Here is a 70,501-nt window from a genome sequence, read left to right on the forward strand (position 1 = left end):
TTCCTTAGACCATGAGATTGTGCAACTCCCAGATACCGTAGGAATGCTTTGGGTGTATCAAACGTCACAACGCAACTGGGTGGCTATAAAGGTGCACTACAGGTATCTCCGAAAGTGTCTGTTGGGTTGGCACGAATCGAGACTGGGATTTGTCACTCCGTATGACGGAGAGGTATCTCTGGGCCCACTCGGTAATGCATCATCATAATGAGCTCAATGTGACTAATGAGTTATCCACGGGATCATGCGTTACAGAACAAGTAAAGTGACTTGCCGGTAATGAGATTGAACGAGGTATTGGGATACCGACGATCGATCTTGGGCAAGTAACATACCGATAGACAAAGGGAATTGTATACGGGATTGATTGAATCCCGACATCGTGGTTCATCCGATGAGATCTTTGTGGAACATGTGGGAGCCAATATGGGTATCCAGATCCCGCTATTGGTTATTGGCCGGAGAGGTGTCTCGGTCATGTCTGCATGGTTCCCGAACCCGTAGGGTCTACACACTTAAGGTTCGGTGACGCTAGAGTTGTTATGGGAAATTGTATGTGGTTACCGAAGGTTGTTCGGAGTCCCGGATGAGATCCTGGACATCACGAGGAGTTCCGAAATGGTCCGGCGGTGAAGATCGATATATTGGATGAAGGGTATTGGAGTCCGGAAGTGTTCCGGGGGTACCAGGCTATGGCCAGCATGACCGAAAGGTGTTTCGGGAGACCCGGCAAGTGTTGGAGGGCCTCATGGGCCAAAGGGGAAGGGGCAAACCAGCCCACTAAGGGGTGGTGCGCCCCCCACACCCTTTCCCATGTTACTTGGGGAGGTGGGGCGCCTCCACCTGGCTTGGGAGGCAAGCCTCCACCTGCTTGGCTTGGGGGGCAAGTCTCCCTAGGATTTTCCCTAGGGAGATCCAATCTGCTTGGCCGTCGCCCCTAGGGGAAACCCTAGGGCGCCTCCCCTCTCCCCTTGCCCCTATATATAGTGGAGGGGTGGGAGGGCAGTTGCACCTCTTCCCTGGCGCAGCCCTCCCTCCTCATACACCTCCTCCTTCTCCTCCGTAGTGCTTAGCGAAGCTCTACAGGAGAACCATGAGCTCCATTGCCACCATGCCGTCGTGTTGCTGGAGTTCTCCCTCAACTTCTCCTCTCCCCTTGCTGGATCAAGAAGGAGGAGACGTCCCCGGGCTGTACGTGTGTTGAACGCGGAGGCGCCGTCCGTTCGGCGCTAGATCGGATCTTCCGCGATTTGAATCGCCGCGAGTACGACTCCATCAACCGCGTTCTTGTAACGCTTCCGCTTAGCGATCTTCAAGGGTATGAAGATGCACTCCCTCTCTCTTGTTGCTAGCATCTCCTAGATTGGTCTTGGTGACACGTAGGAAAATTTTGAATTATTGCTACGTTTCCCAACAGTGGCATCATGAGCTAGGTCTAAGCGTAGATTCTATGCACGAGTAGAACACAAAGTAGTTGTGGGCGATGATTTGTTCAATTTGCTTACCGTTACTAGTCTTATCTTGATTCGGCGGCATTGTGGGATGAAGCGGCCCGGACCGACCTTACATGTACTCTTACGTGAGACAGGTTCCACCGATTGACATGCACTTGATGCATAAGGTGGCTAGCGGGTGTCTGTCTCTCCCACTTTAGTCGGATCGGATTCGATGAAGAGGGTCCTTATGAAGGGTAAATAGCAATTGGCATATCACCGTTGTGGCTTTTGCGTAGGTAAGAAACGTTCTTGCTAGAAACTCATAGCAGCCACGTAAAACATGCAACAACAATTAGAGGACGTCTAACTTGTTTTTGCAGGGTATGCTATGTGATGTGATATGGCCAAAAGGATGTGATGAATTATATATGTGATGTATGAGATTGATCATGTTCTTGTAATAGGAATCACGACTTGCATGTCGATGAGTATGACAACCGGCAGGAGCCATAGGAGTTGTCTTAATTTATTGTATGACCTGCGTGTCAATGAAAAACGCCATGTAATTACTTTACTTAATTGCTAACCGTTAGCCATAGTAGTAGAAGTAATAGTTGGCGAGACAACTTCATGAAGACACGATGATGGAGATCATGATGATGGAGATCATGGTGTCATGCCGGTGACGAAGGTGATCATGCCGCGCCTCAAAGATGGAGATCAAAAGGCGCAAGATGATATTGGCCATATCATGTCACTTTATGATTTGCATGTGATGTTTGTCATGTTTACATCTTATTTGCTTAGAACGATGGTAGCATAAATAGATGATCCCTCACTAAAATTTCAAGAGATGTGTTTCCCCTAACTGTGCACCGTTGCGAAGGTTCGTTGTTTCGAAGCACCACGTGATGATCGGGTGTGATAGATTCTAACGTTCGCATACAACGGGTGTAAGCCAGATTTACACATGCGAAACACTTAGGTTGACTTGACGAGCCTAGCATGTATAGACATGGCCTCGGAACACAAGAGACCGAAAGGTCGAACATGAGTCGTATAGTAGATACGATCAACATGGAGATGTTCACCGATGATGACTAGTACGTCTCACGTGATGATCGGACACGGCCTAGTTGACTCGGATCATGTATCACTTCGATGACTAGAGGGATGTCTATCTGAGTGGGAGTTCATTAAATAATTTGATTAGATGAACTTAATTATCATGAACATAGTCAAAAGGTCTTTGCAAATTATGTCGTAGCTTACGCTTTAGTTCTACTAAGATATGTTCCTAGAGAAAATTTAGTTGAAAGTTGGTAGTAGCAATTATGCGGACTGGGTCCGTAAACTGAGGATTGTCCTCATTGCTGCACAGAAGGCTTATGTCCTTAATGCACCGCTCGGTGTGCTGAACCTCGAGTGTCGTTTGTGGATGTTGCGAACATCTGACATGCACGTTTTGATGACTACGTGATAGTTCAGTACGTAATGTTAAACGGTTTAGAATTGAGGCACCGAAGACATTTTGAAACATCGCGGAACATATGAGATGTTCCAAGAGCTGAAATTGGGATTTTAGGCTCGTGCCCATGTCAAGAGGTGTGAGACCTCCGACAAGTTTCTTAAGCCTGCAAACTAAGGGAGAAAAGCTCAATCGTTGAGCATGTGCTCGGATTGTCTGGGTACTACAATCGCTTGAATCGAGTGGGAATTGTCTTCCAGATGAGATAGTGATGGTTCTCCAAAGTCACTGCCACCAAGCTACTGGAGCTTCGTGATGAACTATAACATATCAGGGATAGATATGATGATCCTTGAGCTATTCGCGATGTTTGACACCGCGAAAGTAGATATCAAGTAGGAGCATCAATTGTTGATGGTTAGTAAAACTACTAGTTTCAAGAAGGGCAAGGGCAAGAAGGGATACTTCATGAAACGGCAAATCAGTTGCTGCTCTAGTGAAGAAACCCAAAGTAGAACCCAAACCCGAGACTAAGTGCTTCTGTAATGAGGGGAACGGTCACTGAAGCAGAACTACCCTAGATACTTGGTAGATGAGAAGGCAGGCAAGGTCGACAGAAGTATATTGGATATACATTATATTAATGTGTACTTTACTAGTACTCCTAGTAGCACCAGGGTATTAGATACCGGTTCGGTTGCTAAGTGTTGGTAACTCGAAATAAAAGGCTACGGAATAAACGGAGACTAGCTAAAGGTGAGATGACGATATGTGTTGGAAGTGTTTCCAAGGTTGATGGGATCAAGCATCGCATGCTCCCTCTACCATCGAGATTGGTGTTAAACCTAAATAATTGTTATTTGGTGTTTACGTTGAGCATAGACATGATTGGATTATGTTTATCGCAATACGGTTATTCATTTAAGGAGAATAATGGTTACTCTGTCTATTTGAATAATAACTTCAATGGTCTTGCACCTAAAATGAATGGTTTATTGAATCTCGATCGTAGTGATACACATGTTCATGCCAAAAGATATAAGATAGTAATGATAGTACCACATACTTGTGGCACTGCCACTTGAGTCATATTGGTATAAAACGCATGAAGAAGCTCCATGTTGATGGATCTTTGGACTCACTCGTTTTTGAAAAGATTGAGACATGCGAACCATGTCTACTAGTATATATGCATGAAGAAAGTCCATACAGATGGATCGTTTGGACTCACTTGATTTTGAATCACTTGAGACATGCAAATCATACCACATGGGCAAGATGACTGAAAGGCCTCGTTTTCAGTAAGATGGAACAAGAAAGCAACTTGTTGGAAGTAATACATTTTGATGTGTGCAGTCCAATGAGTGCTGAGGCATGCAGTGGATATCGTTATGTTCTTACTTCATAGATGATTTGAGTAGATGCTGAGTATATTTACTTGATGAAACACAAGTCTGAATTATTGAAAGGTTCAAGTAATTTCAGGGTGAAGTTGAAGATCGTCGTGACAAGAGGATAAAATGTCTGTGATATGATCATAGAGATGAATATCTGAGTTACGAGTTTGGCACATAATTAAGATATTGTGGAAATTGTTTCACAACTAATACTGCCTGGAACACCATAGTGTGATGGTGTGTCCGAACATCATAACTGCACCCTATTGGATATGGTGCATACCATGATGTCTCTTATCGAATTACCGCTATCGTTTATGGGCTAGGCATTAGAGACAACCGCATTCACTTTAAATAGGGCACCACGCAATTCCGTTGAGACGACACCGTATGAACTATTGTTTAGAGAAACCTAAGTTGTCGTTTCTTAAAAGTTTGGGGCTGCGACGCTTATGTGAAAAAGTTTCAGGTTGATAAGCTCGAACCCAAAGCGGATAAATGCATCTTCATAGAATACCCAAAACAGTTGGGTATACCTCCTATTTCAGATCCGGAAGCAAAAGTGATTGTTTCTAGAAACGGGTCCTTTCTCGAGGAAAAGTTTCTCTCGAAAGAATTGAGTGGGAGGATGGTGGAGACTTGATGAGGTTATTGAACCGTCACTTCAACTAGTGTGTAGCAGGGCACAGGAAGTTGTTCCTGTGGCACCTACACCAATTGAAGTGGAAACTTATGATAGTGATCATGAAACTTCGGATCAAGTCACTACCAAACCTCGTAGGTCGACAAGGATGCGTACTACTTCAGAGTGGTACGTAATCCTGTCTTGGAAGTCATGTTGCTAGACAACAATGAACCTACGAGCTATGGAGAAGCGATGGTGGGCCCAGATTCCGACGAATGGCTCGAGGCCATAAAATCCGAGAGAGGATCCATGTATAAAAACAAAGTATAGACTTTGGAAGAACTACTTGATGGTCGTAAGGCTGTTGGGTGCAGATGGATTTTAAAAGGAAGACGGACAATGATGGTAAGTGTCACCATTAAGAAAGCTCGACTTGTCGTTAAGATGATTTCCGACAAGTTCAAGGAGTTGACTACGATGAGACTTTCTCACTCGTAGCGATGCTAAGAGTCTGTTGGATTTATATTAGCAGTTACTGCATTGTTTATGAAATCTTGCAGATAGGATGTCAAAACATTGTTTCCTCGACGATTTTCTTGAGGAAAGGTTGTATGTGATACAACCAGAAGGTTTTGTCAATCCTAAAAGATGCTAACAAGTATGCAAAGCTCCAGCAATCCTTCTAAGGACTGGAGTAAGCATCTCGGAGTTGGAATATATGCTTTGATGAGATGATCAAAGATTTTGGGTTTATACAAAGTTTATGAGAAACTTGTATTTCCAAAGAAGTGAGTGGGAGCACTATAGAATTTTTGATGAGTATATGTTGTTAACATATTGTTGATCAGAAATGATGTAGAATTTCTGGAAAGCATACAGGGTTATTTGAAAAGTGTTTTTCAATGGAAAACCTGGATTAAGCTACTTGAACATTGAGCATCAAGATCTATAAGGATAGATCAAAAACGCTCAATAGTACTTTCAAATGAATACATACCGTGACAAGATTTTGAAGGAGTTCAAAATAGATCAGCAAAGAAGGAGTTCTTGGTTGTGTTACAAGGTGTGAGTATTGAGTAAGACTCAAGACCTGACCACGGCAGAAGAGAGAGAAAGTACGAAGGTCGTCCCCTATGCTTTAGACGTAGGCTCTACAATATGCTATGCTGTGTACCGCACCTGGAGTGTGCCTTGCCATGAGTTAGACAAGGGGTACAATAGTGATCCAGGAATGGATCACATGACAGCGGTCGAACTTATCCTTAGTAACTAGTGGACTAAGGAATTTTCTCGATTATGGAGGTGGTAAAAGAGTTCGTCGTAAAGGGTTACGACGATGCAAACTTTGACACTAATCCGGATGACTCTGAGTAGTAAACCGGATTCGTATAGTAGAGCAGTTATTTGGAACAGCTCCAAGTAGCGCGTGGTAGCTGCATCTACAAGATGACATAGAGATTTGTAAAGCACACACGGATCTGAATGTTGCAGACTCGTTGACTAAAACCTCTCTCGTAAGCATAACATGATCAAACCCTAGAACTCATTGAGTGTTAATCACATGGTGATGTGAACTAGATTACTGACTCTAGTAAACTCTTGGGTATTAGTCACATGGCGATGTGAACTTTGAGTGTTAATCACATGGTGATGTGAACTAGATTATTGACTCTAGTGCAAGTGGGAGATTGTTGGAAATATGCCCTAAAGGCAATAATAAAATGGTTATTATTGTATTTCCTTGTTCATGATAATTGTCTATTGTTCATGCTATAATTGTATTAACTGGAAACCGTAATACATGTGTGAATACATAGACCACAACATGTCCCTAGTAAGCCTCTAGTTGACTAGCTCGTTGATCAATAGATGGTTATGGTTTCCTGACCATGGACATTGGATGTCATTGATAACGGGATCACATCATTAGGAGAATGATGTGATGGACAAGACCCAATCCTAAGCATAGCACAAGATCGTGTAGTTCGTTTGCTAGAGCTTTTCTAATGTCAAGTATCATTTCCTTAGACCATGAGATTGTGCAACTCCCAGATACCGTAGGAATGCTTTGGGTGTATCAAACGTCACAACGTAACTGGGTGGCTATAAAGGTGCACTACAGGTATCTCCGGAAGTGTCTATTGGGTTGGCACGAATCGAGACTGGGATTTGTCATTCCGTATGACGGAGAGGTATCTCTGGGCCCACTCGGTAATGCATCATCATAATGAGCTCAATGTGACTAATGAGTTAGCCACGGGATCATGCGTTACAGAACGAGTAAAGTGACTTGCCGGTAACGAGATTGAACGAGGTATTGGGATACCGACGATCGAATCTCGGGCAAGTAACATACCGATAGACAAAGGGAATTGTATACGGGATTGATTGAATCCCCGACATCGTGGTTCATCCGATGAGATCATCGTGGAACATGTGGGAGCCAATATGGGTATCCAGATCCCGCTATTGGTTATTGGCCGGAGAGGTGTCTCGGTCATGTCTGCATGGTTCCCGAACCCGTAGGGTCTACACACTTAAGGTTCGGTGACGCTAGAGTTGTTATGGGAAATTGTATGTGGTTACCGAAGGTTGTTCGGAGTCCCGGATGAGATCCCGGACATCACGAGGAGTTCCGGAATGGTCCGGCGGTGAAGATCGATATATTGGACGAAGAGTATTGGAGTCCGGAAGTGTTCCAGGGGTACCAGGCTATGGCCAGCATGACCGAAAGGTGTTTCGGGAGCCCCGGCAAGTGTTGGAGGGCCTCATGGGCCAAAGGGGAAGGGGAAAACCAGCCCACTAAGGGGTGGTGCGCCCCCCCACACCCTTTCCCACGTTACTTGGGGAGGTGGGGCGCCTCCACCTAGCTTGGGAGGCAAGCCTCCACCTGCTTGGCTTGGGGGGCAAGTCTCCCTAGGATTTTCCCTAGGGAGATCCAATCTGCTTGGCCGCCGCCCCTAGGGGAAACCCTAGGGCGCCTCCCCTCTCCCCTTGCCCCTGTATATAGTGGAGGGGTGGGAGGGCAGTTGCACCTCTTCCCTGGCGCAGCCCTCCCTCCTCATACACCTCCTCCTTCTCCTCCGTAGTGCTTAGCGAAGCTCTACAGGAGAACCACGAGCTCCATTGCCACCATGCCATCGTGCTGCTGGAGTTCTCCCTCAACTTCTCATCTCCCCTTGCTGGATCAAGAAGGAGGAGACGTCCCCGGGCTGTACGTGTATTGAACGCGGAGGCGCCGTCCGTTCGGCGCTAGATCGGATCTTCCGCGATTTGAATCGCCGCGAGTACGACTCCATCAACCGCGTTCTTGTAACGCTTCCGCTTAGCGATCTTCAAGGGTATGAAGATGCACTCCCTCTCTCTCGTTGCTAGCATCTCCTAGATTGGTCTTGGTGACACGTAGGAAAATTTTGAATTATTGCTACGTTTCCCAACAGTTTTGCACACGTTTAGCTCGGTGACGTCCTCCACCTTCTTGATCCAGCAATACGGCAAGGTAGTAGATGAGTTCCGGCAGCACGACGGCGTGGTGACGATGATGGTGAAGCTATCTCCGCAGGGCTTCGCCTAAGCACTACGAAAATATGACCGGGGTGTAAACGGTGGAGGGGCTGCCGCACACGGCTAAGATAATGTTCTGGGTGTGTTAGGCGCCCCCCTCCCACATATATATAGGTGGGGGGAGGGAGGAGGAAAACTGGAGGCACCCCAAGTGGAGCCGAATCCCACTTGGGGTCCTGCCCCTAGCCGCCGCCCCCCAGCCATGTATAGGTGCCGGGGAAAGGCAGGGGAGGGAGGCGCCCCCCCCCCCCCTTTCCTTTGTCCCATGAGAGGGAAAGGCAGGAGGGGCTAGCCCTCCCCATTTTCCTTCCCTAGGGCTGGCCGGCCAGGGAGAGGGGCGCACCAGCCCCCTGTGGGTTGGTCTGTCCCTCCCTTGGCCCATTAAGCCCATATACCTACCGGGAGGTGTCCGGAACCCCTTCCGGTGACCCGATGGCTACCCGGTGCATCCTGAAACTCTTCTGGTGTCCGAATACAATCGTCCTATATATCAATCTTTACCTCTCGACCATTTCGAGACTCCTCGTCATGTCCGTGATCTAATCTGAGACTTCGAACAACATTCAGTCACCAAATCATATAACACTATATCGTCAACGAACATTAAGCGTGCGGACACTACGGGTTCGAGAACTATGTAGACATGACCGAGACACCTCTCCGGTCAATAACCAATAGCGGAACCTGGATGCCCATATTGGCTCCTACATATTCTATGAATATCTTTATCGGTCGAACCGTTATGACAACATACGTAATTCCCTTTGTCCATCGGTATGTTAATTGCCCGATATTCGATCGTCGGTATCTTCATACCTAGTTCAATCTCGTTACCGGCAAGTCTCTGTACTCGTTCCGTAATACATCATATCATAACTAACTCCTTAGTCATTTGCTTGCAAGCTTATGATGTGTATTACCGAGAGGCCCCAGAGATACCTCTCCGATACTCGGAGTGACAAATCCTAATCTCGATCTATGCCAACTCAACAAACACTTTCAGAGATACCTGTAGAGCATATTTATGATCATCCAGTTATGTTGTGACGTTTGATAGCACACAAGGTATTCCTCCGGTATCCGGGAGTTGCATAATCTCATAGTCGGAGGAATATGTATTTGACATGAAGAAAGCAATATCAATAAACTGAACGATCAATATGCTAAGCTAACGGATGGGTCTTCTCCATCACATCATTCTCCTAATGATGTGATCCCGTTATCAAATGACAACACATGTCTATGGTTAGGAAACCTTAACCATCTTTGATCAACGAGCTAGTCTAGTAGAGGTTTACTGGGGACACGTATTTGTTTATGTATACACACATGTATTTAAGTTTCCAATCAATACAATTCTAGCATAAATAATAAACCTTTATCATGAATAAAGAAATATAAAATAATAACTTTATTATTGCCTCTAGGTCATATTTCCTTCAATTCCCAAGTACAAGTGATATCACATCGATGACAAAGACACCTTGTTCCTTGAGGACCGGCTTGTGGTACCCATGGGTGATATGAGAAAAGTCATAATGGATGAACCACATAATTTCCTCCTTTCCATCCATCCAGGCAGCTCCAATGTGTATCATGATCTCAAGAAAACTTTCTGGTAGACTCGTATGAAACGTGAGATTGCTCAGTTTGTCAACGAGTGTGATGTTTGCCGCAGAGTGAAGACGAAACACCATCATCCGGCAGGACTCCTTCAACCTCTCCCTATTCCTAAGTGGAAATTCAATCACATGGAGATGGATTTTGTCACTGGTTTTCCCAAATCCAAGAAAGGGAATGATGCTATCTTCATGGTCATTGATAAGCTCACTAAAGTCGCTCACCTCTTACCAGTCAAGGAGTCAATCACAACAGCTCAGTCGGCAGAATTGTACCCTTCTAAAGTGGTCTCCTTGCATGGTATTCCTCAATTGATCTCCTCAGACGGTGGAAGCATTTCACTTCCAGGTTTTGGGATTCCTTCCAGCAAGCTATGGGCACAAAGAAAAAGAATAAATGGTTCTCACCTATTTATACTAAGCATTTTTACCTCCTATAACTCACTTTCTCACTAAATATATGTTATTTTCTAGTGATACTCCCACTAGCATACAATTTATCCTGTTTGAACTCACCAACATAATTGACCACTTATGATGCCCAACATTAAATACATTGTTTTGTGTTAAACAATTCCAATGTGAAATACAATTGTGTTCCATGAAAAGTATGCTACTTGAGTTTTATCTTGCCACAATTTAAGAAAGTCAATAGCTAGTCCAGATTTGCCTCTAAATCTAACCAAAGCAACTGAAGGTAAACATAATCACATTTCTCCATGAAATAATTTGTGACACATATCTATTGCGGCATGCTTGTCTATTCAATATATCTAAATATCTTGTACATGCTTGTAGAGCTTTCGAGTCTCAGAGATATCTTGGTAAATGTTTGTTGGTTTACTAATTCCTAGTTGAACCGATATCATGGACGTCATGGGAATGAGCACAAAAGATGGTCGTTGGGTGAGGTAGAGTACAAGGGTTAGCGATGGTGGTCGCCTCCATGTTGCTATCCGGCTGTTGGTTGGGTCAGGGTTACATGGGGATTTGCAAGAGGCAAGCAACCGAGGAGGCGATGATAGGCATAAGCAACAAATAGGGAGGAGGAGAGCAGAAGGGGAGGCGGGGGCCATCGTCATGGGCGAGAGAGGAGGTGGCGGAGAGGAGCTATTTCGAGGGAGATAGGTGACAAATGAAGTGAATAAGCGTGGAGTGAGGGCGTAACCATCCGTACACAAATACAAGCTGAAATACTTGTACGTGATAGCCAATGCTCCTTTCTTAGGAATGTGATGGCTAATCCTATATATACCTAAGTTCATCTCCATTACCTTATTTATCTTAACATGCGCCATGTCCACGTCAGCAATGAGCCATATCGGCCATACTTTTCCCACCTCTTGCATTTACTGAATGGGCCATGTCAGCAATTTTTCCAACAGTAATGGTTTCGCCTTTGGCGGGCCACCTTGGAGATCTGCAACGATGCATATCAACGATGAAGCCACGTCGAACTCGAGTGTGGAGGTGATCCGTCATTTTTTTCCTTTGGTGGCTGCTGTGGTGGTGCCAGAGGCAGATGACGGGTATTGGTGTCAAGCTCAGAGATTTCTTCAGTCTTGTTTGTAATTTTACTTCTTGACTGGTGTTTCTTCATGCAAAGGCTAGCGTTCTACTATTTTTTAAGTTTTGCTAGGTCGGTATGTATGTGGCTTGTATTATGATCCTGATGATATAAATAAGACACATATTATCATGCAAAGAAGAAGATCATATTAACTACAAACCTATTGCTATACTCTAACCAGAGTTCATAAGAACAATGTCTAAATTTCTTGCCTCCTTTGACCAAAGTACGTGTTTGAATTTCTTTTCGTCGCGATTTCTCCATGGTCAATTTTTTTAATTATCTGCATTATCTTATACTTAAATTCTTTCTACTATTTCTTTTTGGGCTATTACTACTATTGAACATTTAAACTCCATGAGTTTGTCAAAATTAACTTCTACCTGTGCGTGAAAAATTTCCCGCGGCAACACGCGGGGGTGTCATCTAGTATTCTAAAATGACATGGATTGACATATTTCTAAATATGTAATAATTACAGCGGCATGTTTCAATTTATGATAATATGTCATTTCTGAAAACAAACAAAAAAAAACCGGTAGTGGCTTATATCAAATTTACCTTTTTTTTTATTTCATCTATGTGCTCATGAGCTTGAGATAATTCAGCTAATAGATTGCACAGGCTAGGGTGGGTACGTAATCATTAGGATCTCCTATTTAACACATGTTGTGTGTGTTAACAAGGTGACGCCCACGGGCCTCGTTAGTAGAATAGGGGTTTTCCCCTAGCGGGTCTAGGGTTTCTTTCCTCAATCCGATCACCCTAAGTTCTGCACCTTCGCGACAATCAGATCTTCGTGATCACCCACCCCAGTCTACTAAAATGGGTTGCCCCGTTGGAGTTGCCCTTACGAGCCGGCAGGTGCCTGCTGCGAAGGATACCCGCTGGTGAGTGACTCCCTATAAACCAGGTCGTGACTATACCTGGTCATGAGCAGGCCAGCCCGGACGACCTGACCCGACCTGGGCCGAAAATCCCGAGCCGGGCGGGGCCTGATCGTGCCATCGGGCCAGGCTCAGGCCTGGAAAATTGAGCACGACGGACAGATTAGGCCGGGCTCGCGCTTGCGAAAATCAAAATTTTAGCCGTAGTCAGGCCGGAGCGACCAGGCCATGTCAGGATTTTTCGAGCACGGGCCCGATGGCCGGGCCAGGCTCAGACCTAGGTTTTCGGCGCCAGGCTTTTTCCAGCCCGCCCCGGCCCAACATACGCACAGGTATTGTTGTGACAGGCCGTCTTCACATGTAGTGGGCCATGATATCATCAGGCCGTGTGCAATGCATCCATTTCCAGTTGGCCCAAGAACTGTCCACTTTATTTCGACATTTCAATAGAAAAATGAACAGCACCAACTCGACCAGCATCATCTGTGCCAAGTAAAATAAAAACACTTGCAGTCTATAAAAAGCGACATAATAACCACTAAGCCTTGGATTGACCGAATATCCTGTTGAGCGTAGCGGCCAACCGGACGCCGCCTTGCGCCAGCCTCAGGTTCACCACCGGGAGCCTGCTCCCGAAATACTCATCTGCGGCCGACACATACAGTGGTCATTTAGTTTAGTTACTCAATCAATCAACCAATCAGGAGATGATGGTCCTACGTTGAACGTCAGTTTAAGCAGACACACATACCACTCAGCGTTGAATCTTCTGTCACGCCCTTGTACGCCGAGTCGCATGCCGCGGTGATGCTCTCCGACCCGTATCTTGCAGAGTTGGAATGAGACCGATCAGACCGTTAAATGCGATATTTTTGAATAATAATAACTACCATAAATACTTATTTACGCTCTGCTAATTATAGATAACCGAGTAAATACTGAAGATTTTCTTATATTTTTTCCCTTTGTAAAAATAAAAAACGACGCCAAGCAAACGTACTTGTCGGGGCACGCCGTCTGGTTCTTGGCGCACTCCTCCCATTCCTGCACTTTGTCTGACCACGCCCCCTGCAATGCCTCGATCAATCAGCGTCAGTTACTACGTACGGTATCAGAAATTTACAAAGCAGATCACCACCTGACGAACAAGCTACTGTATATATATAGATAGATCATACGAAAAAACAATCTTCAGAACAATTCCGCACCGTTATGTTCTTGTTCAGCGCGTCGACGAATTCGCCCGCGCCTTCGTCGTAGTAGTCCTTCTCCGCCGTCTGGATGATGCTCACATCCCAAACCTGACAAAATACAACAACCAGAAGGGAAAATTATTGCCACATTTTTTGGTCAGAATGATACATTTCACAGGGTTCGTTCCGAAGTCTGAACTACATGAGGCTTACATGGTGGAGGACGGTCTTCCTCCTGTACCAGTGGACGTCGATGGTGTTCCCGCCTCTGTCAGAAGCAAAACCACAATGCAGTGGCTACATAAACAAGAAACATCAGCTGAATTTGCAACCCGCAACACGAACACTTGCAAAATTCTGGCAGTTGGGGTTTGGCAAGAGTAGTACCTGGTGGATGTCTCCCATGAAGTGCGAGAGGAACAAGAGTGCTTCCGTCAGGTTATCTGCAGTATTGCACATGGTATATTCAGTAGTTCAGTATTCAAAAAGAGATGTGATGAAGTTTGTATGATCTAACTGAGCATTACATTGGCCGGAAGATTTAGAAGATGGCGACAGCGATGATGATCCGTAGGTGAGGAGCTGGGAGGTGTAGTTGTTGATGGCGCCGGCGACGCACCGGCCCTTGACGCCCTCCTCGTCCTTGCAGTCCCCTGAGACGACACACAGACCGGTGCAAAGATCAGGACCCTTTTCCTGCAGTCAGTTTCAGTCAAAGTGCAGAGTGTGGGTAACTTACTGTCGTAGGAGTAGCTGCAGACGTTGTCGGGGACGTCGATGAAGTGGAGCGGCGCCGACCAGTGGTACCTGAACCTGACCCTGTCGGCCCAGGAGCAGAGGCTGCTCAGGTTGCCGCCGGCGCCCGACGGCAGCAGCTCGTTCACCGCCTTCGCCGCCGCGTCGCTCAGCCGTCCCTGCAAGAAAGCACACGCACCACCATCACCCGCTCGATCAGTGAATCACACAGCCTGCTCGCAACTTCACACCGCGCGACAAGATTCAGGAAGCAAGTGTACCTGCGCGATCTGGCAGATGATGAGGTGGCCGTCGACGCCCCAGCCGAGCGACGGCGCGGGGAGGGCCGCGACGACGACGGCGACGAGGAGCAGGAGCGCCGTGCCGGCCTGACGACCCCGCATCGTGTCCTCACCGGAAATGGAGACGGAGAGAATGAGAGATGATGATGGATCTCCGCTCTGCCGCGTCTTTTAAGCAGAATTTTTTGGATGCGGCGTGTAAATGCGGGCGCGTTCGGGAAAGGAAAGAGGAGCGATCTTTGGAGCGGACAGCGTACGCAGTAAAGCGCGCGATATCCTGCCAATCAATGCCGGCCATGAATCAGGTTCACACCATGCATGAATGTTTTCTTTCTTTTGGGGGTGGACGTTCACACCATGCTGAAAATGCCAGCCACGTTCATACCGAAGCCCATAATTTCTGAGTGTCGCGTGATGAGCTGCGTTGAGGTTTTTCTGATGTGGATGGGTCGCCATTAAATTTTGCTCATTTAGGCCGATATAGACAGTATCTTACTGTATTACTCCTAGCTATTTATAAAATATATGGAGGGAGTACCAGATTTCATTTATGCATGTTTATTTAAAAGATAAAAAAGAAAGCCTTCATTTGTCAAAATAATACTCCTCCGTTCCTAAATATAAGTCTTTGTAGAGATCAAACTATGGACTACATACGGAGTAAAATGAGTGAATCTACACTCTAAAATACATCTACATACATCTGGATGTGGTCTATAGTAAAATCTCTATAAAGACTTATATTGAGGAACGGAGGGAGTACTATATATTAATCGGGACTGCTGTATTGGGCAACTGAAATGTTGGCTTCGGTGGCTACCCTTGCTTACTAGCTAAATATCTGTGTGTTGTTATATGACGAAAAAAGATTTTGACATGGAACTATTTCTGTTGTGAGCATTAGTGCGAAGCTAAAAATGTTATCACCTCATGACAAGCGTCGACATACTTGACTCCGGATCCGGTGGCAGTGCTAGGAATTCAAGCATGTGGTGTCAATTTAAACTTGTGATGTCAAACACATGTGTGTTTACAAATTTTATACTAGCTCTTGCATAATTTTTACATGTATTTACGGGCTTTTTGTCGAAATGTTGTGTAGTTGATTAACAACATAGCTTGAATGTGTCGCCACTGCTCAGCTCTCCTAACGATTGCGTTAGATATTACAACAAGAGACGGGCGGGCAATCAGAAGGTTGAATGTGTATGCTATGGTCAATTGTACCTTTGGCATCGTACGGGATTCTTCTAACGAGATTCATGTGAGAGGAACCAGGAGTGTGCATAAAGAGGCATGCCTGCTAGAAGATTTAGGAAATGTCAGAAGCAACTGATAGTTACATATTGCAAGGCACTAGTGAGGCTACGGTATTTGGTATGCTTGGGAAGAGGATCACCATCAGTGATAGAAATTTTTGATCCAAACTCAATGGGTGTTCGTGCAATATCAACGTCCTGCAAAACCTCAACTGCATAATGTCGCAAATAGAGTAGAAAGGTCATAGGAGGAGTGAGTTTTTTTTTTAGAAAAGAAGGATGACCCCCGGCCTCTGCATCTCGGAGATGCATGCGGCCATTTTATTGATTATTCTCGAAGACCTTACAAAGCAGTATAACAATATGTCTGAATCCGCCATCTTGCAAGCTGGGCCAAAATACCCAGACCTCTCACCTAAGCCTAATATCTAAAGCCGGAGGTCCCGACCGAGCCACATACCGGGTCCGTGGCACAAACCGGTCCGACGCACTCACATGTGTCGTCGCCACCATCTTCCACTGGTCCATCTTCAGAGAAGATTGAGGTGCCAACCTTGGCAGGTGCCTCCGCCATCGACGCCACCATGACGCCAAACGACGACCTCCACCTACGCGAGTCCATCTCCAAGCAATGGACGCGGATCCATGCTAGGATAGGGCCGCACCACCGCCGTCGCCCACCACCCACAAGCGCCACCCAGCCCCAAGGTTCCCAAAGCGGCGCCTTCAAGAAGGGAACGGCGCCGTGAGCGCCGTCGCCGCCACAAAGTTAGGGCTTTCGCCCGGGAGACCTAGGGGAAGGGGAAGTGAGGGGATCAGTCCATACCGACGCCTCCAAGGAGGAGAACGACGACCTCAGGCGTCGCCGTCGATGCAGCCGGCCATGGCCGACCAGGGATTTCGCCCGAACTAGATCCCCGCCACCACCAGCGCCTCCTGTACAGAACCGGCTACCCAAGGAAGCGCGGCCCGACGAGGCTGGCCTGCACGCCGAACAGGGGAGGAGGGAGGCGCCAGATCGCGCGCACCGGCCACCGCAAGAACCGCCGCCGGCCGCCAACAACCACCGGATCCTGCCGCCCGCGCGGCCAGGACGCCAGATCAACCGCCCGCACGGCTGCTAGCCGGCCGTGCCTTGTCAATGGAGCCGCCGCTCCAGATCCGGGGTTCCCCACGCAGAGGCAGGGCAACCGAGGCCCTGCCGCCACCATCCTTGGTGCCCCGGGCTTGCCCGACGGCTGCCTCAGGCGGCGGCGAGGAAGGGAAGAGGCGGAGGGGTGGCGAGGAAGGGAAGAGGAGGAGGGGCGGCTAGGGAGGAGGGGGGAGGAGGAGGAGGGGCGGCTAGGGTTGGGCCAAAAAAATATTATGCGTCTAGGGAAATGGCTGACTAATTGAGATCTGTCATGAAAAATTCAGAGGTAAAGTGAGGAGATGTTGTGTTGCATAGTTGTTTGACATCATGAGAACTGTACCATTTATTGCCTTCCATTCCTAGCCTTTATATCTCGTTCCCATTGGACCTCGAATTATCAAGAATATCATCGGTTTTACCACCAATAGCATATGCTTAATGGAATCCTTCAAGCTCTTGGATCCTTTCCATCCTAGCATCCACCATCAAAACAAGCACAACTAATATCAAAATGGTGTCTTACATACCCTCCTCTAAGTGTGGGTGATACACCATAGTAGCTATGCTTGAAGTAACGGTGTGTCTCACTAAGTCACTGGGTGATATCATTTTCTTAGTCCTCTAATACTAGAACTTAGCCGACATCCATAGTAGGTGTGATGTGCTTTTCATTAAACTTAAGATGGTGGAGGGGGCCCCCTCCATGTTATGTTGTTAGTAAAAATTATACAAAGTTGATTATGGAACTCAAGTGAAAACTAGATACATAAAGTACAAGAGTGACACAAAATATAGGGTATAGCTCTTTTTTCAGCTCTCGGTAGAAAATACATGTGTTATGGAGCCCGACCCTAGTATATATAGGTGGCGGCCAGGCGTGTACGAGTAGGAGTCCAATAGCATTTGGCTTGGCAAAGAAAAAAGATGTCTGCTGCGGATTGATACTAGACAACCGCATCTGGAGTAGATCCCGCCATCTGCGTCGCGCCGACAACATGGTTCGACCTCATAGTCACCGGTAAAGGAAAAGACAACATTGATTTCTTCTTGCGATCGGACCATCTGTATGTGCCCGGCTTCACCAACAAGCAGGGAAAGCTCTTCGTGTTTCAGCCTCAAGAAGACTATTCGGGAAGAGGGTTGGAGCTTCTCTCCTTCGGCGGTGGCTACCCGGATCTATTCGGGGAGAGTGTTAGAGCTCATGGGCTCCTGATGGTGACACTAGTAGAAAAAGAGGCTTCCATACGCCCCCATTAGTCCCCAAAACAATCGAACCGCGACAAAAGGGGCCTTTAGTCGCGGTTCGGGAGGAGACCCGCGACCAACTATCTGGGCCCAGCGCGCTCGGTCGACAGCTGGCGGACGGGAGGGGCTTTAGTCCCGGTTGGCCTGGCCAACCGGGACTAAAGGTCCCCGAAGGCCTTTAGTCGCGGTTGGCCAGGCCAACCGGGACTAAAGGCCCATCCCTATATATAGGACTCAGCTCACTTCACTTCACTCAGCTCACTTCACAATTTTCAGAAGGGGGTGGTGGGTTTGCTTTTGGTTCCTCCTATGCACACAAGGTGTTCGATGAAATGCCCGAGAGCCTGAAACAAACATGATATGAAGTGTCCGAGCCACACTTGAGCTTTCTCATTTATTTTTCCTCCGCGATCGCGGTTAGCAACTTGAACCTTTCATGTGTCATTGATAAAATACGCATGTGTGTAGTTCATTGTTTAATTTGTATTATTTCTAGCTAGTTAGTTTAACAAATGCATGATGGTTAATTATATACTTTATATAATAATAATGCAGATGAATCGGCAATGGATGTACGGTCCCCGACTCTCCGGCGAGTTCACTACGGGTTTGAAAGATTTCCTCGTAGTGGCAAATGCGAACAAGCAGCAAGGTTTTATTATCTGTCCATGCGCTGTCTGTAAGAATCAGAAGGGTTACTCCTCCTCAAGAGACGTTCACATGCACCTGCTTCGGCACGGTTTCATGCCAAGCTATAATTGTTGGACCAAGCATGGAGAAAGAGGGGTTAGAATGGAAGAAGATGAAGAAGGGGATGATATCGATGACAACTATCATGATCATTTCGGTGATACTTTCATGGAGGATGATGCTGAAGGTGGGGAAGGGTTAGGTGAAGGTGAAGAAGAGGCACATGATGAGCCCGCTGATGATCTTGGTCGGACCATTGCTGATGCACGGAGACGCTGCGAAACTGACAAGGATAGGGAGAATTTGGATCGCATGTTAGAGGATCACAAAAAGTCGTTGTATCCAGGATGCGATAATAGTCTGAAAAAGCTGGGCTGCACACTGGATTTGCTAAAATGGAAGGCACAGGAAGGTGTAGGTGACTCATCATTTGAAAATTTGCTGAAAATGTTGAAGAATATGTTTCCGAAGAATAACGAGTTGCCCGCCAGTACGTACGAAGCAAAGAAGGTTGTCTGCCCTCTAGGTTTAGAGGTTCTGAAGATACATGCATGCATTAACGACTGCATCCTCTACCGCGGTGAATACGAGAATTTGAATGAATGCCTGTATGCACTGCATTGCGTTATAAGATCAGAGGCGATGACCCTGGTGACGATGTTGAGGGCGAGAAACCCAGGAAGAAGGTTCCCGCCAAGGTGATGTGGTATGCTCCTATAATACCACGGTTGAAACGTCTGTTCATGAACAAAAAGCATGCCAAGTCGTTGCGATGGCACAAAGAGGACCGTAAGTCCGACGGGGAGTTGAGACACCCCGCTGATGGAACGCAATGGAGAAAGATCGACAGAGTGTTCAAAGATTTTGCAGCTGACGCAAGGAACATAAGATTTGGTCTAAGTACTGATGGCATGAATCCTTTTGGCGAGCAGAGCTCCAGCCATAGCACCTGGCCCGTGACTCTATGCATCTACAACCTTCCTCTTTGGTTGTGCATGAAGCGGAAGTTCATTATGATGCCAGTGCTCATCCAAGGTCCAAAGCAACCCGGGAACGACATCGATGTGTACATAAGGCCATTAGTTGATGAACTTTTACAGTTGTGGGCCAGACCTGGTGTACGTGTCTGGGATGAGCACAAAGGAGAGGAATTTGACCTACGAGCGTTGCTTTTTGTAACCATCAACGATTGGCCTGCTCTCAGTAACCTTTCGGGACAGACAAATAAGGGATACAATGCATGCACGCACTGCTTACATGAGACTGAAAGTGTACGCTTGGTTAATTGTAAGAAGAACGTGTACCTGGGTCATCGTCGATTTCTTCCCCGAAATCATAACATAAGAAAGAAAGGCAAGCATTTCAACGGCAAGGCAGATCACCGGCCGAAGCCTGCGGAACGTACTGGTGCTGAGATATTTGATATGGTCAAGGATTTGAAAGTCATCTTTGGAAAGGGTCCTGGCGGACAATCAGTTCCGCGGGGAGTTGACGGGCACGCACCCATGTGGAAGAAGAAATCTATATTTTGGGAGCTAGAATATTGGGAAGTCCTAGATGTCCGCTCTGCAATCGACGTGATGCATGTTACGAAGAATATTTGCGTGAACCTGCTAAGCTTCTTGGGCGTGTATGGGAAGACAAATGATACAAAGGAAGCACGGCAGGACCAGCAACTTTTGAAAGACCCAGATGACCGGCATCCGGAATGGTTTCAAGGTCGTGCCAGCTACGCTCTTACCAAAGAAGAGAAGGTCATTTTTTTTTGAATGCCTGAGCAGTATGAAGGTCCCGTCTGGCTTCTCGTCGAATATAAAGGGAATAATAAACATGGCGGAGAAAAAGTTCCAAAACCTGAAGTCTCACGACTGCCACGTGATTATGACGCAATTGCTTCCGATTGCTTTGAGGGGGCTCCTACCGGAAAATGTTCGAGTAGCCATTGTGAAGCTATGTGCATTCCTCAATGCAATCTCTCAGAAGGTAATCAATCCAGAAGATCTACCACGGTTACAGAACGATGTGGTCCAATGCCTTGTCAGTTTCGAGTTGGTGTTCCCACCATCCTTCTTCGATATTATGACGCACCTCCTGCTCCACCTAGTCGAAGAGATTTCCATTCTCGGTCCTGTATTTCTACACAATATGTTCCCCTTTGAGAGGTTCATGGGAGTATTAAAGAAATATGTTCGTAACCGTGCTAGGCCAGAAGGAAGCATCGTCAAGGGCTATGGAAATGAGGAGGTAATTGAGTTCTGTATTGACTATGTTCCTGACCTTAAGCCGATTGGTATTCCTCAATCGCGGCACGAGGGGAGACTAAGTGGAAAAGGCAAGATCGGAAGGAAATCCACGATATGTATGGACGGTCATTCTATGACTGAAGCACACCACACAGTTCTGCAAAATTCCAGCTTTGTGGCTCCGTACTTCGAGCAACACAAGAATATTTTACGCTCGGACAACCCGGGGAAGCCTGAATCCTGGATTAGAAAGGCCCACATGGAGACTTTCGGCAGTTGGTTGCGAAAACATTTAATGAATGACAATGATGTTGGAGATCAGCTGTACATGTTGGCCAAGAAACCATCTTCGACTATAACGATTTTCCAAGGGTACGAGATAAATGGGAATACATTTTACACCATCGCCCAAGATAAAAAGAGCACCAACCAAAACAGTGGTGTCCGCTTTGATGCAGCAACCGAGAATGGGCGAAAGGTCACATATTATGGTTACATAGAGGAGATATGGGAACTTGACTATGGACCCTCCTTTAAGGTCCCTTTGTTCCGGTGCAAATGGTTCAAGCTAACAGGAGGTGGGGTAAAGGTGGACGAGCAATACGGAATGACAATGGTGGATTTCAACAATCTTGGTTACCTTGACGAACCATTCGTCCTTGCCAAAGATGTCGCTCAGGTTTTTTATTTGAAGGACATGAGTAGCAAACCGAGGAAATGGAAAGATAAGAAAACGATCAGTACATCATGCGATGATCCAAAGCGCCACATTGTTCTTTCAGGGAAAAGAAACATCGTGGGAGTGGAGGACAAGACAGACATGTCAGAAGATTATAATATGTTTGGTGAAATTCCGCCCTTCAAAGTGAACACTGACCCAAGCATTAAGTTAAATGATGAGGATGCTCCATGGATACGGCACAATCGTAAGCAAGCAGGGACACAAGGGAAGAATTGATGTGTAATAATTTATTGTACCAAACTTTGTATTTGGTCGATGAACGGAATGATGTATCAAACCTTTTGTCAAACCTTCAAGGATTTTAAAATGAATTAGTTTTATTTTTCTGATTTTTTTGATATATAATTGTATTTTTAAGATTTTAAAATGAATTAGTTTTATTTTTCTGATTTTTTTGATATATTATTTGTATTTTTAAGATTTTAAAATGAATTAGTTTTATTTTTTGATTTTTTGATATATAATTGTATTTTTAAGATTTTAAAATGAATTAGAAACAAAATAATATAAACTTTAATAAAATATATAAGTACAAACAAAATAAAATAAATTTTAATAACATAAATAAAATTTATGAAACTAAAATTATCAAAGTATTTTCTGTTCAAAACATTATAAGCAACCTCTAGTATTTTTTAAACTAAAATTATATAAAATTGATTCAACTAAAATTATCGAAGTATTTTCTGTTCAAAATCATTGAAAGCTAAAAGAATTTTCATAAAGAACTTTTTTTGTTAGAAACTTTAATAGCAAAAATAATTATCATAAAGTAAAATAAATAAGTAATTAGAAACAAAATAAAATAAAATAAATAAGTTTTTTGTTGTAAGTAGAAACAAAACAAAATAAATAAAGCAAAAAAGAAAACAAAAAACAGGCAAAAAATAAAAAATATGCCACCTACTGGGCGACCACGGCCTGAATACGACTAGAAACCCATCGACGGGCTAGGATTCAGGCCCGCAGAAGGCCTAGTAGGCCCATCAGGCATAGCAGTGACAATTAGGCCCGTAAGCCTGCAATGGAGAGGAGCTCAAGAGGGGAGCGGCAGTGGGGCTTATAAACCACTGCGCGCCCCTCTCAACTAGCGAGGTGGGACTAAACTTTCGACGTGGGCGTAGCAGCACAATGCCTTTAGTCCCGGTTGGGGAGGCGGACCGGGACTAAAGGGTACCCTTTAGTCGCGGTTGTTGTCCCCAACCGCGACTAAAGGCTCTTTCTGCGCGGGAACGAAAGCGGCGCCAAAACCCTTTAGTCCCGGTTGGGGAGGCGGACCGCGACTAAAGGTACCCTTTAGTCGCGGTTGGTGTGGCCAACCGCGACTAAAGGGTACCTTTAGTCGCGGTCCGCCTCCCCAACCGGGACTAAAGGTATGTGTATATATACTGCACTTAGCAGTTTCCGCCACTTCCCATTCTCCTCTCTCGACGCCGAAGCCCTGCCCCGACGCCGACGCCGACGCCCTGCGCGCCGCCGCCCCCGTCCCCAGTGAGCGCCGCCGCCGCCCGTGCCCTGCCCTTAGCGCTCCGCCGCCGCCGCAGCGTGCCCCTGCCCTTGCCCGCCGCAGCCCCTGCCCTTGCCCGCCGCCCGCAGCCCGCCGCCCGACGCCCTGCGCGCCGCCGCCCCCGTCCCCAGTGAGCGCCGCCGCCGCCCGTGCCCTGCCGCCCGCCGCCGCCCGCCCGCTGCCCCTGCCCACCGCCCGCCGCCCGCTGCCCTGCCAAAAGAAACCAAAAAGAAAGAAGAAAGAAAGAAGAAAGAAAAAGGAAGAAGAAAAAAGGAAGAAGAAAGAAAAAGGAAGAAGAAGAAAAAGAAAACAAAACAAAACCAAAAGAAAGAAGAAAAAAAAGGAAGAAGAAAAAAAGGAAGAAGAAAAAAGGAAGAAGAAAAAAAGAAAGAAGAAAAAAGGAAGAAGAAAAAAAGAAAGAAGAAAGAACAAGGAAGAAGAAAAAAGGAAGAAGAAAAAAATGAAAACAAAACAAAACCAAAAGAAAGAAGAAAAAAAAGGAAGAAGAAAAAAGGAAGAAGAAAAAAAGGAAGAAGAAAAAAAAAGGAAGAAGAAAAAAGGAAGAAGAAAAAAAGAAAGAAGAAAGAAAGAAGAAAGAAAAAAGGAAGAAGAAAAAAAGAAGAAAGAAAAAGGAAGAAGAAAAAAAAACAAAACAAAACCAAAAGAAAGAAGAAAAAAAAAGGAAGAAGAAAAAAAGGAAGAAGAAAAAAAGAAAGAAGAAAGAAAGAAGAAAGAAAAAGGAAGAAGAAAAAAAGAAGAAAGAAAAAGGAAGAAGAAAAAAATGAAAACCAAATGAAAACCAAAAGAAAGAAGAAAGAAAAAGGAAGAAGAAAAAAAGAAGAAGAAAGGAAGAAGAAAGGAAGAAGAAGAAGAAAGAAAGAAGAAAGAAAAAGGAAGAAGAAGAAAGAAAGAAGAAAGAAACCAAATGAAAAAAGAAGAAAAGAAAGAAGAAAGAAAGAAGAAAGAAAAAGGAAGAAGAAAAAAGGAAGAAGAAAGAAAAAGGAAGAAGGAAAAAAAAACAAAACAAAAGAAACCAAATGAAAACCAAAAAGAAAGAAGAAAGAAAACCAAATGAAAACCAAAAGAAAGAAGAAAAAAAAAAGGAAGAAGAAAAAAAAGGAAGAAGAAAAAAAGGAAGAAGAAAAAAAGGAAGAAGAAAAAAAGAAGAAGAAAGGAAGAAGAAAGGAAGAAGAAGAAAGAAAGAAGAAAGAAAAAGGAAGAAGAAGAAAGAAAGAAGAAAGAGGAAGAAGAAAGGAAGAAGAAGAAAAAAAGAAGAAAAAAGGAAGAAGAAAGAAACCAAATGAAAACCAAAAAGAAAAACAAAGAAAACAAAACAAAATACTTGGCAGTGCTCAATAATCTTATTTTTTAATTCCTCCTCCTCTATGTCCCCTTAATCTTATTTTTTAATTCCTTTATACTTAAAGAATTTTTACTACATGCAGGAGTGACATATGGCGGACGATAGAGCCGAGTCGCTTAGGGATCCGGAGGCTGAACGTTATTTAATGGGCATTATCAACAACGAGATTCCTTATGTGCCGGGCTCAGAATATGAGCAAGAAGAGGATGTAGTCTTTTCTTTTCTGAACCTTGACGGTGGAACAGAGATTGTCGATGATCAAGAAGGTGAAGGAACGGACATTGTCGACGGAGGTCAACCGTCAACAAACGACGATCTCGAATTGCAAGTAGCAACCACCTCCGGCGAGGTATATATATACATTGAGCCTCTCGTGATACAAACTTACTGAAATGTGAATACATATGTATTAACGCGCGCGACTCTCTTTCTTTTTTTAGCCCTCCGGATCGAGTACGACAAAGCGTGGCAAATCCAAGGCGATAAAAACAGGAGAAACATATGCCATTGAGTTTGTCAGTGAAACCGGCAAGCCCCTACAGCACACCTCAAAGTTTATCAACCAATGCGGAGTCGTTGTTAGAGACAACGTCCCGATCACCGTCCAGGAATGGAAGGAGCCAAAGAAGGCACGTCTTGGTTTCAGTTTTGTCGACAAGAGAACGAAAAAGGATTGCTGGAGAAAGCTTATGGAACATTTCATTCTACCTCCGGAATACAACAAAGTCGATGAATTCGGTAACGAGGTTCCGGGTGGACGTCAGAGGAGGAGGCTAGTTAAAGAGTTCGTTCTTCAGAAGATGGGCGAAGCATTCCGGGACTTCAAGAAAAATTTAACCCGTGACTATGTCAACAAGGGCAAGACTCCGGATTTCAATGGACAACATGAGAAACTGAAAGATGATTGGCCAGAATTTGTGAGGCAAAAGCAATCGGAGCATTTCAAGGAAATATCGAAAAAAAATAAGGATAATGCGAGTAAGAAAAAGTTCCATCATATTATGGGGCCAGGAGGATACCGCCTTTCGGAGCCTAGGTGGCAGAAGATGGAGGAGGACCTGAGGGTGCGAGGAATCCCTCTAGGTACAGAGGGATGGGACCCAAGGGCCAAAAGCTGGTGGTACGGGCATGGGGGATCGCTAGACCCGGAGACAGGGGTGTGTGTTCACCGGCAGAGACAGTTTGCTCCCACCCAAGCCCTTATTGACGCAATGACCCAAGCTCAAGAGGGCTTGATCAAGTTCAACAGAGAGAAAGACGCACTGACAACAGCCCTCGGGAATGATGAACACGGAGGACGTGTACGAGGCAAAGGCAAAGTTCCGTGGAAAGTAGGGTTTTCCCAGGACAATGACCCGTACTGTTACAGAAGCCGTAAGAGAAAGACGGACCGGGATGCAGATCTTATGACGAAGTTTGCATCGGAACTCCATGAGTTGAAGCAGACCGTGCATGAACTAGTAAAAGAAAAATCGGCTGCAGGGCCGCATGAAGATCATGAAGCGGATCGCGGAAGCCAGCAGCGGAGAAGCAGCGTGGCTTCCACGGATGCCCCGCCTGGTGCTAGTGCACCGATGATCGAGATTCGTGCACCGGAGCCTCACTACCCCGTGGATGATGTAAAGGAGATGAAAGAATGTGATCTGCATTATCCCGTGGGGAACGTTTCCACGAAGGTAGCTAGCGGCAGTGCTTTACCCTGTACACCTGGAGCACTCCACCACAACAACCCCATTGCATATGGCTATGCTCGTGTCACGGTGGAAGACATAGTCCAAGGGTTTGAGGACCTGGAGATTGACAAACCTACACCCGAAGGGGAGAGAAGACTTGGAGATGTCAAGCGCCAGATCATTCTATGGAAAAAGAAGTACATAGTGTTTCCAGGCGAGGCGCCAAGGCTAGCAAGTCCACCCCCCTCCGATGGTGGTGGTGGTGGTGGCGGTGGCGGTGCTGGCGGTGGTGATGGTCGTGGTGGTTCACCTACACCTCCTTCACGCCATTCGACGCCGTCCCCCGATCCACAACCTTCGGCGGGTACGACGCCCCCCAATCCTCCTCCGGCGGGTACGACGCCCCCCAATCCACCTCCGGCGAAGAAGCAGAAGCAGGCGGACAACAAGGAAACCCGCTCCTGGACTATTAACCCGGACCCTTATGTACCTAAGACCACAAGGGTACCGGAGCCATCACTGAAGCCTCTCCTCCCAAGGCCTGGGGAACTTAGTGAAGCTGAAACCAAATTGGCCGCGTCTGCTGATTATGAGAAATGGAAGGCGGATATGAAGGCGATAAAAGAGCCTGAGCCCAAGCAAGTATTCACTGAGAAGCAAAAGAAGTGGGCTAAGGATTTTTTGACGACACCGTCCCAAGCCGAGCTGAATATGCCTGACGACTATGGACATGAACTTCGTAGGCAAGCAAAAATATTGAAGGAGGAGAAAGAAAAAAGTAAAAAAAGCGGGAAACAAGTTGACCAGCTCGGGATGCAGAAGAAACAATCGATCCCCCCGCTCATAGTGAAAGCCGGTCCGGAAGAGGACCCCGAGATCATAGCAGCTGCGGCAGCACTTGGATTGACTGTAGCGAGTGCCATGAAACAAGCGTCCGAGATGGGTTTGACTCTTCGTGCCTTCTTAGGCCTTGAGGATGCGCCAGTATGTGAGATAGCATTACAATATGTGCGGAATGGGCCTCTCGTCGAGCCTGCGCGGGAAAAGAGTCTACCACCACAAATGCGAAATCTGCTACGTTGGTACAAGCAATTCATAACATGGGCCGACAAAGAATATGTTTATGCGGATGTTACAGATGAGCATCACACCAAACGTTACTCTGTACAAGTTCATATGAGTGAATTGTTCCAGCTGTTCAATCTGCGCGACCTCGACAAATCTATGCTGAGTTGCTACGTTCTGTAAGTGATTTATTTCTACCTCATCTCATTCTTCATTGCCTGCACTATATATATATATATATATATATATATATATATATATATATATATATATATATATATATATATATATATATATATTTGTCCTAACTATATTGTTGCATACGCTATTATGCAGATTGAAGATTTGGGAATGCAAAATAAGAAACATCCATGATGTTGGGTTCATTGACCCACATATCGTTAATGGACATGTGTTACAACATCACCCCGAAGACGTGGAGAAAGACTTGTACAAGTTTCTTAGAAAGCATCAACTCAAAAGTCATATTCTATTTCCTTACCATTTTGGGTGAGTGTTTCTCTCTTCTGCCCATTCTCTTTTGTTTACTCCATGCATGGTATGTCTAATCGATGAGTTATGCATGACTGTGCATGTAACGTGTCCGCAGGTTCCACTGGATTCTGCTAAATATTGAACTTCACACCTCCAGAGTTCTAATCATGGACTCTATGGATTCGGATCCAAAGCGTTGGGCCGACATGAGAAAAATGCTGCAAAAGTAATTATTTTCAATCATTTGAGCTCTATATCGATCGGTCTCTTTCGTTCATTTCCTAATATCAAGTAACTAATAACTCCCTTGTTCATTTAATTTTTTTTGCCCTGTAGGGTTTGGAGACGGTTCTCAGAAGAAATTGTCGGTGAATTCAAACATGAGCTAGATTTCAGAAGGTTAGTTAATGTGGATAAGCAGCCACCGGGGACCAATCTACGTGGATACTATGTTTGTGAGAACATCCGGAGACACACCTCTGAGCGGAAGGCATCGGATAGCGTGCAGAACGCGACGGATAACTTGCGGAGGAGGCTTAGTCCAGAAGCTCGCTTCCGACCAATTCAAGAAGAATTAGCAGGATTTTTCATGAGGGAAGTCATCAATCCTAAAGGAGAACACTATACCGAGGACGAAGAAATTTATATGCATACCCGAGATTGAAACTTGTTCGAAGTTGTATATGGTCATCCATCCTAATTGTGTATGGAAACTTGTTCGAAGTTGTATATGGTCACCCGAGATTGAATATATATTATATATTCCTCTTGAATTCTTCTTGTTTGAAATTTCATATGCATGTATATAATAGCGTAGAATATGTGTACTGAAACTTCATCAAAATTAAAATAAAACACAAAATAAAATATAAAAGAAATAAAACACTCCAAACTAAAAAGAAACCAGGTTTAGGGGGGCTAAAACCCTAAACCTGCGGAGGAGTCCTTTAATCCCGGTTGGCCACGAGAACCGGGACTAAAGGTCCTCCGCCCCGACGGACCACTGGCGCCCACGTGGACGGGCCTTTAGTCCCGGTCAGCCACAAGAACCGGGACTAAAGCCTTTAGTCGCGGTCCGTAAGAGGCGCGACTAAAGGGGGGGGTCTTTAGTCGCGCATATTTAGTCCCGGTTGCACAGCCGGGACTAAAGGCTGTTGCGAACCGGGACTAAAGGGCTTTTTTCTACCAGTGTGAAGATCAACAGAGATCATGCAATCAATCGCCTGAAGACTCTGGCAAACTATCAAGGCGGTCCTGAAGCTCCTGTCAGCATTCTTCTTCATCGTCATCTGTAAGACAAGAAATTCTCTCCGCCTCGGTGCATGCATGTGTAAGCTGCCGTCGACGTTCTTCTACCTCGTCATCTCCGAGGCGGAGAGATTCTCTCCAACCCGAGCTATGGTGTTTTATTGCCGGGAGAAACCCTTTCGTGCACCATCAACAACCAGCTGGCACGCAGCGTCTTCCTCATCGGTCCAATTACAAAATGATATTACCAACAACCAGCTGGCACGCAGCGTTTTTTCTTGAAATTTGCTCAAGTTATGTTGCTGAAATCTGCTTTTTTTGCTGCTAAAATGTTATTCTTTGTCGCCATTATGTTTGTTTAAATATTTTGATTTTCTCGTGGGTTCCCCCTGGGTTCCACGAAACCCGATGGGTTTATGGGACGGGCGGAAAACTAGCCCCGCGCACGGTGATGGGGACGGGGACGGGTTACAATTTTCTCGTGGGAATGGGTTTGGGAAGGCAAAACCCGATGGGTTTCGTCCCCGTTGCCATCTTGAGGCATGGCCCCCTCTCCTCACCATCTCAAGTACAATGAAAATAGCAATACATCTACTATGGATATTGGGAATACATATTCCTAATGATGTCGGGATCTACATTGTTCGAGTACTAAGTCCAACGATTTTTTTTTGAGAAAATGTCATCATTTTATATTGAGAAAATGATGTTGGGGTGTGCGTTCATGTGTGTGTGTATGTAAGCATTTGTGTTTCTGTTGTGTTCCTCAAAGAAAAGATATTAAGAAAATGTCGTCATTTTATATTACTCTTTGTGGATCTTGATTTTGCATCATAGATGATGTTTTTGAAATAAACATGGTCAAACTGTATGGAGCGAAAACTTCATCTACCCAAAAAAAATGTAATTGCAAAAAACAAAACTTAAAATGTTTGTGCAAGATCACTCCTCGGGCATCCCAACAGCTTCGAAGCAGGGGGTGGAGCAAGAGAAGACTCTTAGGGGCCGACATGATGATCGATCGTTCTGGTAAGCCCTCCGGCATCCATAGATCCGACGATGACTACAGTTGGGCATGTAACTGGCTTAAGCATTCTTGGGACGACAGCCAATCGGTTCACATGGGGATACTGTCAACCATGGCAGAGGGGTGACGTGCTGTGCTGCTGGCCTGCTGCTGCGCATTGTCATGATCGTTGTATTTTTCTCTCAGAAAAAGGAGTTAATTACACAAAACCGCAACTTCATGGTAACTATAACACCTTACCACAACTTTTGAGTTTTTTAACAAAAAACCACAATTTCAGGTCAACTTATAACACTTTACCACAATTTTTGAGTTTCTTTAACACAAAACCACAACTTTTGAACTAATTCTCAACATTGAGCCCAAATCTATCAGTCAACTTCTTTTAATAGACAATCTGATTGATTGAGCCCACATGTTAGGACCTAAGCAGGAAAAAGCTGGCATGTGCACATCTCCGATGTGGTCTACCATTTCCTCCTCTTGCCATCCCTTACCGGAGCTATGAACTCCACCGACGCATTGAGCAGGGAGCTAGGTGTTGTTGGGTGGTCAAAATCCTGCCATAGGATGATCACTCCGAGCGTTCTCGATGACGAGGTTCCTAGTGTCGCAAAGCCGCGCCCGCATGTCACTATCGTTGGCAGTGGAGTTCCAAATGATCTCGACGTCGTAATCAGTGAGGACGAGCACGTTGAAGTGGTCGTTGAGCATGAGGTGGCAGCCTTGATTGTGCACAACGTGGCGGCACGGATGTGCTGGCAACGCATGTCCGGACTATGGCATGGTCGGGCGGGGCGCGCGAACTAGACAGAGAGGTCCTTAGGAGGACGAGCGCGACTCTACGGCGGTGGAGCACAAGGGAGGAGCATTGTCTATGCACGACGTGGTATAGTGCATGTGCTAGCTGCGGCTGTCCAGACGACAATATTGTTGGGCGGAGTGCGCCAGATGAAGAAGGTGAAGACGGTGGATTCTTTTCTTTTCCGAGGTAGATGGCGTAGAAGCTGCAGGCGAACGCATCGGAGGAGACGACGATGTTGTATGCACACTGCTATGTTACACATATTCAGTCAGCGCCGCGTAGGAGGGAATTTGTCGCCTAGAGCCTGACATGTGGGCCCAAGCATTCAGATTGGCTGTTAAAAGAAGTTGACCGATAGATTTGGGCTCAATGTTGAGAATTAGTCCAACAGTTGTGGTTTTGTGTTACAAAACTTAAAAATTATGGCAAAGTGTTATAAGTTGCTGCGAAGTTGTGGTTTTGTGTTAAAAACCCAAATGTTGCGGTAAAGTGTTATAAGTTATCCTGAAGTTATGGTTTTGTGTAATTAACTCCAGAAAAAGAGAACAATATTCACGTTGTAGGTCACCTTGTAAACACTCACGCGCGAGGTCTGTTGGGACGGCCCATTAAGAACGACTGCACGCTTCTCTCCGTCGCTCACTCCATCGTTGCTAACTCATTTGTCGGTTTTTTCTTGTCCTCAAATTTTTTTGCCGGTTTTCCAAAAAAAACTCATCGCCCGTTGACCATTTGACCTTTGACCACTGACCGTTGACCCTTGACTTTCCAAAAAAACTAAAAACTCACAAATAGAGAAAAAAGTTCAGGAATTTGAAAAACAAATTCACAAAATATTAAAAAGTTCACAAATACAGAAAGGTTCACAAATTTTAAAAAATGTTCAGGGATACAAAAAAAGTTCGGGAATTTGAAAATCTTTGCAAATACCAAAAAATACACGAATTTGAGAAAAATGTTCGCGAACACAAAAAAAGTTAGGGGATTTTGAAAAAAAATCCAAAAAATTACGGATTTGAAAAAGAGTTCATGAATTGAGGATAGTTCATGAATTTGAAAAAAGTAATAAAAATAATTTCACAAATTTTAAAAACAGTTCATGAATTAAGAAAAGTTCATGACTTTGGAAAAAAAATCACGAAATAAAAAAAAACAGGAAAAAATAAGAAGTCAAAAATTAGAAAACAAAATAAAAACCAAAAAAAGAAAAATAAAAACCGGCCGGGAAGCTTCAGGAAGCTTCCCAAAGTTGGGAGGGCTTTTGGAAAATGAACCTCAAACGACTCTCGGATGGGCCGACACATTATGAACGTTGAGAGGCGAGGGATGTGCTCCCGGAACGATTAACCCTGTATTTAATGCCTTAATCACCAGATAGGGTTTGCGAGAAATACGTCATGAATTAATAGGGTTTTGCTTGTAGTGGAATGAAAGAAGCCCATGATCATAGGCGGAGCACATAGAGGTGCTCGGTACGAATCTACGCCCTTGCATATTTATAGGATAATAATGTACGTCGTATAAATTAGAAGAAATTCAAATAAAACTGTTATTTTTAGGTGGCGTCATACGGCCGTTGGTTGGATGCTGGTTCTGCCACTACGTGTGTAGTAATCATTTATCGTTTGGGTTTTGGGGAGGGGTTACCCGGAAGGGATTGGTCCATCAGACAGCTAAACATGACGACCAATAGATAAAGTAGTCACAGCTTTAACCATGCTATGGGCTTCAACATTCATATATCACGACTCTCATGAATAATTTTAGCCGCCACATTATCTTGCATCTTTATATTTAGGGTCGTGCTACGCGTCAGCCGACGAATCTTTTAAAAAGATCAACCTGGTCACGAACCGTTGTATTCAATACAAAATAGCAGTTAGATTCAACTGATGATGTTTACAACAAAGAACATGTTGCAGAAACGTTTTTAATAGAGATAATGTTGCATAAATCTTTGCAACTGAGGTGAGGTGATGTTGTAGAATTATTATTTTTGTCATAAGTGATATTGCGGAAGGAAAGTTTAGCAGCACGGATGATGTTGCGTTTTTTTGTTGTTGCATTGAGCAGAGTTGGCCAGGGGCGAAGTGACGGTGGTTGTCGGTGGTCGAAGGGGGTGACGGCCATGGATGGGGCTGGAGCTCGGGGCCAAACCAAGGAGGAGGCGCAGGGCCTGTCAACAAGGACGCAAGAGCCGGTGGAGGGAGGCGTTGGGGGCAGCAGCACACGCGCCCAACCTCGTCTTCAACCTCATCCCCTCACCCTTGTAGCCTTATCCATTCGTCTCGAGAGAAGATTGAGGAGGGAAAGGAAACCATTAGTCTGGTTCAGCTGTCACCTTGTGCGGCCAGCCACATTTTTCGCCTTTCCCTTATCTTTGCATCATAATTGATGTGGATGTTGTCCTTTCGTGCCCGATCCAGGGCCCAAATCTAACGAGAGAGAGAGACCCCAACGACGACGCTACGTTACGCCGCGGCCTGCGAGCCCCCGAGAATTACATAAAGGCAGCCCAAGCCCGAAGGACGGCCAGCAGAAAGGGAAACAGGCAGAGCAGAGGCACCCAGCTCCCCTGCTTCCGTCGTCCGCCAAAGCCGGCAAGAAGCAGAGGAGGGCAAGGAGGCGGAGCAGAGCAGAGGGACAGGGGACATGGCGGCACCGGCACCGCGCCCGCAGCCGCTGCTGCTCCTGCTCCTCATCGCGCTGCTGGCCGCCTCGGCGCCCCGCCGCGCCGACGCGTGGGGCAAGGAGGGCCACATCATGGTCTGCAAGATCGCCGAGGTACTGCACCTCCTCCTCGGTTGGCTAGCTCGTCGGGTGGGGAGGTACTGTGAGGATGAATGAAGGAATGTGCGGGCGGGCGTGCTGAATTGGGTTTGTGCGTTGCGTGCGCTGCAGAAGTACCTGTCGGAGGAGGCGGCGGCGGCGGTGCAGGACTTGCTGCCGGAGTCGGCCGGCGGGGAGCTGTCGACGATGTGCCCGTGGGCGGACACCATGCGCTTCCGCTACCACTGGGCCAGCCCGCTACACTACGCCAACACGCCCAACGTCTGCAACTTCAAGTTCTCACGTCAGTTCTCCCTCGCCTCTGCCTGCCTGACTTTCTTTCCACTTCAATTACTCATTTCTCCTAGTATAAACCGAACAGAGTTTATTCTCTCCTAAATTCCCACCTTAAATTACCTTCACATGCCAAACAAAGAAATGGGGGTTAAAATCAATTTCCCATGTCTAATCCCTTGACAAACTCCCATTCCCTCTCCTCGCACAAAAAAAAAATGTTTTTCCCTCGCAAAAAAAGCAAGAAAATGTTTTTCCCTGGCAAAAAAAACAAGAAAATGTTTTTTTCCGACAACACATGTACGCCCAAAATATTGATCAAATAAGAAAAACACAATAAATAATTCTAAGTCTTTTGATCAACATCCGGCCATTCTTTATCGTAACCTATAACTTCGTACTAGAAGGGTTGGGCGTGCTTTGCTGCACCTTTGGTGTTGTTGGGTTTTCCTAAAAAAAACACTGTTTTAATATATAAAGTGTATTTCTTTTTTGAAAAGGCAAACCTTTTAACTTTGATCAAGTTTGTAGAGAAATATATCAAAACCTATAATATCAAATCATTTTTTTAATTCATCGTGAAATGAAATTCCATACTTTTTGTTGAATATTTTGGATGTCGATATTTTTGCTCTGAACTTGGTCAAAGTTAAAGAAATTTGACTTTAAAAAAATAATACCCTTTATGTTTTGGAATTGATGGAATATTTAGTTTGGCGGTGGGGGAGATGATGGATTGTGTTTTATTTTTATTTATAATACGTTGATTTGGTGGGCCTTTCGTAGTGTAATTCTATGTTATCCGCTAACCAACTTATATTTATGTGGAGAAATTTCAGTGTCGGTGGTTGCATATACTATATTGGTGCTACAATATCACTTGGTTGCCCTTCTTTTTTCTAGGTGATGCGAGGGTGTGTGGGATTGATATGTTTTTATAGGCCGGTTGCTATTGATTGATTTAAAAAAATTGTTTGTCCGGTCAAAATCATAAACCAAATCCAAAATTGAATAACTCAATTAAATGAAAGAGCTTCAAAATTAGGGAACTTAGTGAATTAAAAATATTAAATGGGTGAGTCTGAGAAATTGTTGGCCCGGTCAAAATCGGATGACACAATTCTAAACTGTATACCTTAATTAATTGTGAGGCCTTAAAAATATGTGTGTTTTTTATACAACATAAAAGAATATAAACATTTTTAGTAGCACTCCCTCTGTTTGTTCACAGATATAAGATGTTTGAGTAACTTTTTTTTAATCAAATGTACATATACACGTTTTAGCGTGTTTGTTCATTCATTTCTGTGAGTATGTAAAAAAAACTAGACCAACTGGGGAGGAACCCAGCGGCATTATAAGAGAGAACGTGAGACCTAAATTTGACCTGAAGAGAGGTCGAACCCAGGTCAGTGGGGCGAAACCACCACGCTCCCACCACTGATGTAGTTCATATCGAAATATTCAAAACATATTATATTTGTGAACGGAGGGAGTACAATATAAGAAGAAATGATTTTTTGAGATAAGATTGGCTATATGTATGAGGGAGGTATCGGCAGATCCCTTGCTTGCACATGCCGACCGCATATGCTAGCTCACGATCCGGCCGGGACCGACCGACCGGCGATGTTGCTTGTTGGAGAGGGTGAGATTAATCAGTTTGCTTGCTATACACACACACACACACACACACACACACACACGCACGCACGCACACGATTCCATCCACACATACACACATCGCTCCGCCGAACAGATCGTTTTGTCCTCATATCACTTGAATAGCTGCACGTGGGGAAATGAGGCCGGTCTGCTGCTATCTGATCTGATCCGGCGATGACAAAATGTCGCTGTACTGTACTCCCTCTGTAAACAAATATAAAAAATATAGATCACTGGTACTTGTTATCTTCCCCACACGCATGTGGCCTTTCCCATGGCCACGAACGCCAGCGATCGCAATCACAGTGACAATCACATGGATGATGATGAATGTGTCCACATACTACCCTATTATTGCATGTGTTGCAACGTGAGGCGCACAATTACTGCATATGTTATATGTGGACGTGGTCATCAAAATGAACAGATAATCTGATGTCGTGACGACTAGACCAGGGAGTGAAACAAAAAGAAATTACAAGATGTTTAGACAGTGTGGTAGCAGAGACTGACACTGACAAGAAGAACCGCCGGGCCCGGGCGGTCACAAGTGTTATGACTTATGACTGTTGAGCATCAAGCAAGCGTGAGCTCATGTGGCTTTGTGAATTTCAGGGGATTGCCACAACTCTCGCGGGCAGCAGGGGATGTGCGTCGTCGGGGCCATCAACAACTACACGGACCAGCTCTACACCTACGGGGACTCCCCCAAGAGTTCATGTAAGTGCCATGAGCTTACTTATTACTGTCAGAACATGCAATAATTCTGATTTCTGAACAACATTGGCTCACATCGAAACGCAGACAACCTGACGGAGAGCCTGATGTTCCTGGCGCACTTCGTGGGCGACGTGCACCAGCCGCTGCACGTCGGCTACGAGGAGGACGAGGGCGGCAACACCATCATGGTGCGCTGGTACCGCAGGAAGGCCAACCTGCACCACGTACGTCCCTACCACACAGGAGCCGTGTTCATCAGAGTTGGTATGGTTTTTGGTCTGGACTGAACTTCCCGGAATGTTTGGTATGTGTTGGCAGGTGTGGGACGTTAGCATCATCGACACGGTGATGAAGGACTTCTACAACAAGAGCCTGGACACCATGGTGGGCGCCCTCCAGACGAACCTCACGGTGAGCACACCACCAACTATCAGCAGCTCAAAATACTGCCGGCCGCTCTCTCCCTCTTGTGTTTCTTCTAATGCTGGCCGTGAACTGCAGGAAGGATGGTCCGACGATGTCGGCCACTGGGAGAACTGCGCCAATAAGAAGGCCACCTGCGCAAACGAGTAGGACTCGTATCCCAACACTCGCAGATTTCTTCATTTCATTGTCCTGCTACTGATTTTCATCACAAAGTCTGACACGGTATGACATCGAATCGAATCCGCCGTGCAGCTACGCGATCGAGAGCATACACTTGTCGTGCAACTACGCATACAAGGATGTGGTGCAGAACATTACCCTAGGAGGTACGTAATTATGTGTCTACATTCACAGCAGTGCTTGTGAATTCTGCCTGGCTAGAGTACAGCGCTAACGGTTGCCCAACTCTTCTCAAATGCAGATGATTATTACTTCACCCGCTACCCGGTCGTGGAGAAGAGACTAGCACAGGCCGGCGTCAGGCTGGCGCTGATACTCAACCGTATATTCGACAAGAAGAAAGCAGATACCATGCCGTTGTACGTACAGTAAAAGAGCTATATATACAAAAAGTGTATACATACATACAGGCTGCAAGGTATTGTAGCTGCCGTTGCCACGCCAGTTTTTGATCAATTACCGCTTCAATAAGTTTGCTATTCTGTAATAAGAGTCACAAAACCTTGGCACAACATTCAGAGATTCAATTGTTGTAAAGTTGTAATATAATTCAACCGTCTATAACAGACTATTTGCTTGAACAATAAGAACCAATCCACAAGTGAAGTTCAAAGCCATGTTTTATTTTCTCACAACTTCTTTCGTTCCTTTACATTTGTGCGTCGCTGTTTATCTGTGACCTGATATAAATTAGTTGTACATTTCTTCGAAACAGGACTTAGATAGTACAAATCAGCTGATCTAACCTTCTATGATCCATGGTAGCGAGTACATCGAGTTTCCTGAGCCAATTACAATAGAATGGGTGGAAATAATCAATGTGAAATCTATATGGAACAAATGGTGCACCAAATCAATTTTATTCATATATCTAAATCAGACTATCTAAGCCATCGAAACCACGGGTGCATAAACAAGTGACCAGCCTAACACACCAGTTGAGAAATCTTCATGAAATTGAAAATTATTCCAAATTTCAAAGAAAAATCAACAATTTGAAAATATTCGTGATTTCGTAAACTTTTCATGTTTTAAAAATGTTTATGAATTTAAAAAATGTTCATAAATTCAAAAATTGTTCGCAATAATTGCTCACGAATTCTAAAAGAAGTTCTTCAATTCAAGAATGTCCATGAATTCAAAAAGTCTTCATGAATAAAAAAAGTTCATCAATTGGAAAAAATGTTTGCGAATTTCAAAAGAAGTTTACCAATTCAAAAAAATATGAAATTCAAAAAGCTATTTTTAAATTCTAAAAATGTTCACTGTTTTAGGAGCTCTTCACTCGTTGTGGAGCGTGGGTTGCAGTCGGACTCTTATATCGCTAGTTTCCGTGGAAATGAAGAACTTTGTGTTATATTTTGCATAATGTGCATGTGTATTAATGGAATTGCTATAAGTGACATCTCTGTGTATCTGGAGTTCCCTTAATTTTATTTGATTCTTCGTGATTTGTGCTCAGTTAGTTTATGCAATCATTGCTCCAGACAATCTTGGAGAGGACTACCCAACACACCAAACACAACACACTCGCACACACTAGGACAGAGCAAGTTGAACATAGTAAACATCAACTCCAAGTAACATATTTGGCGCACAAAAATACCTTCAAGTAAAATCTCAATAAAACATTGCAATTGAGGGAATATCTAAGCAACATAGCTTGTGTCGATGGAGATATTGTATAAATATTATATAAAATGTATCCATTCATAAAATTCAATTTGCACAGCTGGTTATTAGCTATGACACTGATAGCGATGGCGCGAAGTACTGAAAACTGATGAATACTTGGGGGTCATGGTGGGAGGAGAGTGGTTATGTGAGGTTTAGCAGGTGTGTCATCCACAGGATGTTGCAGGTATTACAGAGCGAGTGGTTTCAGGCATGTGCTTGCCAAGACAAGCAGACACCTGGCAAACCTGGCGGTGGTGGCACTTTGCGCTATATTATTGTGGTATGTGCATTCGGTGGAGCGGTAGCTATCATTTGTTACTGTATGTCCGAAAGAACTGAGCATGTGGATATCCTTTTTGATGGAGAACTTTCTGATTCTGATGATTGGTGCACTGTCCTTCCTTTCTCTTATGTTGTCCATCCATGCTACAATGCCAGATGCGGTTCTTGCTGGGTAGTTGTGGGAGTAAAGTCTATCAAGGCAGCATATGAGATCAATAATCTATCAACACAACATGTTATCGCTTGTGCCATGATAAAGTGTTGCATTGGTTCTAATCTAGATGATGCATATAGGTACATCAGGGGAGCTAGCCTAATGACGGAGAAAGCATACACTGGCCCTCCATCCTTAGAAATTGCACATCAGATTCATGAGGTCGCTCACGCATTGCTTCCCTATTTATACTAAGCATTTTTACCTCCTATTACTCACTTTCACACTAAATATATGTTATTTTCTAGTGATATGCCCACTAACATACAATTTATCTTGTTTGAACTCACTAGCATAATTGACCACTTATGTTGCCCAATATTAAATACATTATCTTGTGTTAAACAATTCCAACGTGAAATACAATTGTGTTCCATGAAAAGTATGCTACTTGAGTTTTATCTTGCCACAATTTAAGAAAATCAATAGCCAGACTAGGTTTGTCTCTAAATCTAACCAAAGCAACTGAAGGTAAACATAATCACATTTCTCCATGAAATAAGTTGCGACACTCATCTATTGTGGCATGTTTGTTTGTTTCAATATATCTAAATATCTTTGTACAGGCTTGTAGAGCTTCCAAGTCTCAAAGATATTTTGGTAAATGTTTGTTGGTTTGCTAATTCCTAGTTGAACTGATACCATAGACATCATGGTAGAGTACAAGGCTTGGCGATGGTGGTCGCCTCCATGTTGCTTTTCGGTTGTTGGCTGGGTCAGGGTTACATGGGGATTTGCGGGTGGCAACTAACCAGGAGGCGATGACAGGCATAAGAAACAGATATGGAGGAGGAGAGCAAAAGAGGAGGAAGGGGCCATCGTCATTGGGCGGCAGAGGAGGTGGCGGAGAGGAGCTATTGCGAGGGAGATAGGTGACGAATGAAGCAAATAAGTGTGGAGTGTGGGTATTACCATCCCTACACAAATATGAGCTCAAATACATGTGTGTGATAGTCAATGTTCTTTTTTTAGGGGTGTGATGGCTAATGTTCTAAAATGACATGGAATGGCACGTTTCTAAATATGTAATAGTTACACTGGCATGTTTCAATTTATGAAAATAGTAATGTCATTTCTCAAAACCAAAAAATTGTCGTGACTTATATCAAATTTACCTTCTTTTTAAATTCCATCTATCTGCTCATGAGCTAGATGATAATTCAGTTGATGATTTGCGCGGGCAAGAATGAGGACGTAATCATGAGGGTTTTCTATTTAACACATGTTATGTGTGTTAACGAGGTCATGCCCATGAGTCTCGTCGCCAGATAGGGGTTTCCCCTAACAACGACAAGGTTCCTTCCTTTGGGCGATATGATCACCCTGAGTTTTGCACCTTCGGCGGCTCTTCCCCGCCGGCAACTACAAGACCCTCGTGATCACCCCAGTCTCCTTCACCACCATCCACCATCCATCACCCCTAGTAATTATGTGTCTACATTCACAGCGGTGCTTGTGAATTCTGCCTGGCTAGAGTACAGCGCTAATGGTTGCCCAACTCTTCTCAAATGCAGATGATTATTACTTCACCTGCCACACAGTTGTGGAGAAGAGACTAGCACAGGCCGGTGTCAGACTAGCGTTCATACTCTACCGTATATTCAAAAAGAAGAAAGGAGACACCCTGGCGTTATATGTACAGTAAAAGATCTATATACTCATACATGAAGTGTATACATACGGGCTGCAAGGTGTATAATTGTATCTGCAGTTGCCACACCAGTTTTTGATCAACTACCGCTTCAATAAGTTTGTCATTCTGTAATAAGAGTCACAAAACCTTGGCACAACATTTAGAAATTCAATTCTTGTAATGTTGTAATATAATTCAACCGTCTATAACAGACTGTTTGCTTGAACAATAATAACGAATCCACAAGTGAAGTTCAAAGCCACGTTTTATTTTCTCTCAACTTCTTTCGTTCCTTTACATTTGTGCGTCGCTGTTTATCTGTGACCTGATATAAATTAGTTGTACATTTCTTCGAAACAGGACTTAGATAATACAAATCAGCTGATCTAACCTTCTATGATCCATGGTGGCGAGTACATCCAGTTTCCTGAGCCAATTCCAATAGATGGGTGAAAATAATCAATGTGAAATGTATATGGAACAAATGGTGCACCAAATTAATTTTACTCACATATCTGAATCACACTATCTAAGCCATCTAAACAACAGGAGCATACAAAAAACCGATAGTCAGTGCGAGCGACCCGCCTAACCCGACAGTACCTGAGAAATGTTCACGAATTTGAAAATTATTTCAAATTTCAGAAAATTTTAAAAATGTTCAGGATTTCATAAATTTTTCAAGATTTTAAAATGTTTATGAATTCAAAAAATCATGAATTTAAAAAATGTTCACAAATTCGAAAATTGTTCGCATTAATTGCTCACAATTTCTAAAAGAAGTTCTTCAATTCAAGAATGATCATGAATTCAAGAAACGTTCGTTGATTAACAAATGTTTGTGAATTAAAAAAAGCAATTAAAAATAATAATTAAAAAATGTTCACAATTCAAAAACTATTCATGAATTCACAAACAATTATGATTTTAAAAGTATGTCTGACTTTCAAAAATTGATCACGAATTTTCAAAATTTATTCCCAAATTTCAACGAACAGGAAAAAGGAAAATTGAAAAAACTGAAGAAAAAAGGAGAGAGAACGCATTGAAGGGAAACAGAAAAGGAAAGGAGGAAGGAAAACATTTTTTTTTGTTTGAGTCAGGAAGGAAAACAGGTGAGGTGGAAAAATGGGAATGGGCCAGGCCAATTGATGCGTCACGCTTGTGTTACGTCGCTTTTCTCCGACCTATGTGATAAATAGAATGGTGGTTCCTTTTTAACCCGTAGCGCACGCTCTCTCTTCCGGTTTGTGAAGGTTCTAGAACCTTTCAGGCCGTCTTTTTTCCCAAGTTTGCTTTTTCATTTTCTTCTTATTTTATCTTACTATTTTTTTTAACTTTCATTTTTGCCTTTTACTTTTCTTTTTAATTTTCGAACATCTTTCAAATTAGTGCACATTTTATTAGAAATAATGAAGATTTTTTTAAATCATGAAAAAAATTGAATTCATGAACATTTTCTCAAATTGTGAAGAATATTGGAGATTGTGAATACTTTTTGAATTTGCAATCTTTTTTTACAATTTTGCAAACATTTTTTGAAATTGTGATTTTTTTTGAAATTTGGGAAGAATTTCTAAAATTAATGAAAACATTGATTTGACGAACATTTTTCAAATTATGAACTTTTTATAAAAATGCGGGGAAATTAGATTCGTGAACATTTTTTTCAATTTGTGATCATTTTTTAAACATTCATGAACATTTTCTGAATTCATGAACATATTTTGAATTTGGGAACAATTTTTTTAATTAGATCTTTTTTTCAAATGCCGGTCATTTGTTGATTTTGACATTCATGAACAGTTCTCAAATGTAAAAAATAAAAGAAACAAAACGGAAATAATGAAAGAAAATGAAAAATAGGAGCGCCCAGCCCCACACAGGCCGGCCCAAAATGTGCTGAGGCGCAAGGGGTGCGTGTTGGTGGCTATTCGCCGACCTATGTGCGAAATTGGGGCTCCCCAACGTTTCACGTTGCTGCCTCCTCCTTAGTTGTAGCGTCGTCTGCAACCGCTTCCGGACGTCCCGAGTACATGATGACGACGTCATGGACGCCGCCTCGACCCCCATGTCCTAGTCCATCGGTTTGGAGTTGGATCCCAAGACTTCAACAAGTGTTGCACCTCCAACGGCCTACCTCCACTGCCTAGGCCAGTATCTCGTTCACCCTTGCCGGCCGCGAGTCGGGCGCAAAGGTGAAAAACCCTATGCCATTGCATGTAGGTGCCAGCCTCCCCCTGCTTGCGCCGTAGCGGCCTCCAATGAAAAGGAAGGAAGAAGACAGGTCGCGTCGTTGCCCTTCCTTCCTTCGTTCCGACAGCGGGCGAAACTCGGCACCTTCCGAGTCCTACGTCGGACCGGAAACGTCTCAATGAGGTAAAAAAAAACCATCCTTTACCTTTGTATTCAGTTTGTTCGATTAAATGTGAGGTGACCGTGAAAAGATGTTGGCAAACGTGCAATGAAAAAAATATCAGTGACTTGATGAGGACAAGGAATGAGCACGCGTAGAAAAGCATGCAATAAAAGGTGGAGATGGAGGAGAAGACCTCAAGAGAGGAGGACGAGGTGGGATGCTACGCAAGAGAGAAGACGGCTTCATAAGAAGAAGGAGGCGCATAGGCTCGAAATTAAGGAGCGTCGAGCCACCACTAAACACATAGCCAAGGAGAACCGATTCATCATGTTGGATGCGAGCTCCATAGATTCAGTGCCGAGAGAATTTTTTAAGTAGACACGAATGGAAATCATACACTCTAGGTCCGCCGGAGGAGGGGGCGGTCCACATGTTGAAGACGGGGCCGATGCACCCACGGGCAACATGTCATTTGTGCATGCCGCTGGTTAAATGTTTTTGTTTATGCAACTTGTTTGAAGTTATGTGCATGATTGCTTTTTGAATTGTGTGATAAAATGTTTGATCTTAAAGGCAATCGAAGTATTTTGAATAAAAAAACATTATGGAGATTGAGATATTTTGTGCTCGAGTTGCTCTAGGCCACGATCAGCCCGGCCCATCGTGCCACCAAATTACACGTTACATTGCGGCCTGCGAGACCCGGAGTACATAAAGGAAGCCCAAACCCGAAGCAACTTCCCCAACCCGAGACGACCAGCAGAAAAAAGGAAAAAGCAGAGGACCCAGCTCCCCTGCCCCCTTCCTCCGCCAACGGCGCAAGAAGCAGAGGAGGGCAAGCCGGCGGAGCAGAGCAGAACAGAGGGACAGGGGAGATGGCGGCACCGCGCCCACAGCCGCTGCTGCTCCTGCTCCTCGTCGCGCTGCTGGCTGCCTCCGCGCCCCGCCGCGCCGACGCCTGGGGCAAGGAGGGCCACATCATGGTCTGCAAGATCGCCGAGGTACTGTACGCCCCCTTCCCAAGAAGATAATAATTCCGTCGGATCGAGCTGGGGGCTGCTAGCTCGTGGGTGAGGATGAAGGAAGGAATGTGCCTGCGTGCGTGCGTGCGTGCTGAATTGGGTTTGTGTGCTGCGTGCAGAGGTACCTGTCGGAGGAGGCGGCGGCGGCGGTGCAGGACCTGCTGCCGGAGTCGGCCGGCGGGGAGCTGTCGACGATGTGCCCGTGGGCGGACACCATGCGCTTCCGCTACCACTGGGCCAGCCCGCTCCACTACGCCAACACCCCCAACGTCTGCAACTTCAACTTCTCCCGTCAGTTCATCCTCCTCCCCCTTCTTTCCTACTAGTACCTTTCTAGTTCGATCAATTGTGGTTTCTGATGCAAAACCGAACAGAGTTTAATTAGTGCCATGACTAGTGTTAAACCAGCAAGAAGATGCTTTTCTTTTTCAATTCCCTAATAACACATATGGTATTTAAAAGATACACATGTCCCTATAAGACCAATGATTTTTGCTATTGAACAATTGTCTAGAATTATTTATCGCAAGTCAATTATGTGCCTACCCTTTTCGTATAGAAATATTGAAGTTATTTATAGCTTATTGCAAGTCTAGCAAATGTGCAGTTTTAGAGGGTTGAGATTCACAGCCTTTTCTGGAAAATACTCAGATTTATTATAAAAGTTCACTAGAAGTGCAAAGCACCCTAAATATGATAATTACATTGAGGTCTCTGGACCATCGAACAACCATTGCTGCTGTCAGAACGAGCCATTGTCGCTCTGTTGTTGTCGCCGCCGCTCCCATACTGGAGTCGGCTTGACCTTGTCGATAATAGCCGAGAGGTTTCGTACACCTGCACCCAAGGACCAGTGCCATGGAGTCGTAGTCGTCGCCGTTGATCCCTTGAATCGATCTAAAAAAACCGACACCAAATCTCGTCGTAGCGTACATACGATGAGAAACACTAACCCGGCCGCCTCGAGGAGCTATAAGGAATGTACACCGGAGCTCCTTCTAATCCGTCCCGATGGACGAATTGGAGGAGGATCGAAGTCCGAAAGACTGGCTCGAAGAAGTGTCGCAATCCATCCAAGAGTCCGCCCCTGCATGAACTAAAACCCTAACTTATCTACTAGCAGAACCCGAGGTACCATGACTCTCCTCCCCGCCACCGAGCGCCCGGAGCAGCAGGCGGAGGGGAGGCGAATCCACAAGTGCTCGCTGGCTTGCCTTACGGAAGGGGGAAGAAAGACAACGGACTGGCGGTGGATTAGCTAACAACAAAGAGAAAATAAGTGTTTTTTTACAAGAATAATAAAAGAATGTAAACATTTGTAGGACAATATAAGAAGAAATGTTGTTTTGAGATAAGATTGGTTGCATGCATGAGGGGGGAGGTATCGGCAGATCCTTTGCTTGCACATGCCTATCGCATATGTGCCATCTTGTGAATCCGGGACCAACCGGGGATGTTGCTTGTTGGAGAGTGAGAGAGGTTGAGTCAAGACAAAGGGTTCCCCCACTCTCTGAGCTTAATTAGTTTGCTTGCTTCACGCATCCCCCCACACGATTCCATCCGCACCACATACACATACACCGCTGTGCCGAACCGATCGTTTTCGTCAGGGCAGAGCAGACAGTGTTCCTCCGTCTCGGATCACCTAAATAACTGCACTCCCTCAAAAGAGAGAAACTACACGTGGGCAAGTGAGGGCAATCTGCTGCTATCTAATCTGAATATCTGATCTGGTCTGGCGACAGCAAAATATTGCTGGACTTGTTCTCTTTCGCCGCGCGGCATGTGGCCTTGCACGCGAGCGCGACGGACGGACGGACGGACGGACGGACGCCGGCGATCACCATCACATGGTCACATGGATGATGATGATGGAATGGATGTGACCACATACTAACCTATTATATTATTAACGGAGCATATATATATATATATATGTTGCGACGTGAGACGCACCATTAGTGGGTATATTACGTGCGGTCGTCAGATGAATAGATAATCTAATGTTGTGACGACTAGGCTAGCGAGTGATTTTTTTTTCACCAGATGTCTAGACAGTGTGGTAGCAGAGCCTAGTAGAACAGCCAGGCATAAAGTGTTTTAGTTTGTGTTGGGTTGTTGAGTTGAGCTTGAAGCGTGCGTGAGCTCATGTGGCCGTGTAAATTTCAGGGGATTGCCACAACTCTCGCGGGGAGCAGGGGATGTGCGTCGTCGGGGCCATCAACAACTACACGGACCAGCTCTACACCTACGGGGACTCATCAAAGAGCTCGTGTAAGTGCCCCCCAACACACTGTCGAAACATATGCAACAAGGGCTTCTGAATCTGACGGAGAGATTACCCTGTATTCGCAACGCAGACAACCTGACGGAGAGCCTGATGTTCCTGGCGCACTTCGTGGGCGACGTGCACCAGCCGCTGCACGTCGGCTACGAGGAGGACGAGGGCGGCAACACCATCATGGTGCGCTGGTACCGCAGGAAGGCCAACCTGCATCATGTACGTGTATATCCTTGCCACGCCTCACATCGAACATTCAGACTTGTTATGTTTTTTGGTCTGGACTGAACTTGTCGGAATGTTTCTCTTGTGTGTTGGCAGGTGTGGGATGTCAGCATCATCGACACGGTCATGAAGGACTTCTACAACAAGAGCCTCGACACCATGGTGGACGCCCTCCAGACGAACCTCACGGTGAGTACACCACTAGCCTATCAACAGTTCAAAACACTGCCAGTACCTTCCTTGTTGTGTTTCTAATAATGCTAGCTGTGAGCTGCAGGAGGGATGGTCCGACGATGTCGGTCACTGGGAGAACTGTGCCAACAAAGAGGCGACCTGCGCAAACGAGTATGATTCCATACCCAAACACTTGCGCTTTTTTCAGTTCATGTCTTGTGCAACTGATTCGATCACAAGATTTGACATGATATGGTATCAAATCCGCCTTGCAGCTACGCGATCGAGAGCATAAATCTTGCATGCAACTATGCCTACAAAGATGTGGTGCAGAACATCACCCTAGGAGGTCAGTGTCTATGTTCACAGCAGTACTTGTAGAAACTACAGCAGTGTATACATTTTGCCTAGCTAGAGTGCAGTGCTAATGGTTGGCAACTCTTCTGAAATGCAGATGATTATTACTTCACCCGGTACCCGGTTGTGGAGAAGAGGCTAGCACAGGCCGGCGTCAGACTGGCGCTGATACTCAACCGTATATTCGACAAGAAGAAAGAAGCAGATGCTATGCCGTTATACATACAGTAAAGTAGCTATACTACTTGTACAAATATAGAGTAGATATACGGGCTGGAAGGTATTGTAGCTGCCGCTGACACGCCAGTTTGATCAATTACCACTTCAATAGGTATACGCGTTCTGTAATAATAGTCACGCAACCTTGGCACACCATTCAGAAATTCAATTGTTGTAAAGTTGTAGTCTATTTGCTTGAACGATAAACAAATCCACAAGTGCAGTTGAAAGCGATATTTTATCTTTCTCTCATCTTCTTCATTTCTTTACATTAGTGTGTTACCGTTAAATCTGAGACATGATATAAATTAGTTGTACATTTCTTGGTGTCATGACTCGATGGTACAAATAACCTGTTCTACTAGCCCTTCTATGAACCCATGATGGCGAGTAGATTCAGTTTCCTGAGCCAATTCCAATAGAATGGGTGGGAACAATCAATGTGAAATCTATATAGAACAAATGGTGCACCAAATCAATTTTATTCATATATCTGAACCTCACGATCTGAGACATCTAAACAAGGGGAGCCTGTCTACAGGCAATCGGTCGTCAGTGTGATCGACCTGTGGAACCCGCGAGTACCTTGGTCAGCGCGTGAGCGGCGATCCCGATGGGGCAGAAGAGCAGGCACAGCGAAACCGAATGCCTGGTCTCGATGTTGTTCTTGATTCCATCATGGTACACTTGTCTGCATCACCAGCAAGGAAAAAAGGAAACACAAACATGAACATCTGGTTCACAATCGCATACACTTGAAAGTGAAGAAACAAGGGCTGACTGACCTTGCAGCAAAGAGGTCGACGGCAAGGAGGTGGATCCAGGCGGAGGCGACGGTCATCTCGCTCGCGAACATCCTCACAATGCCAGGCAACTACACGCAAGATCAAGGAACCAAACATATGTGATATGCCGAGGCACAAGAACGTTCAGACAATGCACAACGCTACTGAATTTTAGTTTTGCTGTGAGAGTGCAGAGCCAGTAATGGCATTGAACATTCAGAGTGTGAGGACTGACCTCGGGGAGCCAGTACTTGCTGGCGAACATGGCGCGGATGGTGTCGGGGGTCCAGGAGAGGTAGAGCAGGTAGGCGTAGAGGAGGCCGAGCGCCACGTAGGGGGCGGTGCTCTCCACGGTGCGCTTAGTCTGCGGCAGCAAGAATAAGAAGACATGAGTCTACTCTGGCCGCGTGGGGAAGAAGAGGAAGGTGGGGGTGGGCTTACGATGCTGGCGTTGGGGGCGGCGATCATGAGCGTGTAGAAGGGGAGGACGGCGACGGTGCCCAGTGTGAAGGCGGAGCTGGCAATCTGGGACGTGGACATCCCTGTACGTGAGGAGCAAGAAATAATTCATTCAGTCAGTCAACCCATGGCCTTGCGAGGTCGTGGACGGGCTACCAGAGTGGAACTGCCAACTCTCGGTGAAGAGAAAAGAGTGTGGCGAGAGTGGCGAGTGCGTACATGCGCGAGGCCGGAGCAGAGGCGCCCTGCAGCGGGCGGCGCAGGGGCCAGGGGCCGGGGCGAGCTCCGGCCGGAGAGGGCCCCAAGAGCAGGCGGGGAGCTGGCCGGAGGGAGCGGCGGCCACTCGCGTCGCCGGCGTCCGCTTCACAGCAAGCAGCAGGGACGGACCAGCTACCACCTGCAGCAGCAGCAGCAGCAGCAAGCGAGAAACGAGCAGAAAGAAGTCAAGCAAAGGCACGAGGAATCGAGGATGGTAGCGAGGCTGAGATGGCTTACCCGCGTGGAGGGGGAGAGCGCGAGGGCGGAGGGGGAGGAGGCCGCCATTTCCAGCCGGGGGTCGGGAGGAGAAGGGGAGAGAGGGCCTCCCCCTCCTTCCCCTTTGTACTAGTCCTCTCCTAGTGGGAGTGGCGAAGCAGGCAAGGCGCCGAGCTGTGGTGCGGTGTGGTATGGTAGGAAGGATTGAGTGACTACTCCACTGATTTCGTTTGCCTTACCATCTTGGGAAGGGCAGGTCAGGTCAGGTCGGTGGCGGGTCCCGCCGGAGTGGGAGGGGGCCTGGACCCTGGACGGTGGCCACCACCACCACCGTCCGTCCAGGTTCACCACCAATTATAGTAGTACGTTCTCACCTCGGTCGCTGGCAACTGTAGCCATGTTGCCCATGTGCCGAGCCTTCACTGGGACACCCCCCTCCCCTCCTCTCTCTCCGCCCGCCTCCTCGCCGACACGTGCCTGCTCCGAGCCGTCATCTCCAACAGATACCCGCACGACTCTGCAACCCACAGTTAGTTGCCTCGGCAAGGCAAGAGAGAAGAGACGAACACACTGCCTGCAAAAAAAAATAAAAGGAAGAGAAGAACAGCATGCAGCATCACAAAGTGAAAGTGGATAAAACACAAACCAACAACAGAGACATGGTAATAAGTTTCAACAACACTTTTGATTTAAAACCAAAACTGTCTCAGACCAACATGGCATGACAGGTAGGATTTCTAATCAGTCCACAGGTCGGGCCATTTGACCCAAACCTTCTCATCCTCATCAGTCTACGGATTAATTAACATAACTTAAAAACAACTGTCGCTGCCACCTCCTCCCAGGAGAACTGTCTTGGGAGAAAGATGCTAAAAACGGTAACCAACTCAGACCAACTAAGTATATCTCTTTGTCTAGGACCTATCCTCTCCCCTCTTTATTTCTCTCCCATCTCCCCTCTCCACTCTCAGTATAAACGGTATGTTCAGAAGGACCGCAGGTACTCCGACGCCATGGCCTGGAGCTCCAACGCCATCGCCTGGAGCTTCTCAAGGTCGGCGGTGAGGTCCAGGTTGGGGGAGAGCATGAAGCCGGCCCCGGCCGCGAGCGCGATCACCAGCAGGCTGCCCTTCAGGCAGGTTGCGCCGCGCGACAGCCTCCCGATGATGGCCTTGCAGTACTTGTCGGCCTCCTTGATGGACGCCTTCTCCCCAGAGTCCTCTGCTTCCTCCAGAGCAGCCTCATTCTGCAATACCAAACCAATATGCACAAGATTAGAACATGCAGATATATGCAGGGATGTGCTGATCGTTCAGTAAATACTACTACAGCTTAAAAAGTGTCGATGCCACATACAGGAGTATCTCTGATAAACAAGTAAATTAGCTTTGCATTCATGCTTATAAAGTGTCAATGCCACATATGTCACATTTTCGCATCACAACAGCTTGAACCTACTTTCTATAGAGCATTTGCTAGTAGAACAACTATGCACATAATTACAACCAGACTGGATGAAGCATCTGAACTGTAAAAAAAGAAGTCGTGCACATAAGCTCACCTTAGCCTTGAGGCTCCTCAGAGTTGCTTTAAGAGCTTCAGAGTTGAGCTTGGGAGAGAGCGTCTTCCAGTCAGCAGTGATTTTGCGCAAGACCGCAACACTGGCTTGGATATTCTCTGCATGAAGCTTGTCCTGGAAACATAAATTAAACATCAGTCTGAGCCACTTTCTTGTATAGGACAGAGCTGTACAAAGGCAAAGAAAAAAAATAGCACTCACCCACAGCTTGTAGGACTCTGGACTCTGAGTCAGGCACCAAATGAACACATCAGTGGCCTCCTTGGCGAGCTCTGCATTATCTGAACATAATACAACAGTAAGCTAACTGAATTTGTAAAACAAAATTAACTGACTCTGTATTGCAGAATGAACACATTTCAACTCACTTTCTTGCATGGCCTTCACAGCCAATGGCAGAAGCTGCTGCGATGCTTGCTTCACAGCTTTGGAGCCAGGAGTACCAACAAGAGCCAGCTCCTTTATTATTGGGTAGGCTGCTTCAAACCTTTCTGTAGCCTAAAGAGTTCAATGCAGAGGTATTAGAATATCGTCTCGTATTAAACATACCACGGAAAGGAAGGGAGAATTTAACAAACCTTGACACGTGCATTAGGCACGGGAAATGTGCATCTCATAAAGAGATCAAGTGTTCCAGCAGGAACCAGGCGCTCCCCCTTCCTAACTGCACCATTCAGTAGCATAGCCCGAGCTTTGGAAGCATTGGGGGTAGTCAAAAATCTGCACACAAAATCTCATTAAACACTTCTGAAGTAATAAAGAGCTCAGATATAATCACAAAGTGTTAAACACATAATTACAGCTAATATAAGAACTAAGGTATGAATTGTACACATATTCACAGTTAATACAAGACCTAGGATGTGAACTCAGATAGTGTTATACACATATTCACAGTTAATACAAGACCTCAGATATAATCACAAAGTGCTATACACATATTTACAGTTAATACAAGACCTAAGATATAATCATAAAGTGTTATACACATATTTACAGTTAATATAAAAACTAAGATATAAATCACAAAATATTATATACATATTTGCAGTTATTAGTATAAACTAAGATATAATCACAAAATGGTATATACATATTTTACAGTCATCATAAGAACTAAGAAATAATCACAAAATGATATATACATATTTACAGCAAGTTATACCTCTCGAGCAATTGCAGAACGAGATCTCTTGATTGAGGATTCCCACTTGACTTTGCACAAACTGTGGGAAATAGGGAATGAGACCAGGAAAACATTCCCGAGACTAGGTCGCCTTGAGATGCCTATGATATAACACGAAAATGAATTTGTGTCAGGAAAATAAAATATGCAGATTAGGGCCTCAGAAGTAAACATTATTAAGAGCGAGCAAGAAGGTGATAAGAAAAATGAGTAATACCTGATTAATAACCCAGGCGATGATGGGAAGCTTTTCCTGTCCAAGATATTTACTGTTCCCCACTATTTTTGGGGAGAGGTTTATTAGTACATCTGGCTTCCTTCTTAAAGTCAAGGCAAGCACAACAAATATTGCAACCTGGCGAAAAAAATGTCAGGTTAAAAACTGAAGTCAAAACATCAACTCAACAAATAATCAGTTAATCACAAGTTCAATAGTCAAGAAGATTATGCTGGAGAAGTTTCCAGAAACTGCAGAAGGTTTGCGCATTGATGAGGAGGACTCGTGCAAAGATGAATGAAATTCCTAAAGTGAACCAAGGAGCTCCAACATAACTACAGGGCCTATTTGTGTTCCACTATCAGAAACCTACATACCTATCGAAAGAATGTATTGGCACTGAAGCAAGCTATAGACCTACCCATTAATGCAAGATGCCAGCAGATAAAATATATAATTTGCAGAACCTACCTACACAATGCAAGATGGTTATTTAGAACAAAATATTTCTACATGCATGGGCACTTCAGTCCACTAGATTGGTGCTAGACTGTAGACTCAGTTGACATATGTCCAGTACTACAACATGTCATTTACAATTACAATACTATTGTGTTCTCCACCATGAATCAACGATTATTAATATGATATAACTAATGATAGTCATGATGGGATGAATGTTACCTGGGCTTTTGGAGTTTGTTGAACAACCTTCTTCGCGCCCTTAGGTCCAACAGTTGGACCTGACAATTCCGACATGATGCTATCTATACACCACAAAACAAATTCTCCCAATGCATCAGGAGATCTCTGGCTGATCCAATCACTTGCAGTCTTGCAAACTGGCTCAGGAACATGGGACAACGGTACCTGTTTCATATATCAAACAATTAGGCTCATAAGAGAAGAAGAGATAAGTGTAAAGCAAGGTATTATAACACTTCAATTTCTCAATATAAGGTAAAAAATGACAATCACATTAATAAAGACACGCATAAATATACTAAACAGTTAACTCATCTCTATAATCGGCCTTGTAGCTTAACTCCCTCACCCCGATTCAGATATCCATTTACAGAAATAGTATGTACCGCCACAACATGTGAAAACTTACTGCAACCATCGGTATGACCAGCACTATTGACATAGATACAGTACACAACAGTCATTATACATTATGATGTAAAAACATGCCTTCTAAGACAGAATTGTAGGCATATAATAATTTGATTATCTTAAGTAACTTCCCATAGTAGCTTGTCAGGAATTCAGAGATAATACTGGACAGCCAACGTACGTAGGTAGAACAACCGTTTTGTAAACCATTAAAGACAGAACTTGAATTAGTACTATTATTGTCGTAATAATACTGAACAGTTGACAAAAAAACATGACTGCTACGCAAACCACCACTACCGACAATGCATTAATTTCATATCAACATTGGGGCGAAACCTTAAATAACTCCACCCTAGCATATCTGGAATTCAGACAAGTAATAATGGTCGATACCAAAGTAGAATAACCGTCTTGTGGACCACTGCAGATGATGCTTGAATTCAAACAAGTACAGCGTAATAATACTAAACAGATAACAAAATCAGCACTACCGTTACTCGAAGCACTACTGGGGATGCATGAATTAGCATAAACAGTGGGGCGACAATTTAAAACTGCATAACCATCCTACTAATCGCAATTATATTTCACATGTATTTCAAATGCAATACTCATATTAATACAGAAGTAAGGAGCCTGTAGTGCACTCACATGGGCCATCTTGGACTAATACTAAACAGGTACCAAAATCGGCATAACCGTTACTTGAACCACTACTCAGGATGCATGAATTAATATCGAAATTGGCGCGAAACCTTAAAATTGTGTAGCATCCAATTAAGCGCAATTCTATTTCACATGCAACTCAAATGCAGCACTCATTATGCATAATAAAGAATTAAAAAGCCTGTAGTAAACTAATGACCATGACCATATTGGACACTGGCAGTAATAATGCTAAACAGATAACAAAACCAGCATAAACTTTACCCAAAGCACTATGACAGATGCATGAATTAGCATCAAAATTGGCGCGAAACAAGCTTAAAACTAGACAATTATCCTATTATGCCCAATTTTACTTCACATGTAATCCAAATGCAACACTCATAAGCACAAGAAACAAGGAGCATGTAGTGAACTAATAACTCACATTGACCATCTTGGACCAATACAAAACAGATAACAAAACCAGCATTACTCAGACCACTACTGAGGATGCATGAATCAGTGTCAACATTTGCGCAAAACCTTTAAAGTGCATAACCATACTAATAAGCGCAATCCTGTTTCATGTAAATCAAACGAACCACTCATATGCATATAGAAACAAGTGAACCAATAACTCACATGGACCATCTTGGACTAATACTAAACAGATAAGGAAAAACACAGCATCACCGCTAATCAACCACTACTGAGGAAGCATGAATAAGCATCAAAATTGGCGCGAAACCTTACAACTGCATAATCATCCTATTAATTGCAATTCGAGCTCACATGTAATTCAAACACAACAAGACCATCTTGGACATTGGTAGTAATAATACTAAACAGGCAACAAAAACCATATTACTGTAACTCAAACCATGACAGAGGATGCATGGATTAGCATTAAAATTGGCGCGAAACCTTAAAATTGCATGACCATGCAATTCTATTTCCCATGTATCAAAATAAAACACTCATATGCATACAGAATTAAGGAGCATGTAATCAACTAACAGCTCACACCAACCATCTTGGACTAATACTAACAGGTAACAAAATCAGCACAACCGTCACTCAAACCACTACTGACGATGCATGAATCAGTATTAACATTAGCGTGAAACATTAAAACTGCATAACCATCCTATCTAATCAGACAAATCTACTTCACATGTACACCTTAAACAACATAACCATCCTATTTAATCACACAATTCTCCAACAAAACCAGCATAAACGTAACTCGAACCACTACTGACGATGCATGGATCAGCGTCAACATTGGCGTGAAACCTTAAAACTGCATAACCATTGTAGTTAATCACACAATTCTACTTCACATGTAATTCAAACACAACATTCATCGTATAAAAAAGTAAGCAGCCTGGGTTAACCAATATAACTCACATCAACCATCTTGGGCATGGGTGACTCCTTGAACATCTTCGCCCAGGGGAACTGGGCCGCGCTCACGTTGGCAAACGCCCGGCCGAAGTAGTCGGCGAAGCGCATGAGCTGGATGCCCTCCTGGTTCTCATACGAGGCCTGCGCAAACAGAGCAAACAATCAGAATCTAACAAAAAGAAAAGAGCCGCAGCCTTTACAGCATCCAGCCCTCACAGCACAGTACCAACCACCAAAGCCTTTCCGAGATCCCATCTTGACATCACGGGATCCCGACTTTCTCGACAGCCCATCCGTACCATACCAGAATTACGCATCTACCTCTAAACACGGAACTAGTCGGAACAGAACAGTGCAAGGGAATTTGAACATGGCCGGCGAGATCCGGCGCTAAACCCCGGCCAGATCCGATCCCTGGGAAGGAGACAAAGCCATGATCCGGCCCGGGCCTCGCGAGATCTGGCCTCTGGGAATGCATTTCGGGGAGCGGGGAGGGGTAGGGGTAGTACCGAGATGTCGACGAGGTGCGCGGCGAGGCTCTCGGCGTCGATGAGCGCGGCGGCGTCGGCGACCGTGACCTTGGGCTTCTTCACCTTGGGCTTCTTGGGCTTCTTGGGCGCCTCGGCCTGGGGGCGGTCCTTGGCCGCCGCGCCGTCCGAGTCGGAGCCCTCGTCGGAGGAGCGGGAGCCCCAGGGGACGCGGGCGTTGGCGTTGGCGTCGTCCGAGTCGTAGCCGGCCGCGGCGTCCCGGGCGGCCTGGATCGCGCGGTGGCGCTCCTGCGAGCGCTTGTCGAGGCCCTCGAAGACGCCGCCGGGCTTGCCGCCCAGATCGGGCGCGGCCGGGGCCACGGCCGCGGGCTTGCGGCTGCTGCGCTTGGCGTAGGTCACCTTCTGCCAGCCGTGCGAGGGGTCGGCGGGCGCGGCGGCGGAGGAGGAGGCGGCGAGCGCGTCCATGGCGGACGAGGAGGAGCCCGCGGCGAAGGCGACGTCGTCCATTGCCATGGCTGGGGTGGGAGCGAGCGGGGTCGGCACGGGGAGGGAGCAGGGGAGAGGCAAGTCGTTCGCTCGCTCTGGTTTGGTTGCGCGCTGGTGGGTGGGGGAGGAGAGCGACGAGAGCCGTGGCCCGAGGACGGGATTTTATTCTGCGCCGGGGGGTGGGGCGGGGGGGGGAGGTGCAATTCGGGAAATCCTCCGTGCGCGTGCGTGCCGTGAGCCGATGCTTCTGCTGCTGTCCCCTGCCCCGCGCCTGCATTGGGACGTAATCCTGGCGAAAAGAAGGACTTTTTTGGGTTTCCGCTCTGCTTTGCTGGACTTTTAATTGGGTGAATTTAGTTTGGGATATGATATGGCGATTGACGGGTGGATTTGATGATGCAAAATATGCGGACACGTCAGTCACTGGCCCCCCTGTGGATGGATGCTTGGGTGGCGAGATAGCCAGGGGGTGGATCGTGAGAAGAAAATGTTGGTAGGGTCACTTTGTAAGCAAGGGGGAAACAATTTGTGCGTATCACCTTTTAGTCCTTTCTGAAGTCAATATTTTATATTGGGAATTTTATATTTTATCTAGTCTCCGAAATTGGATATAAACCCTAAAAGTTTCCGAATCGGACAAACTGGTCACCATTGTTGATGATGTTCTTGCGGGTGAGCAGAGCGAGAGAGGAGATAGGGAGGGTGGCGGGAGAGTGTGAGCTAGTGTCGATTTAAAGAAGCGGCGCGAGTGACGTGGAAAGCGGGCCTTTTTACGTTGCTTTAATCTTAAACTTATCTTTCGGTTATGCTATCTTCCAGATCCGTTAGACGTCTTCTGTGATGCTTTGGATATACATTCGCCGCGGACTCGTGGGTGCGAAGTTTGTCGTGGGTGGATCCGACAAAATGCAGTTAATGATTTCACCTTTTTCGAGCACGACAACATTGTTCTTATTCACGGGCGCAACTAGTTATCACCTATTAACTATACCCGCCGCTTTGGTGAGACGTTATTGGGTGCACGTGAACCGATGCGACCGGCTGATGTGCGGAGCAAGATGGGGAGAGTGGGGACATAGAAGGCGTGAGCCTCTTGTTTTTACTAGAAGGCTACCGACATGGTGTCTAACTGCATGTGCCAGTGTTGCATGCTTCAAATCAGGGTGCATTTTCCCCCGAACGGTGCGAAAAACGTGAGTTATTGTCGATTTAAGGAAGCAACGAGAGTGATGTCGAAAGTTGACTTTTTACATTACTTAAATACTAAATTTATCCCTGTTTATTTTAGTAAACCCTAAAGTTTCCGAAACGGACGAACTGGTCACCATTGTTGATGATGTTCTTGCGGGCGAGCAGAGCGAGAGAGGAGATAGGGAGGGTGGCGGGAGAGAAGGAGTCGGACTCTTGCTTTTACGTGAAGGTTACCGGTACCACGTCTAGCTGCATGCGCCGACGCTGAGTGCTTTTAATCGGGGTGACGTTTCCGGCGCGCGGATGTCGGAAGCACGAGTTGCTGTCGATTTAAAGAACCGGCGCGAGTGACGTGGAAAGTGGGCCTTTCTACATTTCCTAAATCTTAAACTTATTTTTCGATTATGCTATCTTCCAGTTTCCGTTAGACGTCTTTGCGATGCTTTGGATATACATTCCAAAGCAGCGGACTCGTGGGTGCGAAGTTTGTCGTGGGTGGATCCGACAAAATGTAGTTAATGGTTTCACCTTTTTCGAGCACGACAACATTGCTCTTATTCACGGGGGCAACTAGTTATCATGTATTAACTATACCCACCACTTTGGTGAGAAGTTCTTGGCTGCACGTGAACCGATGCGCCCGGCTGATGTGCGGAGCGAGAGAGAATATGTGGAGAGTGGGGACACAGAAGGCGTGAGCCTCTTGTTTTTACTGGGAGGCTACCGCCATGGTGTCTAACTGCATGTGCCAGTGTTGTATGCTTTAAATCAGGGTGAACTTCCCACGCACGGTGCGGAAAACATGAGTTATTGTCGAAGGAAACGGTGACAATGATGTCAAAAAGTTGAATTTTTACATTACTTAAATACTAAATTTGTCCCTTTTGATTTTACTTTTGATATCTTCAACTACGTTATGGTCTTTTATGATGCTTTAGATATGCATACGGCACAGACACGTGAGCGTTAGTTTGTCGTGGGTGAATCCGATAGAAAGTAGTAACTAGTTTAACTTTTCTCGACGGTGAGGCATTGTTGCTCTTCATGAGGGCAACAAGTTATCACACATTAACCATGTTGGCTTTGGTGAAAAGTCGGCGGGTGCACGTGAACCGATGCGTGTAGATTACGCAACTACGTTCCAGGCTTTATGACGGTTTGTATATGCATGTGTCATATGAATTGTGAGCGTCAAGTTTTCGGCGGGTGAATCATACCGGAAATAGCAACTGCCTTTTATTTCTTCCACCTTAGTGGCATTGTTATTATTTACGAGGGAAACTAGTTATTACCATTAAACTATGCTGCATTTTTGTGAGAAGTTGTTGGATGCAGGATGATTACATTATGGACATTATGATGAGTTGGATATGCATTCGTTGCAAAATTTATGGACGTTAAGTTTGAATCCGACAAATGATAATGCCTAGTTTCATTTTCTCTAGCATGGTGACATCATTAGTTGTGGACAACAACAAGGCAACTAGTTACCAACATTGACTATACCAGCTTCCGTGAGAAGTTATTAGGCGCGCATGAATCCCTGTTGTGTGTAGACTAGTTCGTTTGATCGTGGTTCCTATTATTTATTGATGAGGTGTCGTTCTCTAGATATGTTGTATAATAGTGACACATCAGAAAATTCTCTAAGTGGACATCAATATACAGTTATCTGACTAGAAGTCCATTATCGATGTTATAGTTTCACCATTAACATAGAAGAGTCCCTTTAAACTCTCAAATATGATGACAAATCCGTTTTAACTTTGAACTATGAAACTGGCCATGTTAAGCATGGTTTTTCTAATTTCCTTGAACTTCAACCTTACGCTAATTCTAGATAGTGGTTTTATATTTCGGCATCTTCTAAATAACAACAGAACTTCATAGTTGTACTATATTCTAGGAATTTAGAATGCGCATAATTTCATATAAAATATGATCATTTATGTGATGCGCAGAAGATGCAATGGTTTTGCTAGGGTTTTTTCTTGTTGCCATGAAGGAAATATGCTCTAGAGGCAATAATAAAGTATTATATATTTCCTTATATCATGATAAATGTTTATTATTCATGCTAGAATTGTATTAACCGGAAACATAATACATGTGTGAATACATAGACAAACAGAGTGTCACTAGTATGCCTCTACTTGACTAGCTCGTTAATCAAAGATGGTTATGTTTCCTAGCCATAGACATGAGTTGTCATTTGATTAACGGGTTCACCTCATTAGGAGAATGACGTGATTGACTTGACCCATTCCGTTAGCTTAGCACCCGATCGTTTAGTATGTTGCTATTGCTTTCTTCATGACTTATACATGTTCCTATGACTATGAGATTATGCAACTCCCGTTTACCGGAGGAACACTTTGTGTGCTACCAAACGTCACAATGTAAATGGGTGATTATAAATGTGCTCTACAGGTGTCTCCAAAGGTACTTGTTGGGTTGGCGTAATTCGAGATTAGGATTTGTCACTCCAATTGTCGGAGAGGTATCTCTGGGCCCACTCGGTAATGCACATCACTATAAGCCTTGCAAGCATTGTGACTAATGAGTTAGTTGCGGGATGATGTGTTACGGAACGAGTAAAGAGACTTGCCGGTAACGAGATTGAACTAGGTATCGAGATACCGACGATCAAATCTCGGGCAAGTAACATACCGGTGACAAAGGGAACAACGTATGTTGTTATGCGGTCTGACCGATAAAGATCTTCGTAGAATATGTGGGAGCCAATATGGGCATCCAGGTCCCGCTATTGGTTATTGACCGGAGACGTGTCTCGGTCATGTCTACATAGTTCTCGAACCCGTAGGGTCCGCACGCTTAAAGTTACGATGACAGTTTTATTATGAGTTTATGTATGTTGATGTACCGAAGGAGTGCGGAGTCCCGAATGAGATCGGGGACATGACGAGGAGTCTCGAAATGGTCGAGACATAAAGATCGATATATTGGACGACTATATTCGGACTTCGGAAAGGTTCCGAGTGATTCAGGTATTTTTCGGAGTACCGGAGAGTTACGGGAATACGTATTGGGCCTTATTGGGCCATACGGGAAAGAAGGAAAAGGGCCTCAAGGGTGGCCGCACCCCTCCCCTTGGTCTGGTCCGAATTGGACTAGGGAAGGGGGGCGCCCCCTTCCTTCCTTCTCTTTTTCCCTTCCTCTTTTTCTATTCCTTATGGGAGGTGGAATCCTACTAGGACTTAGTAGGACTCCACACTTGGTGCGCCCCCTCCTAGGGCCGGCCTCCTCCTCCCTTGCTCCTTTATATACGGGGGCAGGGGGGCACCCCAGAGACACAACAATTGATCCTTGAGATCTTTTAGCCGTGTGCGGTGCCCCCCTCCACCAAATTACACCTCGATAATATCATTGCGGAGCTTAGGCGAAGCCCTGCGTCGGTAGAACATCATCATCGTCACCACGCCGTCGTGCTGACGAAACTCTCCCTCAACACTCGGCTGGATCGGAGTTCGAGGGACGTCATCGAGCTGAACGTGTGTAGAACTCGGAGGTGCCGTGCGTTCGGTACTTGATCGTGAAGACGTACGACTACATCAACCGCGTTGTGATAACGCTTCCGCTGTCGGTCTACGAGGGTACGTGGACAACACTCTCCCCTCTCGTTGCTATGCATCACCATGATCTTGCGTGTGCGTAGGAAATTTTTTGAAATTACTACGTTCTCCAACATGCCAAACTATAGTGTGCCCGCATTCGACTTATTTGTCGACCTATTTCTCCTGGGCTTCAAAGATGTAAAACCACCATAACTAAGTGATTATTGCTCAGGGTGGAAGCTAAGAAATTGTGAAACAATTCATGTGTACACAAATGATACATTGTAAGAATCAAAATGGTCATCCACTGAGAAAACCAATTATGTTCTAAAAAAGGACATTTTAAATCTCGTTGCCATTTTTGCACATGACATAAGTAGTCATACTTGTTAACAAAAATTTACAGGGTATTAGTTCATAGTGTTTCTACGTCCTTATTTTCCCTAGATTTTTAAAATATACTTCAAGGTACAAAACAATTTTTTCAAACCAACCTAGGGTTCATTTTAAATGGGCTTGGATAGTTTAGGATTGTATTTAGAATGTTTATTTTCCAGGGTCAGATTGGTTGACCTAGGGTTTTTCCTTCCATACTTTCACAACCTAGGCGAGCAGGGTAGGGCTTGTCTATCGACCTCCTCAATGTTGACCGCTACTCTCCTCTCCATCCTCCAGTCGCTCCACCAATAGTTTAGGGTTTGTCTCTGATCAGCGGCAACAACATGACGTCGATGCAATTGGCATGCAATAAATATCATTACCTCGTTAGAGAGGATTGTGGATGATGGCGTGATCCTCCTGGAGGTGACGCTCAATAGATGGCGATGCTTCGTCACCGAGGTGATCCTCTTAGCTCCGGACCACCTCGAAATCGTCCACGGGATGGAGTCGACAGAGCTACGACGTAGATTCATGTAGGCTCCTTGGGGTATCGAGGTTAGGGTTTCTAATCATGCGTGCGTGCTGCAAGTTATGGGTTGGAATAGTTTAGAGTTTGCCTTCGATCGGCGGCAGTGAGACAATGTCGACCCAGTTGCATGGAATAAAATATCCTCACCTCGCCAGAGAGGCATGTGGAGGATAGTGTGATCATCGTGGAGGTGACGCTCGGCAGGCGGCGGTGCTTCCTCATCGAGACGATCTTCTCGGCTTCGAACCACCTCGAAATCATCCGGTTGGACAGAATCGATAGAGCTAAGGTGTAGATTCATGTCGTCTCCTCGCGATGGCAAGGTTAGGGTTTTCTTGTCATGTGTGCACACTGATGAGTTATGGGCTGGAATAGTTTAGGGTTTCTCTCCGATCGGCAGTGGTGACATGACGTCGACACAATTGGCATGGAATAGAATATCCTCACCTCGCCAGAGAGGTGTGTGTGGAGGATGGTGTTATCCCCGCGGAGGCGACACCCGACAGATGGTGGTGCTCTGTCGTTGAGGTGATCTTCTCGGCTCTGAACCACTGCGAAATCGTCCGCGGGACAGAATTAACAGAGCTAAGGCATAGATTCATGTCGGCTCCTTGGGGTGGCAAGGTTTGGTTCTTCTCTTTGTGTGTGCTAGCCAACGAGTTATTAATTGGAATAGTTTAGGGTTTGTCTCTGACCGGTGGCGGTGAGGCAGCGTCAACGCAATTGGCATGGAATGAAATATCATCACCTCGCTAGAGAGGTGTGTCGAGGATTGTGTGATCCTCGCAGAGGCAACGCTCTGCAAAATGGCATTGTTTCATCGTCGAGATGATCTTCTCGGCTCCAAACCACCTCAAATTTGTCTAACAGGATGGAATCGACATAGCTAAGGCGTAGATTCATGCCGGCTCCTCGAGGTGGCGAGGTTAGGGTTTCCTCGTTGTGCATGCATGCTGAAAAGTTGTGGGTTGGAAAGATTTAGGGTTTGTCTTTGATCAGCGACGAGGCGATGCCGACATAATTGGCATGGAATAAAATATCACCACCTCACCATAGAGGCGTGTGTTAGATGGTGTGACCCTCGCAGAGGCGACGTTCGGCAGTTGACGATGCTTCATTATCGAGATTATCTTCTCGGTTCCGAACCACCTCGATATCAACTGACGGGACGGAATTGACAGAGCTAAGGAGTAGATTCATGTTGGCTCCTCGGGGTGGAGAGGTTAGGGTTTTCTCGTCGTACGTCCCGCTGATGAATTATGGTGTTAGATGCTTTGGATCGATTGGAAGGTACGAAGATGGTGAGTGTTGATCTCTAGGGGGACATGCACGAAGACTTCCTGGTTATCATCGACAAGGCCAGTACGACTTTGATAAGGGAGCCGCGAGGAACCGGCATGAATCTACTTGTTGTTCATAGTGGCCGTTCCGTGATCCAGGGGACCTTGACATAATTTTTTTATTGTGTTTGAGGTGCTTTGTACTTATGCTTTATAATAGACCAGGGTCCTTTTTGGAAAAAAGAGGTTTTTGGTTTGAGGGTTAAGTCAGACTAAGCACAACAATCAAGGTTCAAAATGAAAATTTTGGACGATTTGACCACGGGCACATCTTTTGGATTTGCATGAGAGTATTTTTCCCGCATCACATGTACAAAATATTGCTCTCACTAACCCGCTCTTTAATAGTCGAGATTTGTTTCTCTTCCATGAACATATACAGGAAATCAGAAAAAATCTAGAAAAAAATATGGTGCACATAATGTTAAACCGCATCACTCACACAATCTTTTGGATTTGCATTTTCTTTAATGATTTAAACGCTTCACATTTACAGAAAGATTGCCTCCGAATTTATGCAAAGATTGCCTTTTATTTCCACGCGCAATTTTATTTTATTTTGTTTTAAAAAGGGGTTGCCTTTTCATTGAAATGCTGGATCAAATCACATCCATATCAGATATGCTGCTCATCAATGTACCGGTGGAGGCTGTGCATGTGACAGCTGAGTGTGGTACACCAGGATGTGGGTGTCGACGACGTACACACACTGCAGGTGGGCCCGTCACTGCCACTCACAGGACGCCGTCAGTCCCAATCTTCCTCGTGTGCTCCGCTCCGTCATCGACCGTCCAAGTCAGCAGTAGTACAGTACGGTAGGATCTAAATTATGACCAGCACAGTACTAATCTGCCTCCAAACAATCCAACATTACCGCTCTAAAATGCCTCCAGTTAAACCAGGACAATTTTAGGGCCAACATCTAAAGATAAGATCTTTGCAATATCTGGCAGTGCTAATCGAATATATCCAATTAAGGCAGAGCAATTAAACCACTCCAGATTTGGCCCGAATTTACTCTACTCCTTTTTATCGCCCCGTCAGTTACAGATGGCGAGAGGTCAGCGCTCGCGCCAGCGGTTCCAAATTTGGGCGCGATTTATTTCGCTCCGTTTTTTTCACCCTCGGCGGCTTCTAATTGCGCCAGCACGTTTACGGCTCGGGCGCTAACTTTGGCAGGGAGTGATTTGGTTCCGTTTTTAGCCTTGGACGGACGGACGGGATAGACATGGCCTGGTGGCAGCAGATAGGGACGGGGACGTCATCGGCGGGTCATCGCTGGACTGCGGGCGCGCCACGTGGCACATGGCCCGTCGCTCGCTGCCACGCGAGCCGCGCGCGTGCTGCGCGGTCCCGGCTTGCCATTCTTGCGTCGGCCACGCGTTTCGTGTGTTTTGCTCTGGAGGGGGCCCTGGTGGCAGTCGGGCCGGCCCATATGTGGTAAGGCCGACGCACGACCCCAGATCAAATCGTACGGTCGCGTCCGTTTGGGATGAAATTTGGCCGAACAGGGTATCCAAAGAGACAAATTGTCCGCTGATGTCTTTTTTTTTACGGCTCGACCCCTGAATTAGAGCAAATTTGGGTCACAAATGCGTCCATCCGGACGGACGCTCGCGTCGCTCCTCCTCGTCCGCTGGTGTCCGCCCTTGTCCCACATATCAGCGACCGAGCAAGCGCTGCCTCCACCACCGCCGCGGGCACTGGCGAGGCCACCCCTAAAACCACAGCAGGGCGGCCACCCTCCCCGTCCCAGCGCCGGCGACGCAGGCGTGGGCCACCATCCGCTGGTAAATCTGAGAGCTAGGGTACCAGCTGGTCCAGGGGACGAGGCCCACGATGGCGACGTGCGGGAAGGCGGGGACTGGAGCAGCGCGTCCACGCCGGCAGCGTGCAACGGTTTGCAGGCCTCCTCCCGGCGGAGGGACGAGGAGAGGCGGACCATGCGCGGGGACGTCAAGCAGCAGGAGGAGGATGGGTGGCGCTAGCAGCCGCCGGAGCATCGTCGCCACTGGCTCCATGTCCTAGCAATGTCCAAGGTGACGGTGGCTCATTGGACGAGCTGCGATCGCCGACCGGCCAACCCCTTGATTGTTGCACTGCGGCGAGAGAGTTCTCCATGTCCGTCGTGCAGGTGCTCGCGCACTCGTTCCAGCATGAACACGCCGAAGGCGAACACGTCCCTGATGATATGAAAACTCTGGCTCTAGTCCAGGACGGGCTTGGTCTTGTCGTGCAGGTACTTGTCGAGGCTGCCCTTGGGCATGCAGTCGTACATCAGGAGGAGCTCGGGGTGGGGCGGCGCTGCTGCAGCCCCGACGAGCGCGGCCGAGAAGCAGGGCGAGGTGCGTGGGCACGAACAGAGAGCACATCCGATTGGGGTCTTGGCCACTCCTGCGCGTTGTGCGCAGATGCCCCCAACGACCGTCCGCCTCCGGTCCATTTGGGGTCTAGAGTTGGAGTTGACCTAACGAGACAGAGTTGTCTCTGGAAGCGAGATATCGCGACGACTATTTCTCGCTTTAATCGAAATTCCCTTTTGTCTCGCTGAAGACCTTTCCTCTGTGATGAAGTTATCGGGCTAGCACAATTTGCTTCTTTTTTCGTTCGCGAATCGCTCGTTGCGCTTCGTTCGCTGGGCTGGTTTTGCATCGAATTCCTTTCTTCTCGGTTCACTGTTTTTTCTTTCTTTTCCACCAGTTTTCTTTTGTTTCTTCTCTGTTTTCTTTTTTATTCTTTTAATCTTTTGTTTTTCTTCGGTTTTCTTGGTTTTCAATGTTTTATATTTTTCTTTCTTTCTTTATCAGTTTTCACTGTTTCCCATAATTTTTGCATTTGTTTCTTTGGTTTTATTTTTTATGCTTTTTGTTTAACATTTTTATGTTGTTTTTTCTTTTTGTTTTCATTCTATATTTTTTGTATACGTTAAGAACATTTTTCTAATACACATGTAACATTTTTTAAATATAAGATTAACATTTTTTTACACATGGTCAACATTTTTTCTATACACATTTCACCTTTTTTGAAAAATCTTAATTGGCATTTTTCAAATACAAGTTTAATTTTCTATATATTTAGAATACTTTTTCTTTACACATCTAACATTTTTGAATGTTTGATCAACATTATTTAAATACTTGTTCAACATTTTTTAAATGCTTGATTATCATTTTTATACATGATTAAAAAATCATCATTTTTAATACATGGTTAATATTTTTTCTATACACATTTAACGTTTTTAAAATGTTTTATTAACATTTTCAAAAACATGTTCAATATTTTTTCAAATTCTTGATTAACATTTTTATATACATGGTAAATATTTCATCGTTTTAATACATGGTCAACCTTTTTCTATACACATTTAACATTTCCAAATGCTTGACTAACATGTTTCAAATACTTGTTCAACATTCTTTGAAATGCTTGATTAACATATTTTATATACATAATTAAAAAAAATCATCATTTTTTAATACATGGTCAACATTTTTTTCTATACACATTTAACATTTTTCAAATGCTTGATTAACATTGTTTCAAATACTTGTTCAAATGCTTGATTAACATTTTTCAAATATATGATCAATTTCTTAATACATTTTTCGTATATGTGATAAACATTTTCTCTATACACACAATATATATTTATAATATTTTAAAGTACAATCAAAATAAAGTAATAAAGAAATAAGAAATAAGAAAACTAAAAAAATAGAAAAAGGAGGTTGTAGCCTCCCGTCCACCTGGCCGGCCCATCTGGAGCTTTCCCGACGCGAGGCTTGCCCGCTGTCTTGCTTATAGCGAGACATAGGGGTGCCCGCGAGATATAGCATGGCCTCGTCTCTCGCGCCCGGTGTCGTGTGCCAGCCCAGCACTATAGCATAATTTTTCTTCTGTTTTCACTGTTTTGCCAGGTTATCTTCGGGTTCCCACCCCTTTGTCTTTGTCAATTTTTTTGTTTTATTACTTCACTCTTTATCGGTTTCGGCATTTCTCTTTGTTTTTTTTTTGTTTTACTTTGTTTTCACCGGTTTTCTGTTTTTTATTCACCGCTTTTCTTTGGTTTCCCGTGTTTTACTTCGTTTATTTACCGGTTCCTGTGTTCTTTGTTCTATTTCATTTCTTCATTGTTTTTCCGTGGCTTTCATGGTTTTCTTCGCTTCTATGCTGATTTTTTTATTATGTTTTTGGTTTTTCTTTTTGGTTTTGGTGTTTCTTCACCAATTTATTTGTGTGTTTTTGTCTAATTTTACATACCGTACATTTTTAAGTGCAATCCACACTTGCTGCATGTTCATGTCGATGACTCCCCATGTTGCCGTGACGCTACACTGCTCCTAGCCTCCGCCGGTAATGCTGATAGTGTGATAGAGCAGCCTCCACTCGCGATCGATGAAATTATCCACGAGATTTTTTCTGCATCCCATCGGATGACCCGACGAGCCTCATTCGTGCCTCCACCATGTGCACCACCTTGCCCGAGATAAGCTCCGCCCTGACTTTTTCTGTGACTATCTGGCCTTCCACGGGACGCCCCCGGTCTTGGGCTACGTCCACAACAAATCCTACGAGAGCCATGAGTCGCTCATTCGTTCCCATCGGAGCCTTCAACCCACTTGTTTGCAAGCACTGCGATTAGGATGTGGTCGACTCCCGCCATGGTCACGTCCTCTTCTATACGCCCGGGGAGTAGGATATGTATTTCATCGTTGGGGACCCCAGCACCAACAACCAACAGATGATTTTCACCTACTCCAAGCTATTGAAGATACTTTGTGCTGGAGGAGATAATCTGGATGGTCGTGGTCCTCTCTGCCAAGGACTCATGTGATCATGTGGGCTGCCATGACGGTCCCTTTCCCGTGGCTTTCATCGACTCCAACGTGGTAGAAAAGACCATGTTCTCCTCCATTTACTCATCCGAGACTACAGAGTGGAGTGAAATGATCTCGCTTGAGAACCCGGATGCCATTGTTACTTATCCGTTTGGCACCATTTTGCATCCATGTGCCATTGAGTAGACGGGGCACAGTGCAGTTGCAGGAAAGAAAGTCTCTTTCCCGTCAAGTGTGGCTACTAGAGCATGAAAATAGTGATGTACAATGTGAGCACGCAAGAACTTTCACTCGTTAATTTGTAGGATTATAAATTTTCACATTTTCTTTGGTTTTCTCCGTTTTACTTCGTTTGTTTACCGGCTTCTGTATTCCTATTTTAGTTCACTTGTTCACCGGTTTTCCATGGTCTTCATGGTTTCTTCGCTTCTTCACTGATTTTTTATGGTTCTCTTCAGTTTTTCTTTGTTGATTTTGAGCGTTTCTTCACCGGTATCTTTGTGTGTGTTTCTACACATGTCTACCTTTACACAATGTACATTTTTTATGTGAGGTCCACACTCGCAGCCTGTTCGTTTGACGACATGTAGCGGCGGCAGCACCCCTTTTGGCTCATCGGCCGGCGCACGACTCCCCCATGTTGCCATGGTGCCGCCCTGTTTCCAGCCCCCGCCGCACCGCCGCTGATGCTTATAGAGTGATAGGGCGACTTGCCCATAACCACCAAGAATGAATCCGCATCCACTTGCTGAACGATGATGTTATCCGCGAGATTTTGTTCCGCATCGCGTAGGATGACCCGACGATCCTTGTCCACGCCTTCGCCGTCTGCACCACCTTGCCGGAGATCGTCTCTGACCCCGCCTTTGTTCGCGACTACATGGCCTTCCACGGGACGCCCGGTCTTGGGCTGCCTCCATAACAAATCCTATGAGAGCAACGATGTCCCTCAATTCGTTACCACCAGAGCCTTCTACCCACTCGTTTGCAAGCACCGAGACTCGGATGTGGCCGATTCCTGCCATGTTCGCATTCTCTTCTACACGCCCAGGGAGAAGGATACGGGTTTCATCATTTGGGACCCCATCACTGACAACCAGCAGGTAATTTCCACCCACTCCAAGCTATTCAAGATACTTTGTGCTGGAGAGGAGCTAACCTGGATGGTCGCGGACCTCCGCGACAAGGACTGTTGCGACCACCTGGGCTTATGTTCCCTTCCTCGTGGCTTTCGTTGGCTCCAACATGGTAGAAAAGACCATGTTCACCTCCGTTTACTCATTCGAGACTACTGAGTGGAGTGAAATAATCTCGGTTGAGAATCGGTGTCGTCGTTACGTATTCGTTTGGCACCATCTTGCATCAGTATATCATTGAGGAGACGGGGCACACCACGGTTGGCGAAAAGAAAGTATATTTCCCCATTAAGTGGGGCTACCGCAGCATGAAAAAAGTGATGTATAATGTGGGCTTTCACTGATTCATTTGTAGGACTAAGGTTTTCTGCGTTTTCTTTGGGTTTTCCTGTTTTACTTCATTTCATTACTGGTTTTCCATCTTTCTGTTTTAGTTCATTTCTTCACCAGTTTTCCATAGTTTTCATGGTTTTCTTTGCTTAATTTTTATGGTTTTCTTTGTTTTTTTGTTTGTTGGTTATCGGCGTTTCTTCACTGGTTTCTTTGTGTGTGTTTCCCACACATGTCTACTTTTACACAGTTTACATTTTAAGTGTGATCCCCTCTGGGTGCCTGTTCGTTCGACGACACATGGTGGTGACGGCTCCCCTTTCAGCTCGACAGACGGTGCACGGCTCCCCCATGTTGCCACGGTGCCACATCGCTTCCAGCCTCCGCCGCTCCGCTGCTAATGTTGATAGGGCGATAGGGCGACTCGCCCCAATCCGCAATGAATCCCCCCACCACAACTCAGCCTCCACTCGCTGATTGACGACGTTATCCATGAGATTTTGTTCCACATCCCGTCGGATGACCCAATGAGCCCTGTCC

General features: G+C 45.3%; 5 protein-coding genes across 5 annotated transcripts; 2 read left to right on the plus strand and 3 right to left on the minus strand.

Annotated features, from left to right (window-relative positions):
* Nucleotides 1-12,975: 12,975 nt before the first annotated feature.
* On the minus strand, nucleotides 12,976-15,038 carry LOC109777397 (endonuclease 2). The gene is made up of 9 exons (XM_020336037.4): nucleotides 14,776-15,038; nucleotides 14,499-14,673; nucleotides 14,287-14,412; nucleotides 14,147-14,202; nucleotides 13,973-14,056; nucleotides 13,775-13,867; nucleotides 13,567-13,634; nucleotides 13,318-13,391; nucleotides 12,976-13,211 (listed from the first exon to the last, which is right to left on the minus strand). Exons 1-9 carry the CDS (start codon nucleotides 14,896-14,898, stop codon nucleotides 13,105-13,107), a joined length of 906 nt encoding a protein of 301 aa, XP_020191626.1. The 5' UTR covers nucleotides 14,899-15,038; the 3' UTR covers nucleotides 12,976-13,104.
* Nucleotides 15,039-33,700: 18,662 nt separating this feature from the next.
* LOC109761047 (endonuclease 2) lies at nucleotides 33,701-37,961 on the plus strand. Its single transcript, XM_020319840.4, has 9 exons — nucleotides 33,701-33,719; nucleotides 33,852-34,074; nucleotides 34,192-34,363; nucleotides 36,634-36,738; nucleotides 36,823-36,962; nucleotides 37,057-37,149; nucleotides 37,240-37,307; nucleotides 37,417-37,490; nucleotides 37,586-37,961. The coding sequence occupies exons 2-9, from the start codon at nucleotides 33,943-33,945 to the stop codon at nucleotides 37,714-37,716; spliced, it is 915 nt and encodes a 304-aa protein (XP_020175429.1). The 5' UTR covers nucleotides 33,701-33,719; nucleotides 33,852-33,942; the 3' UTR covers nucleotides 37,717-37,961.
* Nucleotides 37,962-44,168: 6,207 nt separating this feature from the next.
* Nucleotides 44,169-48,040, plus strand: LOC120961792 (endonuclease 2). The gene is made up of 8 exons (XM_020319841.4): nucleotides 44,169-44,510; nucleotides 44,651-44,822; nucleotides 46,701-46,805; nucleotides 46,892-47,031; nucleotides 47,134-47,226; nucleotides 47,315-47,382; nucleotides 47,487-47,560; nucleotides 47,666-48,040. The coding sequence occupies exons 1-8, from the start codon at nucleotides 44,385-44,387 to the stop codon at nucleotides 47,797-47,799; spliced, it is 912 nt and encodes a 303-aa protein (XP_020175430.1). The 5' UTR covers nucleotides 44,169-44,384; the 3' UTR covers nucleotides 47,800-48,040.
* Nucleotides 48,041-48,253: 213 nt separating this feature from the next.
* Nucleotides 48,254-49,780, minus strand: LOC109761048 (protein MAO HUZI 4, chloroplastic). The gene is made up of 6 exons (XM_020319843.4): nucleotides 49,527-49,780; nucleotides 49,251-49,428; nucleotides 49,014-49,114; nucleotides 48,808-48,936; nucleotides 48,573-48,661; nucleotides 48,254-48,478 (listed from the first exon to the last, which is right to left on the minus strand). Exons 1-6 carry the CDS (start codon nucleotides 49,572-49,574, stop codon nucleotides 48,340-48,342), a joined length of 684 nt encoding a protein of 227 aa, XP_020175432.1. The 5' UTR covers nucleotides 49,575-49,780; the 3' UTR covers nucleotides 48,254-48,339.
* A 391-nt stretch (nucleotides 49,781-50,171) lies between these two features.
* LOC109761046 (uncharacterized) lies at nucleotides 50,172-56,914 on the minus strand. Its single transcript, XM_020319838.4, has 10 exons — nucleotides 56,171-56,914; nucleotides 55,665-55,802; nucleotides 53,172-53,357; nucleotides 52,488-52,625; nucleotides 52,250-52,371; nucleotides 51,663-51,804; nucleotides 51,453-51,582; nucleotides 51,286-51,365; nucleotides 51,067-51,198; nucleotides 50,172-50,751 (listed from the first exon to the last, which is right to left on the minus strand). Exons 1-10 carry the CDS (start codon nucleotides 56,660-56,662, stop codon nucleotides 50,491-50,493), a joined length of 1,821 nt encoding a protein of 606 aa, XP_020175427.1. The 5' UTR covers nucleotides 56,663-56,914; the 3' UTR covers nucleotides 50,172-50,490.
* Nucleotides 56,915-70,501: the final 13,587 nt, after the last annotated feature.

Source organism: Aegilops tauschii, chromosome 3 (assembly GCF_002575655.3).
Source record: "Aegilops tauschii subsp. strangulata cultivar AL8/78 chromosome 3, Aet v6.0, whole genome shotgun sequence".
In the NCBI taxonomy this organism is placed as follows: Eukaryota; Viridiplantae; Streptophyta; class Magnoliopsida; order Poales; family Poaceae; genus Aegilops; species Aegilops tauschii.

Excerpts from the sequence above, each read along its gene's own strand:
- LOC109777397 (XM_020336037.4), bottom strand. The coding sequence starts at position 14,898 with ATGCGGGGTCGTCAGGCCGGCACGGCGCTCCTGCTCCTCGTCGCCGTC. Across the intron at positions 14,674-14,775 it reads TCATCTGCCAGATCGCGCAG|GGACGGCTGAGCGACGCGGC; the intron begins GTACACTTGCTT and ends GCTTTCTTGCAG. Across the intron at positions 14,413-14,498 it reads CTGCAGCTACTCCTACGACA|GGGACTGCAAGGACGAGGAG; the intron begins GTAAGTTACCCA and ends GTGTCGTCTCAG.
- LOC109761047 (XM_020319840.4), top strand. The coding sequence starts at position 33,943 with ATGGCGGCACCGGCACCGCGCCCGCAGCCGCTGCTGCTCCTGCTCCTC. Across the intron at positions 34,075-34,191 it reads TGGTCTGCAAGATCGCCGAG|AAGTACCTGTCGGAGGAGGC; the intron begins GTACTGCACCTC and ends CGTGCGCTGCAG. Across the intron at positions 37,308-37,416 it reads AAGGCCACCTGCGCAAACGA|CTACGCGATCGAGAGCATAC; the intron begins GTAGGACTCGTA and ends TCCGCCGTGCAG.
- LOC120961792 (XM_020319841.4), top strand. The coding sequence starts at position 44,385 with ATGGCGGCACCGCGCCCACAGCCGCTGCTGCTCCTGCTCCTCGTCGCG. Across the intron at positions 46,806-46,891 it reads GGACTCATCAAAGAGCTCGT|ACAACCTGACGGAGAGCCTG; the intron begins GTAAGTGCCCCC and ends TTCGCAACGCAG. Across the intron at positions 47,032-47,133 it reads GGAAGGCCAACCTGCATCAT|GTGTGGGATGTCAGCATCAT; the intron begins GTACGTGTATAT and ends GTGTGTTGGCAG.
- LOC109761048 (XM_020319843.4), bottom strand. The coding sequence starts at position 49,574 with ATGGCGGCCTCCTCCCCCTCCGCCCTCGCGCTCTCCCCCTCCACGCGG. Across the intron at positions 49,115-49,250 it reads TCTGCTCCGGCCTCGCGCAT|GGATGTCCACGTCCCAGATT; the intron begins GTACGCACTCGC and ends CCTCACGTACAG. Across the intron at positions 48,662-48,807 it reads GCAAGTACTGGCTCCCCGAG|TTGCCTGGCATTGTGAGGAT; the intron begins GTCAGTCCTCAC and ends TCTTGCGTGTAG.
- LOC109761046 (XM_020319838.4), bottom strand. The coding sequence starts at position 56,662 with ATGGCAATGGACGACGTCGCCTTCGCCGCGGGCTCCTCCTCGTCCGCC. Across the intron at positions 53,358-55,664 it reads CCATGCCCAAGATGGTTGAT|GTACCGTTGTCCCATGTTCC; the intron begins GTGAGTTATATT and ends TATATGAAACAG. Across the intron at positions 52,372-52,487 it reads TCGCCTGGGTTATTAATCAG|GCATCTCAAGGCGACCTAGT; the intron begins GTATTACTCATT and ends GTTATATCATAG.